Consider the following 72,089-nt stretch of genomic DNA (forward strand, 5'->3'; position numbering starts at 1 on the left):
CATGGAACTTTGTCTAATTGCCCCCACCACCCACAGTGTTTTTGTTAGCCAACTGACTATACATTATTTTTAAAGTGAACTAACCCTGTTTTGGGGTATTCATTTTTAAAGGGATACTGAGAGTCAGATGAACTCATGAATACCATTTGAATGAATACCAGTCTCAGCGTGCAGTTTGGAGATGAATGAAGTCAACATGCCATGAGTCATAATATTATTTTTTAAATATCATGACAACACTGTAAAATGCTCATTTGCAATCGGTGAACAAAAACCTACTCACCAGTTATTGCGGCCACTTTTTCAGGATCCAATCTTAATTTTTTCGCCCTATCATCTCCCCTTTTAGCTTTGCCACCTAGAATTGTTTAAATGAAATAACTTAAGTGTCATAAATACTTATCCAAAGTCATAATGACACAGCCAGATATTTACAATTTAGTTAGGTCTGAAGATGTGCAAAGCTTTCATCAAGGCAAAGGGTGGCTACTTTGAAGAATCTCAAATATAACATATTTTGATTTGTTTAACACMTTTTTGGTTACTACATGATTCAATGTGTTATTTCATAGTTGTGATGTCTTCACTATTATTCTACAATGTAGAAAATATTCAAAATAAAGAAAAATCCTGTAATGAGTAAGTGTCCAAACTTTTGACTGGTACTGTACCACAGCCATTGTCGCATAGAATTAGAATGAGAAGAACGGACATTCCCATCCGAAACAGTGTAACAGCAAGTAACCCTCTTTCACAGGCGACGCATCTCCGACACAACGCCTGTTATCCTTATAGTATGTGCATTCTGAGATGGAGACCTCCCAAAAATTATCCAGTGTTATTGGATGTTCTTCGAACTATTGAGCCTGAGAACGCTCCTCACACCCAAGGCAGAGCCCCTACTAGCCATGTTCTAAGAGCCTATACCCCTTCTAGTAATTCTAAGGTCTATACAAATCTCTGTATATACACCACTCAGGTTGTTTTTCAGCAACATGTCGACATCTACAGCAGGGTTTCGCAAACTCGGTCCTGGGGCCCCCGCTGGGTGCACCTCCCAAGAGAATTCTCTTCGGTTATAGTCACAGCCGAGTATATTCCGCCTCAAGCCGATACCACGACYGACCTCAAGGAACTACACTGGACTTTGTGCAAACTGTAAACCACATCTCCTGAGGCCGCATTGATTGTAGCTGGTGATTTTAACAAATCAGATTTGAGGAAAATGCTACCGAAATTCTATCAACAGATTGCCTGCAGTACTCACGCTTCATAAACTCTCGATCATTGTTACTCTCCTTTCTGGGATGGCTACAAGGCACTCCCCCGCCCTCCCTTTCATAAAATTAGATCACGACTCCATCCTGCGCCTCCCTTCCCATAGGCAGAAACAAAAAAAACAGGAAGTACCCATCAGGAGGTGTATAGGGGATGTTCCAACTGTGACTGTTAAAACTTGCCCAAACCAAAAACCATGGATAGATGGCAACTTTCAGCAAACCTGAAAGTGCAAACCACCGCATTTAACCACAGCAAGGTGACTCAGAATAGGGTCGAATTCAAACAGTGTAGTCATTCACTCAGTAAGGCAAACAAACAGGCAAAGCGTTAGTACAGAGACTAAGTGGAGTCGCAATTCAACGGCTCAGACACGAGACCTATGTGGCAGGGTCTACAGACAATCACAGACTACAAAGGGAAAACCAGCCACGTCGTGTATACCGACGTCTTGCTCCTGGACAAGCTTTGCCCGCTTTGAGGATAACACAGTGCCACCGGCGCGGCCCACTCCCAAGGACTGTGGGCTGTCGTTCTCCGTGGCCGACATGACTGCACACTGCCCTATCCCATCTGGACAAGAGGAATACCAATGAAAGAATGCTGTTCATTGACTATAGCTCAGCCTTCAACGCTCAGGGCCCTGGATCTGAAACCCACCCTGTGTAACTGGGTCCTGGACTTCCTGACGGGCCGCCCCCAAGTGGTGAAGGTAGGAAACAACATCTCCACTACACTGATCCTCAACGCAGGGGCCCCACAAGGGTGCATGCTCATCCCCCTCCTGTACTCTGTCGTGTCTTTGGCTATGGCGGATTAAGGGATATGACATGCTATTCTAAAACATCCTTTCTCTGTAATTAATATTACCTGATTGAGCTAATCGTGTAAATGTAATTAACTAGAAAGTCGGGGCACCACGAAAGAGTGTTTATAGAGCTGTTATCTTCCGAAGAAACTCTTAAAGACCTAGTAATATTTTATATCAATAGCAGTCAATATTAATTGCCACCTTATTTCAGTCTCATCTGAAAGTTGTAAATTCTTGGTTTTCACGAACCCTGGCTAACAAGTTGAATCAGCAATACAAAATTGGGTTAAATTATTTATTTACTAAATATCTAACTAATCACACAGAATTACATATACACAGAATGCAAATTATGTCATACAGAAAACCACCCTGGTGGACGGAGCCGACATGACGGCTGGTTACACAAAGGAAAGGGGGATTGGGTTTGAGTGAAAGAGRGGGAAGACTGAGGAACAAAGGGAGAGGCTATGCTATCGTAAATACAGTTTCTTATGCATTCTAAATTACCGCCCATTTGGAAAAGGAAAATGCAATAAATATTTACTCTGAGCTGCGCTGCGCTTCGGTAGGTTGGTCGTAGATGCTGGCCGTATTGGCCAACAGAGATCTTCCTGTCCTCGGAAGAATGTCTCTGGTGGTACATTGGATACGTTGTAGTATCGCCGTTGTGTGTTAGACTGGATACGTTGTCCGTCCTTTCCTAGCCCACGTTTACAACGGCCGCTGCTAACTCAACGGCTAGGAGGTATCCCTTCTGTAGTGAATAAGAGTTCGAAGTTCATACCATTCGCCACCAAAGCTCACGCCGAGGTCGGCTTAGTTCTGTAGTTATCTGAATCCTTCTGACATCGGACCATCCCCCTAATGTACCCCGAACAGAAAGTTATTCTCCCTTTTAACGCAGAGGCCGAAGGTTACATTTGTCAAGGACTTATATAGTGGAGGGAGAGAAGGGTGTGTTTCATAGTTTATAACCAATGTCTCTTCACAGGGGCGGGCCACTGATAGCGCAGGGCTCTAACCTTATGAAAACCCAATTCTCTCATTTGGAAGCTACAATTACATTTAATCTTTTCACAAATAGTTTCATATTCAAACATTTAAATTGCACAACAATTCCATATGAATCTGATAACTAGAATGTGTAGACTTTCCCAGATACACTTTATGTCATCCTGTTATCAGTCATAATGTCTCAGATGACAACCGAACTGACATCATATTCATTAAGTACCAACGCATATTTTCAACTGGTTCTATTACCAAAATATGGTTCCTTTCCCCCCACTTGTTTGATATTCCCAGACTCTGTTTAACAAAGGCTATTCAAGAGTCCTTCAGTAGAGTCAGAGAGAGAGGGAAGGGAGAAAGGTATTTATGGGGGGGTCATAAACCTTACCCACAGGCCAACGTCATGACAACTCCCTGATCACCCATGATTGCGTGGCCACACACGCCTCCAACTCAATCATCAAGTTTCCATACGACACAACAGTAGTAGCCCTGATTACCAACAATGACGAGACAGCCTACAGGGAGGGAGTGAGAGCCCTGAGCGGTGCCAGGAAAATAACCTCTCCCTCAACGTCAACAAAATGAAGGAGCCGATCGTGGACTTCAGGAGACAGCAGACACTCCCCTATCCACATTGACGGGATCGAAGTGGGGAAGGTGAAAAGCTTCAAGTTCCTCAGCGTACATATCACTGACAATCTGAAATGGTCCATCCACACAGACAGTGTGGCCTCTTCAACCTCAGGAGGCTGAAGAAAGTCAGCTTGGCCCCTAAGACCCTCAAACTTTTACAGAGAGCATCCTGTCGGGCTGTATTGCCACCTGGTACGGCAACTGCACCACCCGCAACCGCAGGGCTCTCCAGAGGGTGGTGCGGTCTGCCTAACACCGGGGACACACTGCCTGCCCTCCAGGACACCTAGAGCACCCCAGGAAGATCATCAAGGACAACCACCCCAGCCAAAGCCTGTTCACCCTGCTATTTTATCTTTATTTAATTAGGAGAACAAATTCTTGTTTTCAATGACAGCCTAGGAACAGTGGGTTAACTGCCTTGTTCAGGGGCAGAACATCATATTTGTACCTTGTCAGCTTGGGGATTTGAACTTGCAACCTCTTGGTTACTAGTCCAACGCTCTAACCACTAGGCTACGCTGCCACCCCAGAAGGCAAGGTCAGTACAGGTTCATCGAAGCTAGGATCGAGAGACTGAAAAACTGCTTCTTTCTCAACGCCATCAGACTTAAATAGCCATCAGTAGCCGGCTTCCACCCGATTACTTAACACGGCAACTTAGAGGCTACTGTCCTATGTACATAGACGTGGAACACTGGTCACTTTAATAATGTTTACATATTGTTTTACCCATTTCATATGTACTGTATATACTGTATTTTAGTCATTGCCACTCTGACATTGCTCGTCCTAATATTTATTTCTTAATTCCTTTTTAGATTGGTGTGTATTGTTGTGAATTGTTAGATACTACTGCACTGTTGGCGCTAGGAACACAAGCATTTCGCTACACCCGCAATAACATCTAATATGTATACAGTATGTGACCAATAAATGTGATTTGATTTAGCTAATACAATGACTTGTATTTAAAAATATACCTTCCAAGTATTTATCTTAACCTCATGCACAGTTTCAATAAAAAAAATGTATTTAAATAGCTAAATGAACAATAAACCAGTACAGCCATCTCAATACAGAGCCAGCTAATGGTAGCCTCTAAGCTAATAGCAACCATATAGGCTTGACAGGCTAGAGTTATCGCAGTTAGATTTGCGTTTGCGTATACAGTTAAAACATAAAAAATACAACTAATACATAAAACCATTTATTTATTTATTTCACCTTTATTTAACCAGGTAGGCCACTTGAGAACAAGTTCTCATTTACAACTGCATCCTGGCCAAGAGAAAGCAAAGCAGTGCTACAAAAACAGAGAATTACACAAACAAACATGCAGTCAATAACAATAGAAAAATCTACGTACAGTGTGTGCAAATGTAAAAGATTAGGGAGGTAGGGCAATAAATAGGCCATAGAGGCGAAATGATTACAATTTAGCATTAACACTGGAGTGATAGATGTGCAGATGATGATGTGCAAGTAGAGATACTGGGGTGCAAAAGAGCAAGATGATAAATAACAATATGGGGATGAGGTAGTTGGGTGTGCTATTTACAGATTGGCTGTGTACAGGTACAGTGATCGGTAAGCTGCTCTGACAGCTGATGCTTAAAGTTAGAGCGGGAGATTTATGACTCCAGCGTCAGTAATTTTTGCAATTCATTCCAGTCATTGGCAGCAGAGAACTGGAAGGAAAGGCGGCCAAAGGAGGAGTTGGCTTTGGGGATGAACAGTGAAATATACATGCTGGAGAGCGTGCTATGGGTGGGTGTTGCTATGGTGACCAGTGAGCTGAGATAAGGCGGGGCGTTACCTAGCAAGACTTATAGATGACCTGGAGCCAGTGGGTTTGGTGACGAATATGAAGCGAGGGGGCCAGCCAACGAGAGCATACAGGTCACAGTGGTGGGTAGTATATGGGGCTTTGGTGACAAAACGGATGGCACTGTGGTAGACTGCATCCAATTTGCTGAGTAGAGTGTTGGAGGCTATTTTGTAAATGATGTCGCCGAATTCAAGGATTGATAGGATAGGATAGCTGCAGGGGGTGCAGAGCTGTTGGCCGGGGTAGGGGTAGCCAGGTGGAAAGCATGGCCAGCCGTAGAGCAATGCTTATTTAAATCTACGATAACTTCATCGGTGGTGACAGTGTTTCCTAGCCTCAGTGCAGTGGGCAGATGGGAAGAGGTGCTGTTATTCTCCATGGACTTGTCCCAAAACTTTTTGGAATTAGTGCTACAGGTTGCAAATTTATTTTTGATAAGGCTAGCCTTCACCTGTGTATGGTCAAGGGCAGTCAAGTCTGGGTTGAACCAAGGGCTATATCTGTTCTTAGTTCTACATTTTTTGAATGGGGCATGCTTATTTAAGATGGTGAGGAAAGCACTTTTAACTTCACTAGGGTAGGGGGCAGCATTCGGAATTTTGGATGAAACGCGTGCCCAAATTAAACTGCCTACTACTCAGGCCCAGAAGCTAGGATATGCATATAATTGGTAGATTTGGATAGAAAACTCTAAAGTTTCCAAAACTGTTAAAATAATGTCTGAGTATAACAGAACTGATATGGCAGGCAAAAACCTGAGGAAAATCCATCCAGGAAGTACTATTATTTTGAAAGGCTGTTTTCCCATTGAAAGTCTATCCACCATACAAAGACAAAGACCCAGTTCACAGTCTATGGCTTCTTCTACATGTGGCCAGTCTTCAGGCATTGTTTCAGGCTTTTACTCTGAAAAATTAGGGAGATACAGCACTTTCAATGAATGGACAGTGGACATTTCCAGACATGAGCCCAGCGCGTGAGCGGGAGCACGCCTTTCTTGTTTCTCCTTTTCTATTGACGAAGCTTTTGTCCGGTTGAAATATTGATTATTCATGACATAAACAACGTGAGGATTGATTTTAAACATCGTTTGACATGTTTCTACTAACTTTTATTGTATTTTTTTTACTTTTCGTCTGGATGTTGAGAGCGCACTTTGTGCCTTTGGATTAGTGAACTAAACGCACCATCATAACGGAGGTTTTTGGACATAAAGAGGGACATTATCAAACATTTATTGTGTAACATGGAGTCCTGGGAGTGCCACCAGATGAAGATCAAAGGTAAGTGATTAATTTAATTGCTATTTCTGACTTTTGTGAGTCCTCCTTGGCTGGAAAATGTCTGTATGGTGTTGTGGCTAGGCGTTGTCCTAACATAATCACATGGTGTGCTTTCACCGTAAAGCCTTTTTGAAGAACAAGAAGTTTCTTTAAAATGGTGTATAATACTTGTATGTTTGAGGAATTTAAATTATGGGATTTCTGTTTGAATTTGGCACCCTGCAATTTCACTGGCTGTTGTCGAGGTGGGACGCTAGCGTCCCAATGATATCAGAGAGGTTAAAGAGCAACCAGGCATTCTCTGACGGGATGATGTCAATATCCTTCCAGGTTACCCGGGCCAGGTCGATTAGAAAGGCCTGCTCGCTGAAGTGTTTTAGGGAGCGTTTGACAGTGATGAGGGGTGATCGTTTGACCGCGGACCCATTACGGACGCAGGCAATGAGGCAATGATCGCTGAGATCCTGGTTGAAGACAGCAGGGGTGTATTTAGAGGGCAAGTTGGTCAGGATGATATCTAAGCGAGTGCCCATGGTTACGGAGTTGCGGTTGTACCTGGTAGGTTCCTTGATAATTTATGAGATTGAGGGCATCTAGCTTAGATTGTAGGGTGGACGGGGTGTTAAGCATATCCCAGTGTAGGTCACAACAGTACGAACTCTGAAGATAAGGGCACAGCTGGGGGCTGAGGGGGGGTCTATAACAAGCGGCAACGGTATCACGGCACAAGGTCTTACAATGTTTATTAATCCAAAGGGGTAGGCAAGAGAATGAATGGTCGTGGACAGGCCATCTGATCTGGTCAATAGCAGATCAGAGTCCACTAGGTACAGAGTGGCAGACAGGCTTGTGGTCAAGGCAGGTAAAGTCCAGAAACAGGCAAGGGTCAAAACCGGGAGGACTAGAAAAAGGAGAATGCAAAAAGCAGGAGAACGGGAAAACCGCTGGTTGACTTGGAAACATACAGGACGAACTGGCACAGAGAGACAGGAAACACAGGGATAAATACACTGTGGAAAATCAGCAACACCTGGAGGGGGTGGAGACAATCACAAGGACAGGGGAAACAGATCAGGGCGTGACAAACAGTGAGATACTTGTTCCTGGAAAGGTGGATTATTAAAAGTAGAAACTCAAATTGTTTGGGCACAGCCCTGGATAGTAGGACAGAACTCTGCAGGCTCTCTGCAGTAGATTGCAACTCCGCCCCCTTTGGCAGTTCTATCTTGTCGGAAAATGTTGTAGCTGGGGATGGAAATGTCAGGATTTTTGGTGGCCTTCCTAAGGCATGGTTCAGAAACTCCGTGGGATGTTCAAAGTTTCAGATATTTTTTTATAACCCAACCCTGATCTGTACTTCTCCACAACTTCGTCCCTGACCTGTTCGGAGAGCTCCTTGGTCTTCATGGTGCCGCTTGCTTGGTGGTGTTGCAGACTCTGGGGCCTTTCAGAGCAGGTGTATATATATACTGAGATCATGTGACATATCATTTGACACTTAGATTGCACACAGGTGGACTTAATTTAACTAATTATGTGACTTCTGAAGCTAATTGGTTGCACCAGATCTTATTTAGGGGCTTCATAGCAAAGGGGGTGAATACACATGCACGCACCACTTTTCTGTTTTTTATTTTGTAGAATTTTTAGAAACAAGTTATTTTTCTCATTTCACTTCACCAATTTGGATTATTTTGTGTATGTCCATTACATGATATCGAAATAAAAATCTATTTAAATGACAGGTTGTAACGCAACAAAATAGGAAAAACTCCAAGGGGGATGAATACTTTTGCAAGGCACTGTATATGTTTGCTGATTCAAGTGAGCTAGTGTATTCAAACCCGCTGTGCTTTATTTATAATGATTTCATGACTTCACACCTGAATGCCTATACATTAACTTGTAGAAGAAAAGAGGATGAAGGGAAGTGCTACTAAGGTACACAATAGTAAATGTTGGTAGACAGAAGGTGCTCTTTGGTAAAAGGGGTGAATTGGTCATCAAAAAGAAAGGAGGACCAATGCACTCTTAATATAATTAATTAAAATGTCTTTATTTGTATGGCATGTTCAATGGAAACTAAGTTTAAAAACTCTGGCGCGGTTTGGCTGCATGGCCTTTGTCAGGGAGTACAAAGAAATTATAATGCAATGTCCTCTTTTGAACAGCTTTTTCCAATCAGCCCTGATTTGAAGAGGGAGTGGTTACAGAAGTCATTGGACAACACCTAGTAAGCGATACTATACACATTAAAAAGTGAAGTACTGTAGATATGTTATCAAAAAAGTCAACTCAAAGCTAGAAGTATCAGAACACCTAGAAAGGTAGTTCTAACCTTAAATATGACTGGGAAAGGTGCCAAGAATAGGAAAGCAATCTATTCCATAGTACTCTAGAACACAACAAACATGGACAACAACAGTCCAAACATAGCTGAGGGCAATAGAGCAAAATGTCCACTAGATGACAGCAAATGGACCTATCACGACCCTTAAACCAGGGTACTTAGTAGCCTGTAGTTTGTAAATCCAAAAACTGTTTAAGACGGTCCCCTTTTCTAATTGAGGCCGGAACATGATCAATACCCATAGCTTGTAGGGAGGCAGGGTTGTCATAGTGTAAGAACTTGTAGTGCCTTGCCATGGGGTAGTCTTCATTGCCTACCTGTATGGCGTACTTGTGTTCCGCTAAGCGGTCTTGAAGGCATCTCTTTGTCCATCCAATGTAGAACACCTCGCACTGTGGACATTCCATGTGACCTACTGACTTCAAACAATGTTCAGAATGTACACTCAGTGGGCCTACACATTGCACACCCTTTAGTTTGTCCATTTTCATCTCACGCGTTTTTACATACATTTTTCAAACTTTCTAATTTCAATAGGTCCTTGGTCATGTGACCTACTGACTTCAAACAAGGTTCAAAATGTACACTCAGTGGGCCTACACATCACACACCCTTTTGTTTGTCCATTTTCATCTCACACAATTTTACAAMAATTTTCTATATTTTTCAATAGCTCCTTGGTCATGTGACCTACTGACCTCAAGGGTCAGAGTGTCCACTAACTCCCCTTCTATATTGCATACCCTTTAGTTTGTCCCCTTCCCCCGGGATCTGTCGCGTTACCACACTGGATGCCTTGCAGCGCCTGTCTCCGCCAGTCCGTGGACATTCTGAAATGAGAACATTTGAAAAATGTATGTAAAAACGTGTGAGATGAAAATGGACAAACTAAAGGGTGTAGGGCCTCTGATTGTAATTTCCGAACCTTGTTTGAGTCCAGTAGGTCACATGACCAAGGAGCTATTAAAATTTGAAATTTGGAAAAATTCATGTAAAATCGTTTGAGATTGACAAGGGACAAACTAAAGGGTGTGCAATATAGAAGGGTAGTCACTGGACATTCTGAATCTTGTTTGAGTCCAGTCGGTCACATGACCAAGGAGCTATTGAAATTTGATTGTAAAAAATGTTGTACGTTTTTTACACCCCCTAACTAATTCAACTAGGAATACAAAATTCTGCTCACATTTCCACATGTTTATTAGCTTTGCAAAGCAAAATAATGTCCAAATCGTGAAAATAAGTCCTGTGCAATGTTGTGCGCAATTTTCCCAACATCATGACACTTATTTGGAGTCTGTGGCTCAAGTGGTTTGAAAGCTATTGAGGTTTGAAAGTGCGAATATCCGTTGAATATCCAACTTGAAACTCTTTTTACCTCAGCGTTGATCAGAGGAGCTAGTCAACAACACAGCTAACACAATAACTTCAAACTGAAGCAGTAAAGACTGCAAACTAGCTGCACTTCGGTTCATTTGACCTTTTTTCAATTGATATATCTTTATATATATCCATAAAAATGATGTCAGTTGATTCATGATTTTGACTGGCTAAGAAATGTTGCCTACCTGTCTGTTTGGTCCCGACTCCCGACCCCTACAAGTTCATTACTATGGGACAGCTGGAGATCGAATTTGAATTTTGAAACAATGTTGCAAATGTCAGAGAGACAGACTGCAAGGTTTAAATAAATCTCTGCTGTTGAAAACGAAATATTAGTCTAAAAGAAACAATAATGAGAACATGTCTAGATGCTTTTTACAGTGGAGATGAAGTTTATGAATTGCCTGGCTGGGCTGATGAGAGTGGATTGCGCAGTCAGATGGAACAGAGTAAATAGATTTAGCCGGTGGTAACTTGTGGAATAGACACTGGCTGGAATGTACTTTTAACCAATCAGCATTCAGGATTAGACCCACCCGTTGTATAATTGGCATTATAAACTGTGTGGTTCGAGCCCTGAATGATGATTGGCTGCAACATTTTTTTTACTGTTCTAATTACGTTGGTAACCAGTTTATAATAACAATAAGGCACATTGGGGGTTTGTGGTATATGGCCAATATACTACGACTAAGAGCTGTATCCAGGCATTGCATCGTGCATAAGAACATCCCTTAGCCATGGTATATTGGCCATATACCACACCCACTCGTGCCTTATTACATAAACAATAACAGGCTTGTTTTTCAATGGAAATTTGTGGTGTTTTTTGGTCAAATGTGTCCTGTGTTAGGTGTTAAATGATGCAATGTGATTGCACACATTTTCATTTAAACATGTCGGGGTATTTTTGCTGGAAAATGTTGGCCCAATCACTTTTACTTATTCCCAACAACACAGCAATTTCTTCCTACGCCTCTGCCTTCGTAAATATATTTATTGATCTGTTGTACAACAGAGCTGTTTGTCACCCTAAAAACACAAATTCGTTTGCACCTTTTGTCAGAGTGCAAAAACTAAAGTGTGTGGTAGCCTGTGATTCACTGTGGTTTCTTAACTATTAGTAAATTWATTTTTTGAAAAACACACTGCAATATTGAAATATACACCTTTTCCAAAGATTGACATGTGAATCGTCTACTTTTGACAATGTTGTTTAATATATGAATACAAGATGGCTTATATTTTATTTTGTTTAATAGTGAATATCATGGCTACCATTGGCATGGGAATATGGGATAAATCGGATCCATACTGAATTCGAGCAGTGCATGTTATCCATCTGTTTACCACTGACAGAACGTGACGTATTCAAAATGCTCGACCAATAGAAATGCACAAGGATTATATATTTATAACGCCAGTTGGTACTACCAACGCGTGCTTGTTTCAAATAATTTTACACGTTCAGCTGCCGACAGTGTACTCGGTAGGTGCGCCCTAAACAAAGCTGAGTTTGCGAAGCGAGAACACTGGAAAGCGCATCTTCCAAGTCGGAGAAAAGGTGAACGCGAAGGGACCTCTCGTCAAATCTGAACTATGGAGCGCTCAAAACAGAGTCACGACAACCAAGCTGACAGTAGACCGACTACAAACGAAAGTTCTCTTAATAACGGACACTTTGACAGCTTGGTAAAAAAAGACACCCGGAATGTGGGATGTCAAGGGACGGGGACCGCCGGTGAGTCGAGTTCGCACACAGGGTCGTCAGTCGTGGAAAACTGGAAGCATGAGCGCACCCGAAGTATAGAAGACAACGAGATGAGCTTGCCTAGTCTGGCAGCTGCCTACACCACTATTATCCGGGGACTCGGGGAAGACCCGCAAAGACAGGGACTTCTCAAAACTCCGTGGAGAGCCGCAACTGCGATGCAGTTCTTCACCAAGGGATACCAGGAGAAAATAATAGGTGAGTCAGTTCAGAATGCCCTTTGTCAAAACTCAAATATTGTCAACAATCTCCTATGTTGTCAAAAAAGTGACAACTCACCTTTTAATTTACCTGAGATTTACATGTGGTATTTAGATGTCATTGACTTGGTTACCTAACTCTCATCTAAGACCTATGCAATATGCAAATATGACATTTATGGTGCTTATCTGACCATTACCCATCTATATACAGTACCAGTCAAAAGTTTGGACACACCTACTCATTCCAGTGTTTTTCTGTATTTGTACTATTTTCTACATTGTAAAATAATAGTGAAGACATCAAAACTATGAAATAACACGTATGGAATCATGTCATAACCCAAAAAGTTTTTAACAAATCAAAATATATTTTATATTTGAGATTCTTCAAAGTAGCCACCCTTTGCCTTGATGACAGCTTCTCTCAACCAGCTTCATGAGGTAGTCACCTGGAATGCATTTCAATTAACAGATGTGCCATGTTAAAAGTTAATTTGTGGAATTTCCTTCCTTCTTAATGCGTTTGAGCCAATCAGTTGGGGAGGGAGGGGTATTATACAGAAGATAGCCCTATTTGGTAAAAAAACAAGTCCATATTATGGCAAGAACAGCTTAAATAAGCAAAGAGAAATGACAGTCCATCATTACTTTAAGACATGAAGGTCAGTCAATCKGGAAAATGTCAAGAACTTTGTTTTTGCGACTGCACTTGAAGAAATGTTCAATCAAGCGCTATGATGAAACTGTCTCTCATGAGGACTGCCACAGGAAAGGAAGACCCAGGGTTTCCTCTGCTGCAGAGGATAAGTTCATTAGTTACCAACACATGTCAACATCAACTGTTCAGAGGAGACTGCGTGAATCAGGCCTTCATGGTCGAATTGCTGCAAAGAACCCACTACTTAAAGACACCAATAATAATAAGAAGAAGTCACTTGCTCGGACCAAGAAACACGAGCAATGGACATTAGACCGGTGGAAATCTGTCCCTAGGTCTGAGTCCAAATTTGAGATTTTTGGTTCCAACCGCCATGTCTTTGTGAGACGCGGAGTAAAATAGTAATTATTGGCGCTGGAGAGACCAAATTCACTCAAATAAGAAATATTACATTGACCAATGTGATTTAGGCAGTCAAGTAGATGAAGACGACATCAAGAAGGAAGGATGCACAATATGTTATGTTCATCACACATTTATAGACGAGTATCCTAGCCCTACAAGAAATATGGTGTTGTATCTCAGATTCTCAATTGATGTACTTTCCCTCCCATCCATCTGTGAAATCCCCCTTTCTACACAATACCCCCATCCCTCCATCCTTACAAAATAAATCACGTGCACATCCAGGCTCAACAAATCCCCTGGTCATCCTGACCTGACCATATTGGTTCTCTTTTCCACGGTTGGGACTGTTTTAGTGGTGGAGCTGGGGAGCTGCCCCTCACAATATTATTACCCCTACCCTCTTCCTCCTCCCCCTCTCATCTGGAGTTGGTTTCATGTGGAGCACTTTGAGGCTCTGTGTATTACATTTTGAGAGAGAGAGAGACGCACGCGAGGAATGTGTTAGTAGCGCTCTCTGGCTCTCCGGAGCATAAAAACATGCATCTGGAATAGCTTGAGAATGCTTGGAACCTGCCTGGTTTATATGTATGTACTCAATGCTCTCCCCCCCCTGTTTGAGGTATGTGTGGTTTGGGAACATGAGGGGACGAACCAAACTGTAAACCCTGCAAAAAGTGAAGAGTCATGATGATATAATGTGTGTGTTCAGCACAGACATCAGTGGTGGTCTTCTCCCCCTTTTTGGATTGGTTCTTATTTTGCACAACCCCTTTGTTTAAACGTGCAATGCAGGACTAGCACATGCCGTGTGTGTGTGTGTGTGTGTGTGTGCATATGTTTCTTCATGAGTGTCTTCATGAGTGTCTTCAATAGGGCCGGGACTATACCAGTATAGCGATACGAGTTAGTATCGTGGCAAGGAAACAAAACAGTGTAATGGGAAACAAACCTCATTATGTTGTCATCCAGAGTCACATTTATTTATTTTCCAAGCACTCACTATTTTACATATAGCAGGTTTTTAAAGGAGCGAAGAATTTGGTCTGCTTATTTGTCATTGAATTTTTTTCGCGATACTGGTATCGTCCCGGCCCTAGTCTTCATGTGTGCATGTGTGTCTTTTGTGTGTGCTCATATGAGTGACTCATTGAGTGCCCAGGGAATACAGGAAGTGAGTTTGAAGGATGCAGGACTGGATCTTCTTACTCCAACAGTGGACACACACACACTATTTGTAAAAATTCTCACTTAGTCACAGAATTTCCATTTAAAATCCCTTTTTGCTGACCAAGACTTTGTCATTTCCATGTTCTAATAAAAACATTCACTCATGTTTGCTGTGCAAGACAGACTGTGTCCAAAAGGGTGTGTAAAGGAATGAAAATCAATCCCTATGATGCTCTCTGTCCTTATTATTTTCATATAGTGCATTATACAGTTTGGTTTATAAGGCCTGGTCATAATGCCCTATGAATCTAGTTGCTAATTCATTGTTTATTTATATGCTATTAGGCAGTTATTAGCACCTATGTCATGCATGAAGAATAGCTCATAAGGTGTTATAAATGTGCTTATAATACATTGTGAAGTGGGTATTCATAGGAAGTGTTACTGTTCATATTTGTATATGATCCTATGTGCTTATAATGCATTATAAAGATGGTATTCATGTGTTAATGTTTATGTATGATGCTATGCGCTTATAAAGTATTGTTTAGGAATTATTCGTAGGAAGTGTTACCATTCATGTTTATGTATGATGCTATCAACACACATGACCTTCCAAAAAAATCAGAATGACAGATTGTCACGAGAATTATGTTCTCCATGTTCATAAACCCAATTCAATGAATTACTCAGCCTGAAACCCAGAATTTGTAAGAAACTGGTTGAAGTGAATCAGACAGAGGCCAGTCTACAATAGTCAGCAACGTTTATTTACGAGAGCTCTGCCCATCCTTACATGTACATTGGTTTATATACCTCTCATTTCGTCATAACTGTCCCTCCTCCTCTAAGACAATGACAATATAGTTCACAAGTCTTCTCCTACTCATACATTGCCTGCCACCTGTTATACAATCTACTACAAGCCCAAGGTTTCTCCCCTCCCTGGGTGGGGAGACTTCCTTCCCTGTTATCAGTTCCACAGTGGTCACAAGTTGTCTGCCACAGTTCCTCGCCTGCTAACAGTCCCTCTTTCTTATGGACAAACATTATTTATCATTATACAGAGACAGGGTAGAATTCTGTTAGTTATAGTTCTACGTTAAACGTATACATCATTTAGTCATTATTCATAAAATTCATAACACAGATCCTTCAGAACTGCATTTGAACAGAGGCCTGTAAGCAATATGCATGATCTCTCCTTTCACCTAATTAGGAGGTATCCTTTCATGTGGACTCCTCTTTTATAAAGAACGAAAAGCCCACACTAGGAGCCGTTCATTGAGATTGATGGAGGAGTGGGAGGATGTGTAATACTGTCATTATCTCAGTCACTTGGGAAGACTGGCCTCAGGCTTTAATGTCGTCATTAGGTGTCGACGTGAAGGGGCAGGGGGAGGACAGCACTCCTTCAGGGGGTTGAGAGGGAGTGGGGGACGAGGGAGAGAAAGGGATAGAGAGGAGAGAGCAACGACTGGGAAAGAGAGAGACCGTGAAGTGGGTAGGGAGAGGAGAGAAGAGGATGAGAGGGAAAGGGAGAGCGTGAGAAAGCTGAGTATGAGCCAACATGGCCACCAGCCCTCTCAACCCCTTTGCGGTGTAACCATAGAGACTCATTGTGTGTGTATGAGGTTGTTTGTGTTGGTGTCATGTTTGTGATTGTGCATATGTGCCTGCGTGCGCGTTTGTGATTGTGTGTGTTTGTCTGAGATGACTTGGGGAGATGCTGATTTGGTTTCCTGTTCTTTTCCTGTGTGTGTGTGTGTGTGCATCAGAATAGTGGTGTCTGCATCATGTTATGGGTATGCTTATAATCGTTAAGGACTGGAGAGTTTTTCAGGGTACAAAATCAATGTAATGGAGCTAAGCACAGGCAAAATCCTAGAGGAAAACCTGGTTCAGTCTGCTTRCCACCAGACACTGGGAGATGAATTCACCTTTCAGCAGGACTATAACCGAAAACACAAGGCCAAATCTACATTGGAGTTACTTACGAAGAAGACAGTGAACGAGTGGCCGAGTTAGAATTTTGACTTAAATCTACTTGAAAATCTATGGCAAGACCTGAAAATGGTTGTCTAGCAATAATCAACAACACATTTGACAGAGCTTGAAGAATTGTAATAAAATAATCAGCAAATGTTCCACAATCCAGGTGTAGAAAGCTCTTTGAGACTTACAGAGAAAGACTCACAGCTGTCATTGCTGCAAAAGGTGCTTCTACACAGTATTGACGAGAGTATGAATAATTACCCTCGTCAAATTTACGAGAAATTAGATATTTCTGTATTTCATGTTCAATAAATTTGCAAAAATGTTTAAAAAAAATCTTCTCACTTTGTCATTATGGGGTATTGTGTGTAGATGGGTGAGAAAAAAAATATTTAAACCATTTTGAATTCAGGCTGTAAAACAACAAAATGTGAAATAAGTCAAGGGGTATCAATACTTTCTGAAGGCATTGGTCTAAACATGCATAGTCCATCATCGAAACTTGGTTAGATGGTGATGACTGACTTATCACACCCTACGATGTATGGAGAACCTGTTACCGTTTTATTTTGTTGTTAGCCATGATCTCATCACGGCACCCAAACCTGGCAGCTGCTGCTCATTCAGGCAACGAGACGACGACACTGCAACAACACCGCAGGGCCCTGAAGCAACAAGTCAGACAGTTGGCTTACCGCAGAAACGTTCCTCCCACCACAACCTCCGTAGATAGGCGGCCAGGAAATTAAAAACCTCAGTCAGGGAGAAAGGAGGGTGCGTCCGCACAAACCGCTATAACCGTTAGATTTATTTGAACAATCATATGAGCTCCGCTACGAGGGAAAACAAAACAGAGAGTGGTAGGCCTATATGGGGTCGAGAGGTAATTACAGTGTTTGCCAGAGAAACAACAGGCATACATTGCCTRGAAAAAGTATTTGCCCCCTTTCTGATTTTCTCTATTTTTGCATATTTCTGACACTGAATGTTATCAGATCTTCAACCAAAACCTAATATTAGATAATTGGAACCAGTGTGAACAAATGAGACAATGTTGAGACTTATTTAATTTATTTCAATTATGTAACACCCAATGCCACTGTGTGAAAAAGCCATTGTCCCCTTACACTCAATAACTGGTTGTGACATATTTAACTGCAATGACTGCAACCAAAAGCTTCCTGTAGTTGTTGATCAGTCTCTCACATCGCTGTTGAGGAATTTTGGCCCACTCTTCCATGCAGCACTGCTTTCACTCAGCGACATTTGTGGGTTTTTGAGCATGAACCACTCGTTTCAGGAGGTCCAACATCTCAATTGGATTTAGGTCTAGACTTTGACTTGGCCATTCCAGAACCTTGAATTTGTTGCTTTTCAGCCATTCTAATGTAGACTTTCTTGTGTGTTTTGGTCATTGTCTTGCTGCATGACCCAGCTGGCTTCAGCTTTAGCTCACGGATGGATGGCCTGACATTCTCCCTGGATGGGAGACCAGATGCTGTTGGAAGTGGTGTTGGAGGGCCAATAGGAGGCACTCTTATCGCTGGTCAAATTTTTTTTTAAATCCCAATGCCCCAGGACATTGTCCTGTGTAAGGTGCAGTCTTTCGCATGGGATGTTAAACGGATGTCCTAAATCTCTGTGGTCACTAAAGATCCATATTAATTTCTTAATTTTTCTAGGCACACTGGTGCTCCTGAACTAAATATTTAGGAACATATGCGAGTAAAATGGTCACACTGTAGAGCCCTGTTCTGCATGGAAGTGTGTCTCTCGCTCGCTCAAATGCTAGGCCTACTATAGGTCCTATTTCTGCAACATTCAAATGTACAAACATGATTGATTTTGATTTTAGCATGTATTGATGGTTTAATGAGACATCAGCTGGTGATAATATAGTGCCGTCGATCGTTGCAATAGGCCCCTTGTTATTTGATTATATTCCAATTGGCTACATTCTGTAGTCTACCCGCTAGCCTATCCAATGTCACATAATGGACGGTGTGAAAACCAATAATAGCCATCTGTGTTCCCATGGCTGAGTTGATGAGCTGATTTGGGCCCTCAGTTGATTGACAGATGTAGGCCGACTGTAGCACAAACTATCCTCTAGTGTGGATGCTCGTCCACGTTTGATAGTTAGGCTACAGTATGTATAATTTGTCAATATAGTTTTGGTCTTTGGTGTGATTGAAAGCCTGTATTGTTTGGCTTTAATATTTCATTTTGTAAAGCTGTCAAGGTGTTTATGCATTTGAGCTTGTCACGCCCTGACCTTAGAGAGCCGCGTAGGGAGCGGGGGCTACGTCCCGAACCGGAGCTTCCACCGGTTCGGGACGTAGCCCTCCCCTATAGGTTCAGGTCCGCACCTTTGGGGGGGGGGGTACTGTCACGCCCTGATCTTAGAGACGTTTTATTTCTCTATTTGGTTAGGTCAGGGTGTGATTTTGGGTGGGCATTCTATGTTGTCTATTTCTTTGTTGTTTTTGCCTAGTGTGGTTCCCAATCAGAGGCAGCTGTCTATCGTTGTCTCTGATTGGGGATCATATATAAGTTGTCATTTTCCGTTTGGGTTTTGTGGGGTGTTTTCCGTTTAGTATCTGTGCCTGACGGAACTGTTCGCTTTCATTTTTGTATTCGTTATTTTTGTTTGAGTGATTCTTGACAAATAAAGATCATGAACACTTTCCACGCTGCGCTTTGGGTTYTTTTGTATTATTTTGGTTAACGCTTTACTTGACACCCATAACCATGTCATATGTCATAACAGCTGACATAACTTGTTATAATATGGTCATAAGACCGTCATGGCACCTATATTTAGACCTGTTGTGATATACTGTATATTGTGTTATTTTATGGCTGGTTATGACACCTACATAAGAGTGTAAAAACCTACCACAGTAGGTTGGGGTATGTGCGTACGGTCACTGTGGGGACGACGTCATCGATGCACTTATTGATGAAGCCAGTGACTGATGTGGTGTACTCCTCAATGCCATTGGAAGAATCCCGGAACTTATCCCAGTCTGTGCTAGCAAAACAGTCCTGTAGCTTAGCATCCGCTTCATCTGACCACTTTCTTATTGACCGAGTCACTGGTGCTTCCTGCGTTTGTTTTTGCTTGTAAGCAAGAATCAGGAGGATAGAATTATGTTTTTTTTTTTTTTTTACCCCTCTGGTTGCACATTTAACATGCTGGTATAAATGAGGTAAAACCCATTTGAGTTTCCCTGCATTAAAGTCTCCGGCCAATAGGAGCGCCGCATCTGGATGAGTGTTTGCCTGTTTGTTTATGGCCGTTTATGGCTCATTGAGTGCAGTCGTAGTGCCAGCATCAGTTTGTGGTGGTATATAGACCGCTACGAAAAATACAGATAAACTCTCTTGGTAAATAGTGTGGTCTACAGCTTATCATGAGATACTCTACCTCAGGCCAGCAAAATCTTGAGACTTCCTTAGATTTTGTATACCAGCAGTGGTTTACAAATATACATAGACCGCCACCCCTTGTCTTACCAGAGGCCGCTGTTCTATCCTCTGTGAAACATAAGATATTGCAGTTTTTAATGTCTCGTTTTTAGGATATACTTGATTGTAGTTTGTCTATTTTATTATCGATCGAATGTACGTTGGCTAATAGGACCGATGGTAAAGGTAGATTACCCTCTCGGCGACGTATCCTTACAAGGTACCCGGGACCTTTGTCCTCGATACCTCCGTCTCTTTCTTCTGTGAATGACGGGGATCAGGACCTTGTCGGGCATCTGAAGTAAATCCTTCCCGTCTGACTCGTTGAAGAAAAAGTATTCCTCTGGTACGGGGTGAGTATTCGCTGTCCTGATATCTAGAAGCTCTTTTTGGTCATAAGACACGGTCGCAGAAACATTATGTACAAAATAAGTTACAAATAACGCCGAAAAAACATACACAGTAGCACAATTGGTTACGGGATCGTAAAACGGCAGCCATCTCCTTCAGCGCCATTCTCAAGAGAGAAGCACGAAATTTAACTTCACTAAACTTTCTACAGTTTTCCACTTTAGTTAACACTATCGACGTTTTCGCTCTACTGTGGAAATTCTGATCAAATAAACGCAATATTAGCCACTTTTAATGTAATATACCGAAACAAAACAAACAAGATTGCAAGATTTAGCATGCTAAACTAACTGATTTTCTTGTAGGCAGAGCGCATTGGAGTAGGATTCTATTGCATTGATGGGCACAACTAGACTCAGGCACATACTCTACACAGACCTGTGCGCCACAACCAATCAGAGCTGCGGTAGGCCTATATGCAAATAGCCATGGGCATTTATGGATCTGTGCCATTATCTTTGAACTGGACTGTGTTTAGGCTACAGTAGTCATGAGTAGATGTGCTTGTTTTGAGATCAAAGTGAGAGCTGTGTGTAGCCACCTGTGTAGCCACCTGTGTAGCCACCTGTGTAGCCACCTGTGTAGCCACCTGTGTAGCCACCTGTGTAGCCACCTGTGCACATTTGTTCATATTCTTAGTGAGTTATTAGCCCAGTTATAACTCATTTCTAGACAGTGGGGGAGTGTTTGCCTCCAAGTGCACAAAATGTGTGTTTAAAAGGGCAAGTGTTGTATTTTGAGACGTCTTGAATAAGCTAAGTAGCCAACAGGCAGAGCGTAGCATAATTTGTCTGATTCTCTGTAATAATGGTATGGGAATAATAATGAGTTTTATTTTGTTAAAATTTTAACATGTTAAAATGTTATGGAGTGTGTTTATTTCTCCATTGTTTTTGATGCTAGGCCACCCTGGTAGGCCTATATTATGATCAAATAGCCACAGTTGTCTACTTGGCCACTGTTAAAACTTTAATTTAAAGAGGGTACAGCCTCAATGTTCACAGTAAATGCGCGCTAGTAGTTTTCACAGAGTTCAAGTTTGCAGACCTGAAATTTACTCAGGGCCGACATTTATTTTAGGGAACATTGGTTATGACACCTACATAAGTGTCAAAATCCACAAAACCTACCGCACAAGGCAAAACATTCCGTTACACCATAGCCTACGTGTCAACAGTATGTTTTATGTTATATGTTTATTTGTTTTATTAACAAAATTCAATTATCACTAATTGCGCACACATTGATGTTAGACATGCACCTACCCCAATGCTCTGTATGTGATGACTGGGATGAATGCAGGCGCAGAGTTCAGGAGCACGACAAGACACCCTCTTTTTGATTGATGGCTGATTTAAGGGCCTGTACCTGATAGGCCTATCTAGCTTATATGATTATGTTGGTCATCATGCTTCTTGACAGTGTCATAAAGTTTATTTTCTACATGCTATTTAAAACATGATGAAAACAACATGACTGTAAAGAATTTATTTCAACAAAAACTATAAAGGATTTAATGAGCAAACTTTAAAATGAAACTTCTTGGCAGGGAAATAACACATTTGAATAAATGTGGGTTTTGACACTTATGTAGGTGTCATAACCAGCCATAAAATAATGCAATATATGTCACAACAGGTGTAAATATATGGGTCATGACAGTGTTATAACCATATGACAGGTTATTTCAAGTTATGACACATTATGACCTTGTCATCTCACCTTATGACACTGGGTGTCAAGTAATGTGTTACCTTATAAACTTCTTATGGCTGCAATCCCGTTAACGGGATCGATATGACGCCAAATTCAAACAACAGAAATCTCATAATTAAAATTCCTCAAACATACAACTATCTTATACCATTTTAAAGGTAATCTTGTTGTTAATCCCACCACAGTGTCCGATTTCAAAAAGGCTTTACAGCGAAAGCACCACAAACGATTATGTTAGGTCACCGCCAAATCACAGAAAAACACAGCCATTTTTCCAGCCAAAGACAGGAGTCACAAAAAGCAGAAATAGAAATAACCTTTGATCTTCATCAGATGACACTCATAGGACTTCATGTTACACAATACATGTATGTTTTGTTCGGTAAAGTTCATATTCATATCAAAAAATCTCAGTATATATTGACGTGTTATGTTCAGTAGTTCCAAAAACATCCGGTGATTTTTGCAGAGAGCCACATCAATTTCCAGAAATAATCATAATAAACGTTGATCAAAGATCAAGTGTTATACATGGAATTTTAGATCCACTTCTCCTGAATGCAACCGCTGTGTCAGATTTCAAAAAAGCTTTACGGAAAAAGCTAACCATGCAATAATCTGAGGTCGGCACTCGGAGCCCAATCAAGACAAAAATATATCCGCCATATTGTGCAGTCAACAGAAGTCAGAAAAAACATTATAAATATMCACTTACCTTTGATGATCTTCATCAGAATGCACTCCCAGGAATCCCAGTTCCACAATAAATGTTTGATTTGTTCGGTAATGTCCATCATTTATGTCCAAATAGCTACTTTTGTTAGCGCGTTTGGTAAACAAATACAAAGTCACGAAGCGCGTTCACTAAAAGCAGACGAAATGTCAAAAAGTTACGTAACAGTCAGAAACATGTCAAACGATGTATTGAATCAATCTTTAGGATGTTTTTAACATAAATCTTCAATAATGTTCCAACCYGAGAATTCCTTTGTCTTCAGAAATGCGATAGAACAGAGCATGGTCAGCGCATGGTCAGCGCATGTTCAGGTCATGGTAGACCTTACTCAATCCCCTCTCATTCAGCCCCACTTCACAGTAGAAGCATCAGACAAGGTTCTAAAGACTGTTGACATCTAGTGGAAGCCGTAGGAAGTGCAAAATGACCCATATCCCACTGTGTTATTCGATAGGGTGTTAGGATTTATGTTTATGCACTATAGCCTGTCAGCATATTGTTTGAAGATGAATATTGTTTTGTTACACACACACACAAACAATACAGAGGGGTGTGTGTGTGTAGGTGTAAGGACTGACCAACACAGGCCATAAAAGCTGTGMACAGTCTGGAGAGGGGAGGGGTGCATCTCTCTAGGCCAACCYGGAGGTTAGAATACTGGACAATACCATATTAGGAAKTGTTTCAGTGTASAATCGACAGACACAAGACGGATCTAATCTACCCAGCAACCAGATGTGGACAAAAGGAACGCGCCAAGGGGCTTGGACAAATCCGAGGGCCAGCAAAGGCGGGGCAAAGTCTAAACCGCGCCCAGCCTCTACTGTGATAAGCCAACAGACGCGTTGGAACTACGTCATCACGGTATAAGAACAGCTGTTTACGTACTTCCTGCCAGTTCCCTGTGTACCCTGCGTGGTGATGCAGCGAACCCGTATATACGAAAATTGCATTTGCCATTCATTGTTTGCGGTAATTAAACATAATTAAAGAAAGTTAGCAGACCTTGCTTTTTATTTATCCTGACACCGGATGTGTTACACGCAGCGTTCACAAGGGGTGAGTTGAAAATCGACCAACCTCAGATTTCCCACTTCCTGGTTGGATTTTTTCTCASGTTTTTGCCTGCCATATGAGTTCTGTTATACTCACAGACATCATTCAAACAGTTTTAGAAACTTCAGAGTGTTTTCTATCCAAATATACTAATAATATGCATATATTAGCAACTGGGACTGAGGAGCAGGCAGTTTACTCTTGGCACCTTTTCATCCAAGCTACTCAATACTGCCCCGCAGCCATAAGAAGTTATTTGGTATAATAAGACATTATTAAAAAGAATCTTCCTATTGCTTCCCTTCAACATAAAAAAAACGATGAAACATACAGTACCAGTCAAAAGTATGGACACACCTACTCATTCAAGGGTTTTTCTTTTAGTTTTATTATTTTCTACATTGTAGAATAATAGTGAAGAAGACATCAAAACTATGAAATAACACATATGGAATCATGTAGTAACCAAAAAAGTGTTTAACAAATCAAAATATATTTGGGATTTTAGTTTCGTCAAAGTAGCCACACTTTGCCTTGACGACAGCTTTGCACGCTGTTGGCATTCTCTCAACCAGCTTCACCTGGAAAGCTTTTACAACAGTCTTGATGGAGTTCCCACATATGTTGGGGACTTGTTGGCTGCTTTTCCTTCACTCTGCAGTTCAACTCATCCCAAACCATCTCAATTGTGTTGAGGTCGGGTGATTGTGGAGGCCAGGGCATCTGATGCAGCACTCCATCACTCTCCTTCTTGGTCAAATAGCTCTGTTGAAAAACAAATGGCAGTCCCACTAAGCGCAAACCAGATGGGATGGCGTATCGCTGAAGAATGCTGTGGTAGCCATGCTGGTTAACCTCACTAGGGTAGAGGGCAGCATTCGGAATTTTGGATGAAAAGCGTGCCCAAAGTAAACTGCCTGCTACTCAGGTTCAGAAGCTAGGATATGCATATATTTAGTAGATTTGGATAGAAAACACTCTAGTTTCCAAAACTGTTAAAATAATGTCTGTGAGTATAACAGAACTGATATGGCAGGCGAAAACCCTGAGGAAAATCCATCCAGGAAGTGCTATTATTTTAAAATGCCTGTTTTACCTTTGAAAGCCTATTCACCATACAAAGACTTATGACCCAGTTCACGATCCCTATGGCTTCCACTACATGTGGCCAGTCTTTAGGCATTGTTTCAGGCTTTTACTATGAAACATGAGGCAGAAACACCACTTTCAATGAGAGGACAGTGGAAATTTCCAGACATGAGTCCTGCYCATGACCGGGAGCGTGCCTTTCTTGTTTTTCCTTTTCGATTGACGAAGCTATCGTCCGGTTGAAATATGATCGATTATTTATGACAAAAACAACCTTAGGATTGATTATAAACATCGTTTGACATGTTTCTACGAACTTTTATGGCACTTTTTTGATTTTTCGTCTGTCTGTTGCACCAACAAAACTGAGGTTTTTGAATATAAAGAGGGACTTTATAGAACAAAACAAACATTTATTGTGTAACATGGAGTCTTTGGAGTGCAACCATATGAAGATCATCAAAGGTAAGTGATACATTTTATCGCTATTTCTGACTGTTGTTACTTATCTACTTGGCTGGTTACTGTTTGTAATGATTTGTCTGCTGGACGCAGTTCTCAGATAATCGCATGGTTTCCTTTCGCCGTAAAGCCTTTTTGAAATCTGACACAYCGGTTGGATTAAACGAAGTTTATCTTTTAGCTGATGTATAACATTTGTATCTTTTATGTATGTTTATTATGAGAATTTCTGTTTTGTTGAGTTTCACGCTCTGCAATTTCACCGGATGTTGGAGACTAGAGGTCGACCGATTAATCGGAATGTCCGATTTGAATTAGGGCCGATTTTCAAGTTTTCATAACAATCGGAAATCGGTATTTTGGATGCCGATTTTTGCCAATTAATTTTTTATATATATATATATATTATTATATATATATTTTTTTTTACACCTTTATTTAACTAGGCAAGTCAGTTAAGAACACATTCTTATTTCAATGACGGCCTAGGAACGGTGGGTTAACTGCCTTGTTCAGGGGCAGAACGACAGATTTTTTACCTTGTCAGCTCGGGGATTCAATCTTGCAACCTTACGGTTAACTAGTCCAACGCTCTAACCACCTGCCTCACGAGGAGCCTGCCTGTTATGCGAATGCAGTAAGAAGCCAAGGTAAGTTGTCTTATAAAAACAATCAATCAATCATAATCACTAGTTATAACTACACATGGTTGATGATATTTACTAGTTTATCTAGCGTGTCCTGCGTTGCATATAATCGATGCGGTGCGCATCGCCGAAAAAGGACTGTCGTTGCTCCAACGTGTACCTAACCATAAACATCAATGCCTTTCTTAAAATCAATACACAGAAGTATATATTTTTACATTTTAAACCTGCATATTTAGCTAAAAGACAATCCAGGTTAGCAGGCAATATTAACCAGGTGAAATTGTGTCACTTCTCTTGCGTTCATTGCACGTAGAGTCAGGGTATATGCAACAGTTTGGGCCACCTGGCTCATTGCGAACTAATTTGCCAGAATTTTACGTAATTATGACATAACATTGAAGGTTGTGCAATGTAACAGGAATATTTAGACTGAGGATGCACCATTAGATAAAATACGGAACGGTTCCGTATTTCACTGAAAGAATAAAATGTTTTGTTTTTCGAGATGATAGTTTCCGGATTCCACCATTTAATGACCTAAGGCTAGTATTTCTGTGTGTTATGTTGTAATTAAGTCTTTGATTTGATAGAGCAGTCTGACTGAGCAATGGTAGGCACCAGCATGCTCGTAAGCATTCATTCAAACAGCACTTTTGTGCGTTTTGCCAGCAGCTCTTCGCAATGCTTCATGCATTGCGCTGTTTTATGACTTCAAGCCTATCAACTCCAAGATTAGGCTGGTGTTAACCGATGTGAAATGGCTAGCTAGTTAGCGGGTCCGCGCTAATAGCGTTTCAAACGTCACTCGCTCTGAGACTTGGAGTAGTTGTTCCCTCTGCTCTGCATGGGTAACGCTGCTTCGAGGGTGGCTGTTGTCGGTGTTCCTGGTTCGAGCCCAGGTAGGAGTGAGGAGAGGGATGGAAGCTATACTGTTTACACTGGCAATACTAAAGTGCCTATAGAACATCCAATAGTCAAAGATATATGAAATACAAATCGTATAGAGAGAAATAGTCCTATAATTCCTATAATAACTACAACCTAAAACTTCTTACCTGGAATATTGAAGACTCATGTTAAAAGGAACCACCAGCTTTCATATGTTCTCATGTTCTGAGCAAGGAAGTTAAATGTTAGCTTTCTTACATGGCACATATTGCACTTTTACTTTCTTTGTTTTTGCATTATTTAAACCAAATTGAACATGTTTCATTATTTATTTGAGGCTAAATAGATTTTATTATTTATGATGTATTATATTAAGTTAAAATAAGTGTTCATTCAGTATTGTTGTAATTGTCATTATTACAAATACATTTTTAAAAATCAGCCGATTAATCGGTATCAGATTTTTTGGTCTTCCAATAATCGGTATCGGCGTTGAAAAATCATAATCGGTCGACCTCTATTTGAGACAGTGGATTACTGAACAAAACGCGCTAACAAAACTGAGGTTTTTGGATATAAAGAGGGACTTTAACGAACAAAACTAAAATGTATTGGGTAACTGGGAGTCTTGTGAGTGTAACCATATGAAGATCATCTAAGGTCATCTATTAATTTTATCGCTATTTCTGACTTTTGTTACTCGTCTACTTGGCTGGTTACTGTTTGTAATTTGTCTGCTGGGCGCTGTTCTCAGATATCCGCATGGTTTGCTTTTGCCGTAAAGTCTTTTTGAAATCTGACACCGTGGTTGGATTAACAAGAAGTTAATCTTTAAACCGATGTGTAACACTTGTATGTTTCATTCATTTTTATGATGAGTGTTTCTGTTTTTGAATTTGGCACTCTGCAATTTCACCCCCAAGAGAGGGGGCCAACACCCCCTAGAGAGTTAAGTGTGCCTTGAATTCTAAATAAATCACTGACAGTGTCACCAGCAAAGCACCATCACACTTCCTCCATGTTTCACGGTGGGAACCCCACATGCAGAGATCATCTGTTCACCTACTCTGCGTCTCACAAAGACACAGCAGTTGGAAGCAAAAATGTGGACTCAGACTAAAGGACAGATATATGTTCAGATATTCAAATTTCCCCCTGCGACGAAAGATGGCACCACCAGTTATTGAGTGTAAGGGGGCAATTACTTTTTCACACGGCGGCATTGGGTGTTGCGTAACTTTGTTTATTAAATAAATTAAAGCAGTATCAGTATGTTGTGTTATTTGTTCACCCTTCATCTAATATTAGGTTTTGGTTGAAGATCTGATCACATTCAGTGTCAGAAATATATGCAAAAATAGAGAATCAGAAAGGTGGCAAATACTTTATCACGGCACTGTATGTCATATGGGATGGAGGGAGAGTGATAAGGTTGGGGGGGCTGTCTCGTCTGAGTGTCTCGTCAAGGGTCTCGGAGCTTTATGGCGTCAACTCGATGGCCCTCGCACTCATCCGTCTCACTCTCATTTTCTTTTGCTTCCGCAGATGTGCTGAACGATGCCATCTTCGACGAGGACCACGATGAGATGGTTATTGTGAAGGACATCGACATGTTCTCCATGTGCGAGCACCACCTGGTGCCCATATTTGGCAGGGTAATATCACACACACACACACACCCCTATGCCCCTATCAGCACCACAGATCCACACTAGTCCAAAGGTGTACAATTCAATCACCAGTTATGGAGAATCTCTTCCAGAGGTGGGACCAAGTCATTGTTTTACAAGTCACAAGTAAGTCTCAAGTCTTAGCGCTCAAGTCACGTCCCAAGTCAAGACAGGCAAGTCCGAGTCAAGTCTCAAGTCCAAACTTTGAGTTTTGAGTCCTAAACAAGTCATAATGTGCTCTTCACCAAATGTAATACCATTTCATATTTTTAACAAGAGTAATAGTTAGTATATTACATTTACGCAAATCATGAATGCTTTTAAAAATATCAATATATTTATTACTTTCCAAATAAATGTTATATTTCCATGGAAATACATGGGTAGCCATGAGAAAGATACACCCCCCCCTAATAGTGATCGACTATCGAGGATTGTTACGGGGCGCAATCGGATGATGTAGGCTTGTACACAATCGCCCAACCTTAACACACACACACTCTCTCTGTGTGGTTACAGTAGGCTAACGTATGTCAATGGTTTTAGGAACAGCAGTAACATCAGGCAGGATTTAGGAGTTGTAGCTCAATCTTGGGTGCAATGATCACGTTCCCGGACTGACTGACTGCGGAGGCTCATTGATTTAACGTTACGTTAGCCTACATGATACTGTTACGAACCGGCTCAAAGCCCGTAACAAAAGGGAGACCACATGGAGATAAGGAATAACAAACTATATTTATTAACTAAGGTAAAGTAAATACAATTAACAATGGTGTGTGTGTGTAGTCAGTAGTCAGTAGTGTAGGTGAGTGGTTGCGTGTATACATGTGATAAGTAGGGGTGTTAAAGTTGGAAATTGTTGCGCCTCCGTCTGTAATTTTCTTCCCGCATGTTTTGCAAGTTGCAATCTGTTTTTTGTTGATACAGCGTCTTTATATCCGAAAATAATAATTTTGGGTATCATCTTTCCAAGGGCTCCATCTGAATTCACCCGCCGACGTTCCTCTGCACTTCCACGCACAACTTTTTCTCAGCTGGCACAATTTGAGTGGCTGCTGTCCAATTCAAATTGTAATCCGTTAAATGAAGAGTTGATGCGCCGCACACTTTTTTAAATAGCATAATTTTTTATATTTGGGCTTGGGGAGGGTATCAAGTCAGGTCGAGTCATAAGGCTCAAGTCCAAGTCAAGTCACGAGTCATTGGTGTTAAAGTCGAGTTGCAAGTCATCATATTTGTGACTCAAGTCCAAGTCATTTGACTCGAGTCCACACCTCTGATCTCTTCTACTTTGGATTCTCCACACATAACCGAAAAGGTACATTACTCAGTGGGAGACATTTGGCACATTACATTATTTTCTGATCACAGTTTTAAATGTATCTCTTTGGTACTATTTTCACGTGTGTGTGGTACATTTTCACAACTCTTAGTACAAAACTCCAAACTGGTCACACTTAAAATGTAATGAGAACATTGGTTTAATCACCAAAACACAACATAATGATATATTTTCAACGTAGTCGTTTTAACTACCAGTTAATCCAATAACAAACAATGTAAGATACGTCTTTCAAATCGCCCTTAGAAGTGCTGAAAGTGGGCCTCCCGAGTGGCGTAGCGTTCTAAGACACTGCAGTGCTCGAGGCATCACTACAGATCCTGGGTTCAAACCCGGGCTGTGTCGCAGCCGGCCGCGACCGGAAGACCCATTAGGCGAGGCACAATTGGCCCCAAAAAGTGCTGAGAGTAATATGCTACAATACTGTAAATTACAATAGATTACACAGTTTTACATTAGGCAATACACTTACATTACCAAGAAAATGTATACTTTCCATAATATCTATACAATGTGTGATCAATGAAGACATCCTCTAAAACCATTCTTGCAAAAAAAAATTTTTTTTTCGGATATAATTGCAATTACTGTCTGAAATTAAATGAAACAAATTAATGAAAATAAAACAATGTTCAGCACACATTCATTTGCATCAAGCCTGTCTTAATCATTTGGCCATAAATTATCATCCCCTTCACCTTGACAGGCTTGATCAATTTCATTGAGTATCACAATGAGGTGTGCAGTGTTGTAGGACCCAAGTAATGGCCTACGTCCTACCACACCATCTTCAGAGATAGCGGTGCACATGGAGATGTTTCCCCCAAGTTTCCCTGGCACTCGGACGGTCGCCCGTGCGCCCATGGCGCTGAGTTTTGGCCAGGTTGAAGCCCACTTCGTCAACAAAGATATGCTTGTTATGGTTCACAGCAGTATCAAGCACCATCACCCTCTAAAAATATATATTGGTATAGTTATTTTTTACAGTATAGTTCCAATATGAAATTGTGAAGTAGCATGTGCAGTAAATAGTAACAGCAATACAGTATATAGTGTGGTACCTGAAAATACTCGGCCTGCAGTTGTTTCACCCGGTCGTTGTTTCTCTCAAAAGGCACCAGGTAAATGTGTTTCCTACATACCTGGTTCCTCTTCAAAAGGTGTGCGACTGTTGGTAGGCTGATGGATGCCACATTGGCAAAGGTGTCATCGTTCTCTTCAATGACCTGCTTTATTTCAGACAGCCGTACGTCATTCCTGGCCCTCACCGTTTCCACCACTGCCCACTCCTGCTGGTCGGTCAGCACACGACCACGGACACCACCATGGGGTCTTCTGTCGGTTCTGAGGGTAGAACAGAGTATACTGTCAATATATCATACTGGAATAATACTGTGAAATGTTTTGTGAATTTACATGCATTACAATATGTTGTGTACTGTATATGTAAATGTAAAGCATATCCTGCAGATTTACCAGTTCTCATGATCGAATTGACAATTTATCTTTTCAGATTGGGGTAAACTAATCTGTCAGCCTCTGCTATGGTAAGGTCTCTGTTTATTAGACACAACAGTTCCCTGCCGTCTGCCTCCCTCTCTCTGATGTCCAACTCTTTGACAGTGCCCATGCCTACTTCTTTGACCTTTTTGATGGGGCCCATGCCCACCTCTTTGATGGGGCCCATGCCCACCTCTTTGACCTTTTTGATGGGGCCCATGCCCACCTCTGTTGATGGGGCCCATGCCACCTCTTAGACCTCTTTGATGGGGCCCATGCCACCTCTTTGTTGGGGCCCATGCCACCTCTTTGATGGGGCCCATGGCCACCTCTTTGACCTCTTTGATGGGGCCCATGGCCACCTCTTTGATTGGGGCCCATGGCCACCTCTTTGACCTCTTGATGGGCCCATGGGCCTCTCTTTGATGGGGCCCATGGCCATCTCTTTGACCTCTTTGATGGGGCCCATGGCCACCTCTTTGATGGGCCCATGGCCACCTCTTTGATGGGGCCCATGCCCACCTCTTTGATGGGGCCCATGGCACCTCTTTGACCTCTTTGATGGGGCCATGGCCACCTCTTTGATGGGGCCCATGGCCACCTCTTTTGATGGGGCCCATGCCCACCTCTTTGACCTCTTTGATGGGGGCCATTCTCAAAATCTATATACAGTAGAGAAACCAGTATAAATCTATAGGTTTACCAAAAGGTTAAGTGATTTAACCATTAAGCACAGTTGGATTAGGTGATGGTCAAATGTATTTAAACATATGAGAAGAGAATCATATGAAAAGTATTGTGAATATTGCATTGTGAAAGGCAATTACTTTATGTTATGCTGGTGAATGAGACCCAAAAGCGACGTAATAGAAACAGAGTCTTTATTCCAGTATCAAACAAAACAATGATTCTCCTGGATATATCAAAGGTAAATCCAAAACAGGAAACTGAAATCCTCTCGTCAGTAGGAGAGAACGACTGGAGACGCGACCACAGACTGCAGGTCGCTTCAGGAAGGCACAGGCCGTAGCTGACATAGACACCTGCTCACACGCAGCATCTGAAGAAGGCAAAAACACGACAGGGCGGAACAAGGACACAGGACAGCAAACATCAAACAAGAATCCGACAAGGACAGAAGCGGAAAACAGAGGGAGAAATAGGGACTCTAATCAGAGGGCAAAATAGGGACAGGTGTGAAAGAGTAAATGAGGTCGTTAGGAGAATGAGAAACAGCTGGGAGCAGGAACGGAACGATAGAGAGAGAGAGCGGGAGAGGGAGAGAGGGAGGAGGAGAGAGAGAAGAGAAAGAGGGAAAGAACCTAATAAGACCAGCAGAGGGAAGCACAGGGACAAGACATGATGATCAAAGACAAAACATGACAGTACCCCCCACTCACCGAGCGCCTCCTGGCGCACTCGAGGAGGAACCCTGGCGGCAACGAAGGAAATCATCAATCAACGGAACGTCCAGCACGTCCCGAGATGGAACCCAACTCCTCTCCTCAGGACCGTAACCCTCCCCAATCCACTAAGTGTACTGGTGACCACGTCCCCGAGAACGCATGTCCATGATCCTCCGTACCTTGTAAATAGGAGCGCCCTCGAAGGGACGGGGACGGGGGGGGGGGAAGACGAACGGGGGCGCGAAGAAAAAGGCTTGACACAAGAGACATGGAGACAGGGTGGACGCGACGAAGATGTCGCGGAAGAAGCAGTCGCACAGACAACGACAGGATTGACGACCTGAAGGACACGGAACGGACCAATGAACCGCGGAGTCAACTTGCGAGAAGCTGTCGTAAGGGAAGGTTACGAGTGGAAAGCCACACTCTCTGACGCGACAATACCTAGGACTCTTAATCCTACGTTTTATTGCGCTCTCACAGTCTGCGCCCTGTAACGGCAAAGTGGCAGACCGACCCTCCTCAGGTGCGCTCACAACGTTGGACAAAAGCCTGAGCGGAGGGAACGCTGGACTCGGCGAGCTGGGACGAGAAACAAGGAGGCTGTTACCCAAAGACTACTCTGAAACGGAGATAGCCCGGTAGCAGACGAAGGAAGCGATTGTGAGCGTACTCAGCCCAGGGGAGCTGTTCTGCCCAAGACGCAGGGTTTCGAAACGAAAGGCTGCGTAATATGCGACCAATCGACTGGATTGGCCCTTTCTGCTTGACCGTTAACTGGGGAGGAAACCCGGAAGAGAGACTGACGGAAGCACAATCAAACGACAGAACTCCCTCCAAAACTGTGACGGAGATTGCGCGACCTCTGTCTGAAACGGCGTCTAACGGGAGGCCATGAATTCTGAACACATTCTCAATGATGATTTGTGCCGTCTCCTTAGCGGTAAGGAAGCTTAGCGAGGGGAATGAAGTGTGCCGCCTTAGAGAACCTATCGATAACCGTAAGAATCACAGTCTTCTCCCGCAGAACGAGCAGACCGGTAATAAAGTCTAAGGCGATGTGAGACCATGGTCGAGAAGGAATGGAAGCGGTCTGAGACGACCGGCAGGAGGAGAGTTACCTGACTTAGTCTGCGCGCAGTCCGAACAAGCAGCCACGAAACGCGCGTGTCCCGCTCCTGAGTAGCCACCAAAACCGCTGGCGAATAGAAGCAAGCGTACCCCGAACGCGGGGTGGCCAGTAACTTGGCAGGAGAGCCCACTGAAGAACAAGCCAGACGAGTAGAGACAGGAACGAACAGAAGGTTACTAGGACAGCGCGCGGTGACGCAGTGTGAGTGAGTGCTTGCTTTACCTGTCTCTTCAATTCCCCAGACAGTCAACCCGACAACACGCCTTCAGGGGAATCCCCTCGGGGTCGGTAGAAAAGCCACAGAAGAACTAAAGAGACGGGATAAGGCATCAGGCTTTGGTGTTCTTATTTCCCGGACGATAGGAAATCACGAACTCGAAACGAGCGAAAAACAACGCCCAACGAGCTTGACGTGCATTAAGTCGTTTGGCAGAACGGATGTACTCAAGGTTTTATGGTCAGTCCAAACGACAAAAGGGACGGTCCCCCCTCCAACCACTGTCGCCATTCGCCTATGGCTAAGGGGATGGCGAGCAGTTCGCGGTTACCCACATCATAGTTGCGTTCCGATGGCGACAGGCGATGAGAAAAGTAAGCGCAAGGATGGACCTTATCGTCAGAATGGAAGCGCTGAGACAGGAATGGCTCCCACGCCACCTCTGAAAGCGTCACCTTCGACAATGAATTGTTTAGTGACGTCAGGGTAACAAGGATAGGGGCGGATGTAAAACGCTTCTTGATGGAGATCAAAACTCCCTGGGGCGGAACCGGACCACTTAAAGCAAGTCTTGACAGAAGTCCAGGAGCTGTGAGAGGGGCAGTCACTTGACCGAAATTACGATGAAACGCCGATAGAAATTAGCGAAACCAGGAAAGCGCTGCAACTCGACACGTGACTTAGGAACGGCCAATCGCTGACAGCCTGACCTTAGCGGGATCCATCTGACATGCCTCAGCGGAAATTAACAGAACCGAGAAATGTGACAGAGGAGACATGAAAGGCGCCACTTCTCAGCCTTCACGTAGAGACAATTCTCTAAAAGGCGCTGGAGTACACGTCGAACGTGCTGAACATGATCTCGGTGACGGTGAAAAAATCAGGATATCGTCAAGGTAACGAAAACAAAAATGTTCAGCATGTCTCTCAGTACATTCATTAAACTAATGCCTGAAAGACAGCTGGAGCATTAGCGAGACCGAACGGCAGAACCCGGTATTCAAAATGCCCTAACGGAGTGTTAAACGCCGTTTTCCACTCGTCCCCCTCTCTGATGCGTACGAGATGGTAAGCGTTACGAAGGTCCAACTTAGTAAAGAAACCTGGCTCCCTGCAAAATCTCGTTAGAACACTCAGCCCTTGCCTCCCAGATAGCTGTGCCCCACTCCGAGCCCACCAGTAAGGAGTGATATGACGTAAGCGATCCGAGCTCTCTCTCTTGAGTACGTGTTGGGCTGGAGAGAGAACACAATATCACACTGGGTGAGAAAGGAGCGACACTCAGTGTGGCTGCCCAGAGTAACATGGTGGGTTATTAACAGAGGAGACATGAAAGGCGCACTTCTCAGCCTTCACGTAGAGACAATTCTCTAAAAGGCGCCTGGAGTACACGTCGAACGCTGCTGAACATGAACTCGAGTGACGGTGAAAAATCAGGATATCGTCAAGGTAAACGAAAACAAAAATGTTCAGCATGTCTCTCAGACATCATTAACTAATGCCTGAAAGACAGCGCTGGAGCATTAGCGAGGACCGAACGGCAGAACCCGGTATTCAAAATGCCCTAACGGAGTGTTAAACGCCGTTTTCCACTCGTCCCCCTCTCTGATGCGTACGAGATGGTAAGCGTTACGAAGGTCCAACTTATAAAGAACCTGGCTCCCTGCAAAATCTCGAAGGCTGACGACATAAGGGGAAGCGGATAACGATTCTTACACGTTATGTCATTCAGCCCTCGATAATCCACGCAGGGGCGAAGAGTACCGTCCTTTTCTTAACAAAGAAAAACCCCGCTCCGGCGGGAGAGGAAGAAGGCACCACGGTACCGGCGTCGAGAGAAACAGACAGATAATCCTCGAGAGCCTTACGTTCGGGAGCCGACAGAGAGTATAGTCTACCCCGAGGGGGAGTGGTCCCCGGAAGGAGATCAATACAACAATCATACGACCGGTGAGGAGGAAGGGAGCTGGCTCTGGACCGACTGAAGACCGTGCGCAGATCATGATATTCCTCCGGCACTCCTGTCAAATCACCAGGTTCCTCCTGAGTAGAGGGACAGAAGACACAGGAGGGATAGCAGACATTAAACACTTCACATGACAAGAAACGTTCCAGATAGGATAGAATTACTAGACCAATTAATAGAAGGATTATGACATACTAGCCAGGGATGACCCAAAACAACAGGTGAAAAGGTGAACGAAAAATCAAAAAGGAAATGGTCTCACTGTGGTTACCAGATACTGTGAGGATTAAGGTAGTGTCTCACATCTGATACTGGGGAGAAGACTACCATCTAAGGCGAACATGGGCGTGGCTTCCCTAACTGTCTGAGAGGAATGTCATGTTTCCGAGCCCATGCTTCGTCCATAAAAACAACCCTCAGCCCCAGAGTCTATCAAGGCACTGCAGGAAGCAGCCGAAACGGTCCAGCGTAGATGGACCGACAGGTAGTACAGGATCTTGATGGAGAGACCTGAGTAGTAGCGCTCACCAGTAGCCCTCCGCTTACTGATGAGCTCTGGCTTTTACTGGACATGACATGACAAAATGTCCAGCAGAACCGCAATAGAGGCAAAGGCGGTTGGTGATTCTCCGTTCCCTCTCTTAGTCGAGATGCGATACCTCCCAGCTGCATGGGCTCAGTCTCTGAGCCGGTGGAGGAGATGGTTGAGATGCGAGAGGGGAAACACCGTTAACGCGAGCTCTCTTCCACGAGCTCGGTGACGAAGATCTACCCGTCGTTCTATGCGGATGGCGGAGTGCAATCAAAGAGTCCACGCTGGAAGGAACCTCCGGGAGAGAATCTCATCCTTAACCTCAGCGTGGAGTCCCTCCAGAAAACGAGCGAGCAACGCCGGCTCGTTCCAGTCACTGGATGCAGCAAGAGTGCGAAACTCTATAGAGTAATCCGTTATGGATCGATCACCTTGACATAGGGAAGCCAGGGCCCTGGAAGCCTCCTTCCCAAAAACTGAACGATCAAAAACCCGTATCATCTCCTCTTTAAAGCTCTGATAAAACGTTAGAACACTCAGCCCTTGCCTCCCAGATAGCTGTGCCCCACTCCCGAGCCGACCAGTAAGGAGTGATATGACGTAAGCGATCCGAGCTCTCTCTCTCTGAGTACGTGTTGGGCTGGAGAGAGAACACAAATCACACTGGGTGAGAAAGGAGCGACACTCAGTGGGCTGCCCAGAGTAACATGGTGGGTTATTAACCCTAGGTTCCGGAGACTCGGAAGACCAGGAAGTAGCTGGTGGCACGAGACGAGACTCAGAAACTGTCCAGAGAGATCGGAGACCTGAGCGGCCAGGGTCTCAACGGCATGACGAGCAGCAAACAATTCCTGCTCGTGTCTGCCGAGCATTGCTCCCTGGAACTCGACGGCAGTGTTGAGAGAATCCATAGTCGCTGGTCCATCTTGGTCGGATTCTTCTGTTATGCTGGTGAAGAGGACCAAAAGCGACGTAATAGAAACAGAGTCTTTATTCCAGTATCAAACAAACAATGATTCTCCTGGATATATCAAAGGTAAATCCAAAACAGGAAACTGAAATCCTCTCGTCAGTAGAGAGGAACGACTGGAGACGCGACCACAGACTGCAGGTCGCTTCAGGAAGGCACAGGCCGTAGCTGACATAGACACCTGCTCACACACGCAGCATCTGAAGAAGGCAAAAACACGACAGGGCGGAACAAGGACACAGGACAGCAAACATCAAACAAGAATCCGACAAGGACAGAAGCGGAAAACAGAGGGAGAAATAGGGACTCTAATCAGAGGGCAAAATGGGGACAGGTGTGAAAGAGTAAATGAGGTCGTTAGAGAATGAGAAACAGCTGGGAGCAGGAACGGAACGATAGAGAGAGAGAGCGGGAGAGGGAGAGAGGGAGGAGGAGAGAGAGAGAGAGAAAGAGGGGAAAGAACCTAATAAGACCGCAGAGGGAAGCACAGGGACAAGACATGATGATCAAAGACAAAACATGACACTTTATATGAAAGATGTTTCTCGATGAAGGTTTGGTGAAAAAGTTACTGTGTGATTTTGTTTGTTGTACTTGTGAAAATAGTACCGAAGCGATAAAAAAACCTCAGAGGACATCATATAACGAGATTACAACCTCACGGTCTCTGCTACAACCAGATACATTTTTTTTTTAAATTCCCTTTACAACCAGTAAACAACCTGACCGTGATGACATAAAAGTCCTTTGAACCTGTTTTTCCTGCTGGGTAATACTGTATGTTAAATCACTGAAAGTGGTAAAGTGGAAATGTTGTTCACAAAAATGTCAGGAGGGTTTGTGGATTTTCTATCCAACTCCATCCATTTACATTACATTTAAGTAATTTAGCAGAAGCTCTTATCCAGAGCGACTTGCAGTCGTGCATACATGTTCATACTGGCTAATGATGCCCAATGGCGACCCATCATACAGTTTTGAGCCCCACCTGTTTTGCATGTTATTTTGTCATTAATACGTGTCACTTATTAGTTTGCAAACAATGTGAAAAAAAGAAATTGAGTTAATAAAGCCGCATACGAACATTCTCTTTTTTGCTTTCTTGAGTAAAGCAGCTCCAAAATACTGGTGTTTCAGCCTAGCTCAGTGCCTTCTGTGGTGGTTGGGCAGCCAGCGGAAAATATGGAGCGTATGGGTTGGTAATGTTCTCTAGTTGTGCCGTGATTGGCTCAGTGTTCTGTCCTCATGGGGACACTGTCACCACAAAATCTATGGGGAGAGCTCGAAAATTCAAGCCCCTTGGGTGCTACCATAGAGTTACATTAAAATATGCGATATGCAACTTTTCAGGGAAGCCAGGAACCAATACACACAGTCAGTTAGGAATGCAAAGGCTAGCTTTTTCAAACAGAAATTTGCATCCTGCAGCACCAATTCCCACTGTAAAGTCTATGGAGAATATATGTACCTCCTCCCAGCTGCCCAATTCACTGAGACTAGGAAACAGTGTCACCACTGATAAATCCATGATAATTGAGAATTTCAAAAAGCATTTCTCTACGGCTGGCCATGCTTTCCACCTGGCTACCCCAACCCCGGCCAACAGCTCTGCACCCCCCGCAGCAACTGGCCCAAGTCCCCCCCGCTTCTCCTTCACCCAAATTCAGACAGCTGATGTTCTGAAAGAGCAGCCAAATCTGGATCCCTACAAATCAGCTGGGCTAGACAATCTGGACCCTCTCTTCCTAAAATTATCCACCGCCCTTGTTGCAACCCCTATTACTAGTCTGTTCAACCTCWCTTTCGTATCGTCTGAGATTCCTAAAGATTGGAAAGCGGCCGCGGTCATCCCCCTCTTCAAAGGGGGAGACACTCTAGACCCAAACTGTTATAGACCTATATCCATCCTGCCCTGCCTTTCTAAAATCTTCGAAAMCCAAGTTAACAAACAAGATCACCGACCATTTCGAATCCCACCGTACCTTCTCCGCTATACAATCTGGTTTCCGAGCTGGTCACGGGTGCACCTCAGCCACGCTCAAGGTCCTAAACGATATCATAACCGCCATCGATAAAAGACAGTACTGTGCAGCCGTCTTCATCGACCGGGCCAAGGCTGTCAATCAGTGTATTCTTATCGGCAGACTAAACAGCCTTGGTTTCTCAAATGGCTGGTTCGCCTGGTTCACTAACTACTTCTCAGACAGAGTTCAGTGTGTCAAATCGGAGGGCCTGTTGTCCGGACCTCTGGCAGTCTCTATGAGGATGCCACAGGGTTCAATTCTCGGGCCGACTCTCTTCTCTGTATACATCAATGATGTCGCTCTTGCTGCGGGTGATTCTTTGATCCACCTCTACGCAGACGACACCATTCTGTATACATCTGGCCCTTCTTTGGACACTGTGTTAACCTCCAAATGCGCTTCATTGCCATACAACACTCCTTCCGTGGCCTCCAACTGTTCTTAAATGCTAGTGAAATGCATGCTCTTCAACCGATCGCTACCCGCCTGCCCGACTAGCATCACTACTCTGGACGGTTCTGAATTAGAATATGTGAACAACTATAAATACCTAGGTGTCTGGCTAGACTGTAAACTCTCCTTCCAGACGCACATTAAGCATCTCCAATCCAAAATTAAATCTAGAAATGGCTTCCTATTTTGCAACAACGCCTCCTTCACTAATGCTGCCAAACTGACCATCCTACCTATCCTTGATTTCGGCGATGTCATTTACAAAATAGCCTCCAACACTCTACTCAGCAAATTGGATGCAGTCTATCACAGTGCCATCCGTTTTGCCACCAAAGCCCCATATACTACCCACCACTGCGACCTGTATGCTCTCATTGGCTGGTCCTCGCTACATATTCATCGCCAAACCCACTGGCTCCAGGTCATCTATAAGTCTTTGCTAGGTAAAGCTCCGCCTTAGCTCAGCTCACTCCCACCCATAGCACACGCTCCAACAGGTATATTTCACTGGTCATCCCCAAAGCCAACACCTTCTTTGGCCGCCTTTCCTTCCAGTTCTCTTCTGCCAATGACTGGAACAAATTGCAAAAATCACTGAAGGTGGAGACTTATGTCTCCCTCATTAACTTTAAGTGTCAGCTGTCAGAGCAGCTTACCGATCGCTGCAGCTGTACACAGCCCATCTGTAAATAGCCCATCCATCCAACCAACTACCTACCTCATCCCCATATTTGTTTTTGTTTTTCTGCTCTTTTGCACACCAGTATTTTTACTTGTACATCCTCATCTGCACATCTATCACATCAGTGTTAATGCTAAATTGTAATTACTTCGCCACTATTGGCCTATTTATTGCCTTACTTCACATTTTTCTATTGTGTTATTGACTGTACGTTTGTTTATCCCATATATAACTCTGTTGTTTTTGTCACACTGCTTTGCTTTATCCTGGCCAGGTCGCAGTTGTAAATGAGAACTTGTTCTCAACTGGCCTACCTGGTTAAATAAAGGTGAAATTAAAAATTGGCCACAGATAAAATGACATCAAATCACATTATATCTACCGTAGCTTTGATTGAACTGATCGTGTCAACATCATACTTTCAAAATCTTAGCTAGACAAGCAGTCATCTTCATGAATCACGTGGACAATCTACTGGCAAATGCTTTTCAATCCTTGTCATGGTGGTTTGGAAGGAATCAGTGGCTAACTGCAAGCTTTGTAAAGCAATCACTAGCCGGCTATTCGGTGGAGTGGGTGTGTGGTCCAAGTCTGGGTTTAAGGGTCTCTTTTCCAAGCTTAAATGGATAAACATTCAACACCATGGGCATTGGCCATGCTGTCAATCCAGCATGACTTCTGTCGCGTTCAAAACAACTGGAAACTCAGAATTGGGAAARCTCAGACTTCAGTGAGTTCAAGACAACTGGGAATTCTGCTAAAAAAACGAGCTCTGACTGGGGAAAATGAGTTTAGAACAGTCATCCAACTCAGAATTCCAAGTCAGGAACTCAGGCCTTTTTCTAGACCTCCGACCTGAAGATCAGTGACGTCATGATTCAACCTTGTTTTTTTTTTTTTTTAAGTTCCCAGTTGTCTTCAAAGCACCATAAATCCAGAGAATGCCTGCCTTTGATTACAAAGTTTGATGACAAAATTTGCCTACAAGGACTGCCACGCCACCTTCCTGTTCAAGTGAGCACAGCACATCAAGGTGAGTCCAAAAATGTATTGTAGGCTGCTGCATAAATTGTCATTTTCCAGGGAGATATGTATCCTGTAGCTAAGAAAGTAATACTAAGTGTATGATGTGTAGTAAGCTGTTAGTAGCCCATGTGCCTCACCCTAATTATTTGGGCCTTTGCCCCCTCATAATTTAGCCTACTGTTCTGACTTGGTGGTGCCTGTTTTGGAGAAATGTAATCATTGAATATTGTAAGAGCTTTTATTGTCTGCTTATATACCCCCGTTATTTATCCTACGGTTCTGACTTGGTGTACAGYAAGAATACTGTAAGAACGGCCCATGTTCTGAATTCTGTCGATTTCAAAAGTGCTGAACAAATAGTTATATTGACTACATTCGTCCTAGCTCACTCATTAATGTTTAATTATGCCATAGTTTGTACATCTCAATTGTAAGTAGAAACCACATTTGTTTAAGCAAGTCAGCCATATAAGCTATGTTTTTTAAAAGGGCTATAAATGAGGCTGAATTAACCGTTTCGCTGATAGCCAGGTGTAGCAGTGGTAAGGATTCACTCCATGGTGCTGAAAAGACAGCTTTATGTAGGCCCTAACAGTTTGTGGGCACCGTTTGTCACCGTTATAGTGCAATTAATGTATTGTTTAGTGTTGTATAGTGGCTTTGCTGGCATGCATCTAAACATTTTTGGGGGAGTTTGCCCCACCAAGATTTGCATGCTAAAATCCCCACTGATGATGCCACAATTGTGAGAGGAGTAACCTACTGATAAAGGCTTTCTTTGTCCACTGATGAGCCTGTAATTGAGCCCAGCTGTGATTAAACTACTGGTAAATACAAATGGCCCGCAGCACTGACCAAGGTTGTGTTCCAAATGGCACCCTATTGCACTGCTTTTGACCAGGGCCCATAGGACACTGATAAAATGTAGTGCACTATATTGGGAAAAGGGTGACATTTGGAACGACTCGCAAATCAGATGAAATCCCATTAGCGGGGATTCAAGTGAGACACGCTTGCCTCTGGAAATTCTCCTGTTTGACATTTAGTACCGTAGACCTAGCATCCTGCCCTCTATTCTTCACTCATCTTACCCTGCAGGTGTTTGCCATTTAAGACAAAGAGAGAGGCAATTTATACTTTCACATCCCTTTCACGCCTGCAAATGGGCCATGATGATAGAGGGAGCAAGCGTTACACATACACACACAGACTGTGACTTTTTCTCTTTGTGCTGTGTGTGTTTGTTTGTCAGCAGCTGGCTGTCAGAAGGCCACTTTGTTTCCGTTCATCTCCTTCCCCCGCTGATAGCTCCCTGTCGTCGTCACAAGCGCAAGCGTCACAAGTCGCCTCTTATCCACGCACTCATCTATTTCCCTGCACGTCTATCCATGCTGCCCGCTGAGTGCTATAATGACTCACCGATTTCTCCCCGCCAACTGAAATATGGGGCCGTTTGGTGCTCTTTTTGTCATCTTCGTCACGCCTCCAGTCAGTCAGTTGTCTTTTAATAACGCTTTTAATGTTTGTCATCACCTCGCGACAAGTTTATATTGTTTTTCATTGTGTTTGGCTTTAATGTATACCTTTACACCGCATACCTTTGGAAAACCACGAAACCCATCTCTGAACCCTACTTTTAATCAAACTTGAATCCCCTCTTTTCGAAGTGAAGTGAAAGTGTTGTTTATTTACCCAGTCCAGAAATGCGCTTTTTAAAAGTGCAGCAGTGAGCCGAAAGGAAGAAGCTGAAGAGCTTGGACCAAGATAGTTAAATGACGCCGTCTTTATCACCACAAACCAGAAAGAGAGAGAGAGGGGGAGGGGGGGACGACAGGAGAGGAGGATAAATCCTTGCATGCATGCCCTTTCTCTCAGCCTGTTTCATCAAATTGCCACTGACATTTGAATGGAGGATGGAGGGTGAGGGGTGCCACTTAGCCTCCCAGTCATACGCAGAAGCAGGCTCAACCAGTTGGATTGGGAGCAGAGTCTAGATCTCGATCTGCTTCTAATCTTTTATCTGCTGTTTATTTATCCACGGGCAGACGTGACTCCCTTACCTCCCCTGCACTCCTCCGATGACCTTTAGATAATGTTGCCTTTTGTCTTGGCGTCTCATGATTCATGTCTTTACCACGCCTGTCATGGTGAAACACAGGTTTAGCTTGCCTTCTTCATACTGTATGATGCAGTGGCGGTCAGTGCCGTTTATGACGAGGGAGGATTTCTTTTTCATGAGCACGGCCTTATTTCTATTACAGCATGTTGGATGACTGTCATTCATACTCCATTCACCCAGTTCAATGTAACATCGATAGGTTTACGCTACTACATGATCCTCTAATTTTCCCTATACCCATCATGAGGTTGAACCTAGCCTATGAATGAAAGTTTACAACGTAGGTGCACACAGGTCGAGAGAAGAATTTGAGATGACAGACAGTGACACGTCAATACCGCCTTGCCCACTTGCCTGCACCTAGCTTATCTAGGGTGTAATCATTAGTCCAACAGTATATTGGACAAATTCAAGTATTTCTATCCATGTTTCGTTTGCTTCCGTTTTAAGAAAAAAAAAATCAAGAGAATCAGCGGCATGAATACACCCCTGATCACACATAAACAGAGGTTGTTTTCATTCTAGCCTCTATTCACTCTCCTCTCACCTTTTCCCTTGGTTTGTGGACTTCAATGAACAACACATCAGCTGTATGTGACCAGGCGAAAAAACCTTTCCAAGCCCAAACCATGTCATAACCGCTACACACAGCCGACACCGTTGTCCCCATATTAGCTAAAGTAACGTTCTAGTCAACATAGCTAATCGAACTAATGTGTTAGTAAGCAGATAGACCGGCGGGCCCTGGTGGCAATAAATTAATAAAACCAAAAGCTTACCTTGACTTGGAAGAGTTCCAGTGTTGTGTTGGATAGTCATAGCCAGCTAGCTAACATAGCATCCCTCTGTTTGAGTGTTTGAGTAACTAAACTAGCCAGCTGAAAGTTAAAAAAAATTACTCTCTCTCGCTTCTCCTTCATTTTTGAAGAAATTCATTTGTTGAAAACTGTTCAACTATTGTCCTTCTCTCTCTCTCTTTGAGTGAACTACTCACCACATGTTATGCACTGCAGCGCTAGCTAGCTGTAGCTTATGCTTTCAGTAGTAGATTAATTCTCTGATCCTTTGACTGAGTGGACAACATGTCAGTTCATGCTGCAAGAGCTATGATAGGTTGGAGGACGTCCTCTGGAAGTTGTCATAATTACTGTGTAAGTCTATGGAAGGGGGTGAGAACCAAGAGCCTTCTAGGTTTTGTATTGAAGTCAATGTACCAAGAGGAGGACGGAAGCCAGCTGTCCTCCGGCTACACCATGGTGCTACCCTACAGAGTGCCGTTGAGGCTACTGTAGACCTTCATTGCAAAACAGTGTGTTTTAATCAATTATTTGGTGACGTGAATATATTTAGTATGTTTTACAATTTTCATTTGTATGTAATTCACTGAGTAGGATGGTCCTCCTCTGAGGAGCCTCCACTGGTATGATAAAAAATGTTTGTGAGATGAGTAACCTTGCCTGAGACCTGAAGGCTTGTGTTGCCTAGGCTTTGGCTTAGCGAGCTAACACAGTTAACCACTGAGATACATTGAGTGTACAAAATATTAAGAACACCTGCTCTTTCTGTGACATAAACTGACCAGGTGAATCGAGGTGAAAGCTATGATACCCTATTGATTTCCCTTGTTAAATCCACTTAAATCAGTGTACATGAAGGGAGGAGACGGGTTTAAGAAGCCTTGAGACTATTAAGACATGGATTGTGTATGTGTGCCATTCAGAGGGTGAATGGGTAAGACAAAAGATTGAAGTGCCTTTAAACGGGGTATGGTAGTAGGTGCCAGGTGCACCGGTTTGTGTCAAGAACTGCAACGCTGCTGGGTTTTTCACGCTCAACAGTTTCCTGTGTGTATCAAGAATGGTCCACCACCCGAAGGACATCCAGCCAACTTGATACAACTGTGGGAAGCATTGGAGTCAACATGGGACAGCGTCTCTGTGGAAAGCTTTCGACACTTTGTTGAGTCTGTTCTGAGGACAAAATGGGGGGTGCAACTCAATATTAGGAAGGTGTTCTTAATGTTTTGTACACTGAGTGTATACTGTACATTGACATACCAGTTGGGTCTGTCTTGGGAATTGCAGTATATGGGGCAACATGATTTGCTGTCTGTGGTTGTGGATATGCTATAATAAGTATCTTGGACATCACTAATGACATACATGGTCTCTCTCTTTTCCCCCAGGTCCACATAGGCTATCTCCCCAATAAAAGGGTGCTGGGCCTCAGCAAGCTGGCCAGGTAAGAGAGTATGGACAATTTAACATTTTGTTTGCTATTGTTGTCAAAGATATAACAAAAACATTTAATGGGTCAGCACTCTGCACACAAAAAGATGTCGCAAAAAGCTTACTTCATTTTTCGTTTTTCTAAATAATGTTTACTGGTTCAGGGATAGCATACCCAAACGTTTCGACTTAATAAGGATCCGCCCCTTTTTTTRCAATTTTCGTCTAAATTCTCATCTAAAATGTAGCTCAGGACCTGAAGCAAGGATATGCATATTCTTGATACCATGTGAAAGGAAACACTTTGAAGTTTGTGGAAATGTGAAATTAATGTAGGAGATAATAACACATTAGATCTGGTAAAAGATAATACGAAGAAAAAACATATTTTTGTTGTATTTTTTTTGTACCATCGTCTTTGAAATGCAAGAGAAAGGCCATAATAAATTATTCTAGCCCAGGCGCAGTTTAGACTTTGGTCACTAGATGGCAGCAGTGTATGTGCAAAGTTTTAGACTGATCCAATGAACTATTGCATATCTATTCAAAATGTTGTATCAATACTGCCCAAATTGTGCACTCTCCTCAAACAATAGCATGGTATTCTTTCATTACATTAGCTACTGTAAATTGGAAAGTGCAGTTAGATTAACAATAATTTAAGCTTTCTGCCCATATCAGAAATGTCTGTGTCCTGGGATTTTCTATGTTTCTTACAACCACATGCTAATTACATTAGCCTACGTTAGCTCAACCGTCCCGAGGTCGGGGCACCGATCCTGTAGAGGTTTTAATAGCCTTCTTCAGTGTGTAGGTATCGTTAGCTATTTAAATTCTTGTCAATATACCAGGGAACCGACCAAGGTTCCGAATTCACATGACAATAAAATAATAACAGGAAGGTTGACTATTGTGATATTGGAGGGATTGGGATTACCTAGACTCGTGCAGTATCATCGTGTGAATATGTAATCTGTTCTTCGAAAGTCCTTCATCAGTACGGTCACTTATTAAATAATAGGAACTAGAACACTTAGCGGTGATGAGGCTGAACTAAGAACCTGATTCATGTTGTAACTCAGAGTAAGCTGGTCCTGGGTTTAGTGGGTTAGCGGTACATTAGCTTCTACAATGTAGCATTCACATAACATAGTTTTAGCATAGCGCTAGTGTTTCCGGTGGGGCTGTTTAAGTGGAGAGGCTGCTCATGGTGGAGCTGTATGCTGATTAGGAGTGTGTAAGTGACAAGCGAGGACTCTGATCCCACCTGACCCCAATACCTGAGCCCCTTTCACTCCTATTCTTACTTCCCTTCCCTGGCCTGGAGTCTCACTCACGGACATCTCACCAGGCACGCACGCATACAGTCACGCATGCAAACTTTAAGCACATGGTCTTATACACTCTGTTAGCACACAAGCTGATACCCCAGTGCTTACACAAACACATAGACCACACACACCACATAACACAATATATTTCCAAATCACAAAGATACCTCCAWGTGATGTGATTGACAATACCTGTGTAGTGGAGTAATATTTGTATATATGTGCATATTATACATTGCCTTCAGAAAGTATTCACACCCCTTGACTTTTTCTACATTTTGTTGTTACATTTTTACTTGGTTAAATTTAGATTTTTTGTCACTGTCCTACACACAATACCCCATAATGTCAAAGTGGAATTATGTTTTTTAAAATGTTTACAAATTCATTAAAATGTAATGGCTGAAATGTCTTGAGTCAATAAGTATTAAACCACTTTGTTATGGCAAGCRGAAATAAGTTCAGGTGTAAACATGTGCCCCACACATGCAATTATCTGGAAGGTCCCTCAGTCGAGCAGTGAATTTCAAACACAGATTCAACCACAAAGACCAGGGAGGTTTTCCAATGCCTCACAAAGAAGGGTACCTATTGGTACATGGGTAAAATAGTAAATCAGACATTGAATATCCCTTTAAGCATGCTGAAGCTATTAATTACACTTTGGCTGATGTATCAATACACCCATACACCTTTCAAACTAAGATATTTTTCTACTAACTTAAGCATCCCGCCAACGTTTTGCCTACTTTTGCCGGCGACAAAGCCTCTATTTTTATTTCTGCCAACCGACCTAGTCATGATTGTGGTAAAGTTCTGCGAACCGCTTAGTAGGAAATGTAGCTGTAATGCTGAGGCTGCATTGGCACGCACTACACTCTTAAGCTCTTGAAGGTTGCTAGGCAGTGCCCGTTACTACTATCCTCCTGCCAGTTGTAAACTTTGCGAGGCCTCTCACTTCACCCATCTCTTCGCATAGCCCTCCCCATGCACTGTTTTCTTAACCACATCTTGGGCCTAACAACACCCATGCCAATATATCCTCCAAACACTGGCTTCTTAGGCATTATGACTTAAATATCGGGAAATCTAATGGAATAAACTCCAATTTAGTCCAAAGTATCCGTAAGATATATCAAGTCAGAATTTACCATTTACTGTAGTGGGGTAATATTTGATATGTGTATATCACTAGGCTGCCTGGGGCGGCAGGTAGCCTAGTGGTCAGAGTGTTGGGCCAGGAACCGAAAGGTTGCTAAATCGAATCCCCGAGCTGACAAGYTATAAATCTGTCGTTCTGCCCCTGAACAAGGCAGTTAACCCACTGTTCCTAGGCTGTTATTGTAAATAAGAATTTGTTCCTAACCGACTTGCCTAGTTAAACAAAGGTTCAATTTAAACAAATAATTTAAAAATCATATATACCTCACATGCGACGACTATGTAATTAGCCTATTAAAATAAAGARTACTTAGCAGTATGCAAGAGACTAAAGTTGAGGTACAGTAATAGACAATCAAGAAATGTCTGAGAATAGAATTCTAAATACAAGTGTATTTAATTACTTTGTAAAATGACTGAAATCATATACTGTACAAGGCATAAAGCTTAAGTTAGAAAGCATTAACACGCATTACAAAACATTATTCTAGGCATGATCAGAGAGGGAGAGAGATACAGTAAGTCATAGCCTGAAAGGCCATGCCCCAAGAGTCCATGGGGTAGAGAGAGAGAGAAAGAAAGAGAGAGAGTGTATCTCCCCAGCACAGGTCAGGAACAAAAAAGAGAATGAGACAATGAATCTGAGACCCCTTTATAACATCTGAGTTGTTTGGATTCAAAATTGGAGTTGTTGACCAGTACTGTTGACTTAACTTCCAATCAGATGTCAGACCTACAGGGTATAAAGACAGCAGAACCCCTGAGACAAGAGGGGGTTGGTGAGATTATGCAGAGAAGACTTGACTTCCTAAAACAGCACTAGGGAATTATTGAATAGAGTGTAAAGAGTCACTTGGGGGGCTGGGCTGTCCTACACCTGCAGTACTTTTTTTTTGTAGAGTACACTTGAGTTATAGGCCTCTATGAAGTGAACTCAGTTTGGTTTTGCATCCCCCCCAAAAAACGAATGAGCTTCTTTGAGATGGATGCAACACCTTTATACCTTCATATCGATGCATCTGCCTATTTTAAAWGTCTTCGTAATCCTCTTCTTCTGTGGCATTTTGCTGCGCAGAGTGACAGAGCTACAGCGATAGGAGAGGTCATGTTTGGAAAAGAGCATTGGGTCAAAGTGGAAGGGATGTCAGACTATAACGAGGCTAGCGTGACCCGCCCCTCGCCTACTCACGTTGACTCACTGGTGATTGGAACGTGCAACTGGTTCTCAGTATTAGTAGCTAAGTTTCGATCCAATTGGCGAAAGATTTTCATGCAAATTTTAACAAATCTACATAAAAACAATATGCGCATTTTCCCACCAGAGATGTTTCCATCAAATTGACTTGTTGCAGATAAAAGGCTGTGCGTGACGATGTGGTGCACATAAAAAGAAAACGGGAAAAAGTCAGAATAATGTCTGTACTCACTACTGTAAATCAATCTGGTTAAGAGTGTCTGCTAAATGACTAAAATGTAAAATGTTAAAAATTATAATAATAACTTTTGCTGTTAAATAGCCATGTACTGAATAAAACATTTAATATATTCGGTACTTTTTGTCGCAAAAAAAGTTGTACTGTATAGCGATTGTGCCTGCTCAGGTCTTGGCACGTGCGCAGCCAACAGCTTCATCACGGATACAGTGCGGGTGTAGCCTACACGATGAGATTATTATGGACAAAAGAGCAAGATTATTTTGATTTGTCATACGGCAGCCAAGCATCAATCATGTCATCAGAATAAGACCCTTGATAGTTGTTGGAAATGAGCATCACGCATCACGCTCATCACTGTGCACTTTCAACCCCCAGTGAAGTATTTCATCTGTAGCCTAAAACTGCATATTTTCCTGAGTCATAGTATGAGGACCACACAAACATATACCATCTCATATCAATATTGGCTCATAAATATAATTTTACAGAAACAAAAAGATCCCACCATGTCTAATGTATTTTGTTTTTTGTCGACATTTGGAAAGTTTACCGACAGGCCTGTGGTGAATGTTGACTTGGGGCTTATTTAACTCAAAGACTAATTGCAGAATTTTCTCAATAAAATGTAAAAAGCAGTTTCTTACCACCATATACATAAAAAAATCACAAAGTTATTATTGGTTCTGAAGAAACACTGTAGCAGATAAACTCCTATTGTAGATAGATCATCCAATTTCACAGTCATTGTGTGTGCACAAATTCTGCATAATCATTGCTGTGATGGATTTGTTGTCTACTCTTTAAACACCCAAATTACAACAGCATACCAACCCACTTGTAAAAGCACAATCTCTTAGGAACTTCAACCTGTCCGAACCAATACAAAACAACCTATTTGACTGACACTGTAAAATGAGACCTCTGTTGTGAAGAGCTCCCATGTCTCTCTCAAGTCTCCACTCTGTCCCTGAAGAATGTCTAATCCCTCTTTGTCTATGTAAGCCTCTCTGTGCCTCTCATTGTAAATCCTGCCACTTGGGTTTTCCCATGTAATGGAAGTATTTCATCCTGCCTTTTCCCCTCGTCTCTCCCCAGGATTGTTGAAATCTACAGCCGTCGGCTGCAAGGTACTTCCATACGTTTTAATAATCCATTTATACACTTGATAGTTGACAGACAATACAATGAGCTGCACCTAGAGCTTTTGTCTATTTGTGTATTTTATTGTTTTATGTAACACTACATTAAGTTGTTCTTATACCTGTACACTCACACTGTAATTACTACAGTAGCGACATATTTGAGTAATTCCATTAAAATTCTATTACTTTTTGGAGATGGTCAGTTGGTTGACTCGTAACAGCGCTGTTGTTGGAACCTTATAACACACCTTACCAATAACCTGCCATGAACCTACCATGTCATGGGCGATGATGTCAGAGGTTTGACTTTGCTCTCTTTGACGTTCTCTTACTTGGACCTTGTTGATCCGTCTGTTCTCTTTCAGTTCAAGAGCGGTTGACCAAACAAATCGCTGTGGCGATCACTGAAGCTCTGCAGCCTGCCGGGGTGGGCGTCGTCATCGAGGCAACGTATGTCTCTTTCTCCCTTTTTTTGTTTTTACACTCACCACTGATATTAACAGGCCCATACAGACAGACATTAAAAGATACACTATGGAATTTGTTGCTAATCGTTTGTCAATTTTTTTCTGGAATGTAGGCTGGATGGTGCATACGCATAAATGAATATTAATACATGATCTCACAAATCCTTAGGAAAACAATATGCTTTTGCTCACAAGGTGTGCTCTTTCTGTTCAATGTGTTCATTTCTGGACAATATTTCTGTCCATTTAGGTGTACCCCCATAGGTAAAAGTACCTTATTGACTTTTTTAAATGATGCAGTCACGGCAGTCAAAACAGAAACATGCACAAATGAAACCAAAGATAAAGGGAGAGGCCATATCTGGACAATCTTCAATGTGTCATTAACAGAACATTTCCCATACACCCAAATCTAATAACTATAACAGTAATGGATAATGATGCCTTTCTTCCTGCATGCAGTCACATGTGCATGGTGATGAGGGGGGTGCAGAAGATGAACAGCAAGACTGTGACCAGCACCATGCTGGGGGTGTTCCGGGAGGACCCCAAGACACGGGACGAGTTCCTCACCCTAATCAGGAACTGAGAGGGACGGCTGGCCCACGAACCTGCTGCCCAGCCCAGCGCAGCGCAGACCCCTCTCCCTGTCGCCTGCCTGGAGCTAGAGCCGTCCACACAGCAGTTTRGGTACGAAGCCTAGAGTCCGGGCTTGCAGAGAGTGTGTGTGTGTGTCTATCCCTCCACTCCCTTCCAAATAATCACACACATCACATGGTCGCATGACATAGCTGTCTTGTGTGTGTATCAAATCAAAATCAAATGTATTTATAAAGCCCTTCTTACATCAGCTGATATATCAAAGTGCTGTACAGAAACCCAGCCTAAAACCCCAAACAGCAAGCAATGCAGGTGTAGAAGCACGGTGGCTAGGAAAAACTCCCTAGAAAGGCCAGAACCTAGGACATGACAGTCTTGCCAGTCTTGACAAGCTAGGACATGACAGTCTTACTAAATGGTGTCTGTCAGGTGGCTGGCTTAACCTAAAAATGAATAGTTTGGATCAACGATTAGTGTTTCTTATGGTTGCTTAATTTAAAGGACTTTGATCCTGTAAAAAAAAAAAAGAAGAAGTAACTTTTCATTAGATCGAACCTCCAAGTACGACAAAGATACTTACACCTACGTAGAAACATCCTAACATTAAAATCAATGTTTTTTTTAGAAGCATTGTTTTATTCTTTACTTCTTTCCTGATATATTTTTGCAAGATATCTTTATCCGAAGTAAGCTAGGCCCAGTAGGACCATATGTCAGTTTTAACTTTTTATTTTATTTTATTGACCCTTTATTTAACTAGGCAAGTCAGTTAAGAACAAATTCTTATTTACAATGACGGCCTACCAAAAGGCAAAAGACCTCCTGCGGGGACGGGGGCTTGGATTAAAATATATATATTTTTTAAATATATAAACACAAGACAAAACACACATCACGACAAGAGAGATGACAACACTACATAAAGAGAGACCTAAGACAATTTACTAATGGTATGCATTTAAACTTGCCTTGAGCCAAACCTCTTCAAAAGTGCCAAGTGCCCTTTTCACATGGCATCATATCCCCGCTCAAGCCAAATGCATCAAACCCATTCGTCAAACAATCAACACTTTGGTCAATCTGTCAGCCGGTTACAAGGCTCAGTCCTGGTCTACTGTAATTATCTTTAACTAGTAAAGGAAGGAGAGCAAAATGCTCGCTTTCAAATTTGGTAGCCACCGCTACCAGTATATATACAGTGGGGAGAACAAGTATTTGATACACTGCCGATTTTGCAGGTTTTCCTACTTACAAAGCATGTAGAGGTCTGTAATTTTTATCATAGGTACACTTCAACTGTGAGAGACGGAATCTAAAACAAAAATCCAGAAAATCACATTGTATGATTTTTAAGTAATTCATTTGCATTTTTGTTTTAGATTCCGTCTCTCACAGTTGAAGTGTACCTATGATAAAAATTACAGACCTCTACATGCTTTGTAAGTAGGAAAACCTGCAAAATCGGCAGTGTATCAAATACTTGTTCTCCCCACCATATATATATATATATATATATATATATATATATATATATATATATATATAGTACAGTATACTGCACCCTGCAACTTGGGGGAACTAACAATGATGGCTTTCTGAGGGTTACTGAATAATATCCTCTACAGGATCGGTGTCCCCCCGCGGGATGGTTGAGCTAACGTAGGCTAATGTGATTCGCATGAGGTTGTAAGTAACAAGAACATTTCCCAGGACATAGACATATCTGATATGGGCAGAAAGCTTAAATTCTTGTTAATCTAACTGCACTGTCCAATTTACAGTAGCTATTACAGTGAAAGAATACCATACTATTGTTTGAGGAGCGTGCACAGTTATGAACTTGAAAATGTATCAATAAACCAATTTGGCACATTTGGGCAGACTTGATACAACATTTTGAACAGAAATGCAATGGTTCATTGAATCAGTCTAAAACMTTGCACATACACTGCTGCCATGTATTGGCCAAAATCTAAATTGTGCCTAGATTCCATATATTGGCCTTTTTCTTACATTTCAAAGATGATGGACCAAAAAAACGCATGTTTTTTTCTTTGTATTATCTTTTACCAGATCTAATGTGTTATATTCTCATACATTAATTTCACATTTCCACAAACTTCAAAGTGTTTCCTTTCAAATGGTATCAAGACTATGCATATTCTTGCTTCAGGTCCTGAGCTACAGGTAGTTAGATTTGGGTATGTCATTTTAGGCGAAAATTTGAAAAAAAGGGTCCGATCCTTAATTAACTGTGGTGGTCAAATTATGTGAGGTAATGTCGCTGTTCGTTTTGCATTTGTTCTATAACCAAAGGACCCAGGTTTCCAAGGGTGCAGTTAAAGTGACTGGATGATAACTGGCTAGTGCAATGAAGGATGATCAGATGGGACTAAAAAGTGTCCACTTTAGGTCACCCTGTCTTAATATGGACGCCCTACATTATTCGCTAATAGTCTCACTCACTATTGTAGTTATTTGTTGAAAATGTCACGATAGTACAGATTCACAGACGTGTGACTGATATAGTCTGCTTTCTCTGTATCCTCCAAGTGGGCATTTCGCCATTCAGAGGATTTCTATTGGGCACCCCTTTGTATCTCTCTGTAAGTCGTGTAGGCCTATGTGCGTGGGTATTTGTTTGTGTGCATTGAAGGCCAGCCCAGTATATATTCTGCTGTCCTTCTGCCTTACTGATTTTTCGCTTGATACGTAGAGTTCACTTCCGCGGATGAATGTGAAGAGACTAGACGCAAAGGAATCGGCTGTCTCCACTCATCTCTTGGTAAAGAAACACGTTTTACTCTCTTACCCTTCTAATGTCAATTCTGTTACACTTCTAAATATCTACGTATGTCAGTGTATAAATGTTTCAGAATTGTAGTGTACCTTTTCAAATGTAAAAAATATTCTGCCGTTTACAGAGTACAGTACATCCCTCTTTGCTACGTCACATATATTGTATGTATGCAATTTCATGTATTATCTCAGCAAATTAGGGATAATAAAATATAGTAACCTATATGAAAATTATGTACAGTGTTAGGATAAATAGGTATAGTAGCAAGGAACATATATTCTGACGAGCGGTATATTTTTTAATTGATTGGAAATATATAATACTCATATTGAAATGGGGAGGTTTTAACCAATGTGATTTGGTCATTGGGGTTCAGTGTGTGTGTGTGTGTGTGTGTGTCGGGGGTTGGAGTATATGAGCGCTAGTCAGTCAGACAGCTCCTGCATCGTCTCTGTGGCCTTCTTTAGAAGGATTTGTTCTTTGGGTTCCTTCACTACTGTCGTTTACATTACACTTCTTACTGTGTTCATTTGAAAGAGTTTTCAACAAAGGAAAATAAATCTGTATGTGTGAACTAGGAACATGGGTACTGTGCTCTTATTTGTAAAGCCCTGTTTATACCTGATGGTAACATGCCTGTCCTGATCTTGTCCACATTCTGATTGGGCTCACATTTTTAGACTGGTCTAAATAATGAAAATAACTGGTTGTGATCACAGGATGCTAGCATAATATATACTGTGCTTAATGCTGTGTTGGTAACCAAGTGGGAAGTGGGAATTTACAAAATACGACTGGGAAAAATCCACTTGAATGGCCTTCCAACTTATAATTACTAGTGGGGAACTCGTCTATCATCCTGTGCTCCTACTGCTTCCACATGCTGACCTCTGACGTCACCTACTAAGGAAATTACCTCTAATGCAATTTCCGGCAGTTAAATGCAACAAAACATTATTTATGAAAAGCAATATTTATTTTATTTAACCTTTATTAAACTTGGCAAGTCAGTCAAGAATCAATTATTATTTACAATGACGGCCAAACCCGGACGACGCTGGGCCATTTATGCATCGCCCTATGGGACCCAATTATGGCCGGTTGTGATACAGGCTGGAATGGAATCAGAGTCTGTAGTGACACCTCTAGCACTAAGATGCAGTGCGCCTTAGACCGCTGCGCCACTCGGGACCCCCATATACAGTATACTGGACAAAAATATAAACACATGTAAAGTGTTGATCCCGTTTCATGAGCTGAAATAAAAGATCCCAGAAATGTTCCATATGAACAAAAAACTTGTTTCTCTCATGTTGTGCACAAATTTCTTTACATCCCTGTTAGTGAACAATTCTCCTTTAAGATAATCCATCCACCTGATAGGTGTGTGATATTAAACAGCATGAGGACTATTTGTGTCTGTAATAAAGCCCTTTTGTGGGGAAAAAATCATTTTGATTGGCTGGACTGGTCCCCCAGTGGGTGGGCCTGGCTCCCAAATGGGTGGACCCATGGCTGCACCCCTACTATGTGAAATCCATAGATTAGGACCTAATGAATTTATTTCAATTGACTGAAATCCTTATATGAACTATAACTCACTAAAATCTTTGAGCATGATGCGTTTATATATTTGTTCAGTATAGTAATATGGTTTTTGAACACATTCTCAGTTCCCCCTCACACTGTCAAAACCACTACGCAGATGTCGGCTACAGCGGATGTGATTGAATAGAGCCCTTAGTTTATGGTTTACACAGCTTGTTGGCCATTAGCCAATCAGCGTTTCTCAACGAGTTCAAAGCACACGTATGCATCCAACTCGTAAATTCCCACCTCCCACTTGGCTACGAACGCAGCATAAGACACCCAGATAACTGAACATTGTGTTCACTTGCTATGGAGGTGCAGGGATTTTTTTGGGGAGAATGATTCAGCTTTTTTAGCTGGTGTTGTGAAGAGCGGTACCCTCCATAACTGGAACCCGTCTCTTGGCAACAGGTTTTATGAATGTGCTTCAGCTCCTCTGATTCGTGGAATTTTTGGATGAGTAGCCAGTAGAATCGTCTCCTGCTATGGTGTGACCTCCCAGAATGCAAGACGTATCGCTTTCATTAGAAATTGAATTGAGTAAAAAAATAAAAAATAATCCAGACAATTTTACAAGTTATTCTTTAATACTTTTTTTTTGTCTGTGGTTATCACAAAGACGTCAAGCATTTTAACACAGACCCCACAAAACAAAACATTCAGTATCTTTCACTCACWCACTTAACAGCTCTCCCATTCTGACTACATGGCAACCACTCTCCCATAGACAAAAACAAACACACAAATACATTTACACAGAGGAGTCTCCATAGATCCATGTAGAACAAGACAGATGACCATCTACACTTCCTCTCACTAGCCAAACCCTGCCCGACGCAAGTAGCCAAGTTACAGGAACACAGAACCTGAGACAGGCTTTTGGCCGGGCATCAGGGCCGAATAACAGCAGCCTCCATTGGATCGGGCCATGTCATGTCGCAGCATTTCTGGTACATTTGGAGAAGACGTATTTTACAGTTACAGCATGACGCGCATGCACACTCTTTCTCACACGCAACATATACATCGGTTTGTTGTACAGACAGGTACAATTCATAACTTCATATCAGCATTGAAAAGTACCTACAAAGTACAGAAACCAAAAAATATGCTGACAACACAAGGCTTCCATATTGTTTTTGTCTGAAAACGCGACACCAACAAGACAAGTTCCAAAGTGTCCTAGAGGAGCTCGTATGCAGTTTGGAGGATGCCACCATTGTAACTGTCAACATAGCTCTAACTGGGTTGCTTCATGTAATACTGTTACCGTTTTCTAAAGTCCATAGAACATAATTTACATTTGGGGTAAATGTCTCGAGTACAAAAAAGGCACTGCCATTTGTTATTCAAAATATGACTTCCCAGCCTTGTGCATGCATTTCTAAAATTACTTTCCCCCCCCCCTCTTGTTTTTTTGGGGGGGGCTTTTGAGTTTTATTCTTAAAAATAAACAATTTTTAAAAATATATATGTAAGCCTGCAGTCAATACAGGATATTGGCTCTTTGATAACAAAAACAAAACAAATGAAAAGCACAGTAACGTGGTAGAACCTTTGTTACAGTGGATGATTGAGTATTCACCCCCCCAAAAAAACTCGCCATCGAATAATTAAGCGATATTTAACTAATGTGCAGAGTCTACGACAAAAAAAAACAGAGTAAAAAAAAAAGAAAAAGCGTCAAGTCTTCATTTACACTAAAAAGAAAAAGAATATATTTGGAATATTATCATCTAACTGTTAATACTGCAGTGTGTACAGCAGCTCTCTCTCATCTCAGAGGGGAGGAGCCCTATAGAGTTTGGATGCACTTTGGAAAAAAATAAAAAATAAAACTCTTTGAGTAGCTTCCGGAGGAGTCAAAGTCTGATCCACGGCTGCAGTAATATATGAACGACATTGACTCCTCTTCTGTTTACTGCCTCATCACTCTCTCATAGGCACATACTGTAGTGTACACTACATGCAAACACACAACCTCATGGGCACTTGTGAGTGTGTACATCCCAACCTAGCATGCTCTATCCCCTGCCCTGCAGTTTTTGCCAATCTTATGGATGGGCTACTTAGCTTAGCCTTCCACTGTGATGTCATCAAGAACCACACAGGTGGTGGTTAGCTTAGTAGGCACTGGTCGACCATTCCCATATGGCTAGCCCTGGACCTTCAATACTCATAGCCAAAGTCTATTAGCCGACAAAGTAGGAAGGGCCGTATCCCACACAAATAACCCCAGATGAACCACGTCTCTTGGCAATGTGTCAAAAGGGTTGTCGCCCTCGTATCCAGTTTGTTTTGCTGGTGGCTGGATCAAAAAGGGAACTTTGCGAACAGAGCATCGAGGTGTAACATTTCTATAAAAGAGCACACACAGTATTCAGTCATTTGGCCAACCAGGATATAATAAGCATTTCACAAAGCGTCAGAAAAAAAAAACACACAAATCCCAAGAAGACACTGGTTGTGTGTCTTTCCTCCACTATCAAAGACAACAATTTGCGATTATAATGTAGTTCAAAAGAAGAATAACTATTATTTGAGATGTACTTATGGTCACCAGCCATAGTAAGTTAATACATATGGTACTTTAAATAATACATCTAAATGAATACAATAATCAACTCCGCAACAGTAATAGAAAAAAAATCAAAAATAAATAATGATTTGAATCGGCTAATAGTATTGATTCACATGGCAGTGACAAGTGGCTCTAACTACCATGTACTGTGTATCCACTGATGCACGTTGCATCGGTGTAACAATGCATACTGTATGCCGCCACTAAATATTTTCCAAGCCATGCCACAAAAGGGTCCATGCCAATTCATGCACCATTCACCTTCCCAGTTAAGGCCAATGCGTTTTTTAGTGAGCACACTTCCCGAAGCAGTGACGTTTGGCTGACTGAAAAGTCAGTGACATTTTGTCAAGAACAGGTTACAGGTTTGACTGGGTGAGGTTGTCAGTCGTCAACCTTACCTTTTGACAATATGGTTCAGTCTAAGAACTTCAGTTCAATGTGCACTAGGGGAGTGGGCTGTAGTTCTTGTGGCAGAGAAAGGGTGCATTTGGCATGAAGCTTGTTTCATCTCACTACTCGAGTTCACCTCCCTTTCTCTGAACTGCAAAACCCTGAACTTTCCCTTTCCAAACCTTTGCTTCTCCCCACTGAGGAAGGTCTATGGCACAAACTTGGCATTTCTATTGCTGCACCTATTGGAATTGTTATTGATGGATTAGCTGTAGTAAAATATCACGGCACCAAGTGCAGAACAAGAAAACAAGACTTTTTAAGAATAACATTTTTTTTTACAAAATAACCCTCACAAAAACACCATTTTGAATCGCTCCAAATTGATTCCAACTTGGGAAAAACCAACTAGGATGCCCATTCAGGCAAAAAACATCAGCATGACCTTCCATGCACAAAAAACCCATACAGAGCCAAACTGTTATAACTAAACTTTTAAGAGCTTATTTTAACATTAACCTACCCTTATAGTCTGTCATGCAGATAACAACGAACAGAGGATACATATAAAGACTAAAAAACAACAAGAAATCAAAGTGCCTGGCTGTCGGTAACTGCTTTTGGCCACCAGGTGGAGGCAAGTACTAAAAAGAGAGCAATCTCGGGGAGTAAAACTACTTTTAAACCCTTGCTATGCTGCTCGAGGGAAAGGAAACCTCCTCAGCAACCTTCTCATTCACTATGGCTACTTCCTGATTCTCCTGTCCTCTGTATACATCCCTGGTTAGCATTCTCTCCTTCCTCCTCGATTCAGAACATCTTTGACCGTCTCTTACTTCCTAGTAAGATTGGGAGCATATAGCATACAACATGCAGCGCTATATCATCTACCCTGGACTGAAAACAAACAAGTGATCCTCATTCTAGTTCACAACAAGACCCATTGAAAATACTCCAGACCCACACTGACTAGCCCTAATTATAGACTAGGTCACACAACGTTGTGCACCTGTTACAGGAACTTCGCTCCAGACAAAGCCCAAGCAAATGAACAGCAAATTTCYATGCATAGTCTGCAGGTACAAAGGCAAAAATTAAAATAAATAAATACATACACACCACCGTTCAAAAGTTCGGGGTCATTTAGAAATGTCCTTGTTCTTGAAAGAAGAGCACATTTTTTTTGTCCATTAAAATAACATCAAATTGATCAGAAATACAGTGTAGACATTGTTAGTGTTGTAAATTAATATTGTAGCTGGAAACGCCTCACAAGTTCTCAACTGGCGGCTTCATTAAATAGTACCCGCAAAACACCAGTCTCAACATCAACAGTGAAGAGGCAACTTCCGGGATGCTGGTCTTCTAGGCAGAGTTGCAAAGAAAAAGKCATATCTCAGACTGGCCAATAAAAAGAAAAGATTAAGATGGGCAAAAGAACACAGACACTGGACAGAGGAACTCTGCCTAGAAGGCCAGCATCCCGGAGTCGCCTCTTCACTGTTGACGTTGAGACTGGTGTTTTGCGGGTACTATTTAATGAAGCTGCCAGTTGAGGACTTGTGAGGCGTCTGTCTCTCAAACTAGACACTCTAATGTACTTGTCCTTTTGCTCAGTTGTGCACCGGGGCCTCCCACTCCTCTTTCTATTCTGGCTCTGTCTCTTATACACATCTAGATGTGTATAAGAGACAGGTGTTGTACGAGATCTTCAGTTTCTTGGCAATTTTTCGCATGGAATAGCCTTCATTTCTCAAAACAAGAATAGACTGACGAGCTTCAGAAGAAAGTTCTTTGTTTCTGGCCATTTTGAGCATGTAATCGAACCCAGAAATGCTGATGCTCCAGATACTCAACTAGTCTAAAGAAGGCCAGTTTTATTGCTTCTTTAATCAGAACAACAGTTTTCAGCTGTGCTAACATAATTGCAAAAGGGTTTTCTAATGATCAATTAGCCTTTTAAAATGATAAACTTGGATTAGCTAACACAACATGCCATTGGAACACAGGAGTGATGGTTGCTAATAATGGGCCTCTGTACACCTATGTAGATATTCCATTAAATCAGCTTTTTCCAGCTACAATAGTCAGGGTAGACTAGTGGTTAGAGCGTTGGGCTAGTAACCGAAAGGTTGCAAGTTCGAATCCCTGAGCTGACAAGGTACACATCTGTTGTTCTGTCCCTGAACAAGGCAGTTAACCCACTGTTCCTAGGCCTTCATTGAAAATAAGAATTTGTTCTTAACTGACTTAACCAGTTAAATAAAGGTAAAATATATATTTTTACAACATTAACATCATCTACACAGTATTGTATATATACATGTGTATGTGTATATATAATATGTCATTGGCCGGTGTAAAAGATGAGTTTACCCTGAACTTTACCATAACTCTGCTCGGCTATTTTCCCTCTGTCTTGTTTCAAATCAAAGTCCCTGCCCCTGACATGAATCCATCATCGCTAAAGTCCTCTTCTCCTTCCAAATCACTTAGCAGAGACCATCCTGTGTTTCTCCACTTTCATTTCCCCTCCTCCCATCTCTCCTCATGCCTCTCTTTTCCTTCTACACACCTCCGCCGCATCCCTCTCTCTTTTTAGCGTTCTCATTTTCACACAGTTTGGCTCCTGGTAAAGGAACAAAAAGCAAAAAAACAAACAATGAATAAGTCCGTGGTAATAGTGATAGCTACTGTGGGACGTTAGACTATAAAGCGACTAGTATGTCACTGCTTTACAAAAAGTTATAAAAAAAAATCAAGAGATAACATTCATACCTGAAATGTATAAATGTTTCGGTACCCTTGATAGTAACATCTGGTGTAAACAATACATACATGTATAAATGCTTTTTCTCTGTCACCTATTCAGAGCATAGGGTTCTCCCAAGCCTTTTGAAAAATGGCCTCCCTAAAACTCTCCCAAACAGTGGGAGGAAAAGCCAAGGCTTCTCTCACAAAGTGTTCCACATTGTTTACTTGGCTTGTTTGTTTTTGGCTCAGTGACACCGGGAGAAATGCTGACTGGTGTGAACTGGTGTGGGAATTGTGTTACTGGTCTGTAACTGGGACTGAGGGTAGAGAAGGGAACAGAGTCTGGAACTCTGTAGCATGATGTACTACAGTACCCATAATGCACAACCCCCCCCATTTTAACAGAGCCCAGGGCCAWTCGGTTGTTGGCTGATGCCGACCCAAGTGATACTACAGTATATCTCCCACAGCCCGGCAGAGTGCACTGTTGTGGGTAGTTATACTGGGTGCGACACTGTGAGGAGAGGAGTCTGTACTGCCTATCTTATCTGTCACTGAAGCCCAGATTCTTATGAGGGTGCTGGGGCATAGCTGTGTTTTGTCGAGATGGTAACATGCCAATTTGCTGCGGTGTTAGCAGTTTTTCACAGACTGGCTAATCGTGGAGTGATTTGGAGCTCGCCCACCCCCCCGGTTGACCTCTCCCATTGGCCGTGGGGGCGCCTGATGGGCAGGTGAGGTGGGGGGGGTGTGGGTAGGGGGACTTTGGGTGTTCGGCGAGCCTCCTGGGACCAGCTCAGTCTCTCCTGGTCTCCTTCAGGTCCTCCTCTCAGATGGTGGATGTGCGGTCGACTCCATCTAGACACACAGAATCGAGGGACACGGGACAAACCATCACATAGGAATGAGAATAACACAACTGGACAAATATAGATGGAATGTTTCAAAGACAAAAAAACTATGGTTGCATCTTGCCTGGCTGGCCAAACAGAGGACCAAATGTTTGTCCTGGGATGCGTCCCAAATGGCACCCTATACCCTACATAGTGTACTACTTTTGACCAGTTCAATGGTCAAAAGTAGTGCACTATAAAGACAATAGGGGGCCATTTGGGACATTATCCCAGTGGTTCAGACAGAGTGAGCGATGAGTCAGCTGAAAACTCTGCATTACTACATTCATCGGAGGTATGTGCTTTGCGGTACTGTAGCACTAGTCGAGCTGGGTATACGTGCTGGATGTGCTTCTACACAGCAAATGTGTGTGTGACCAGCAGTACCAGAAACCAGAGGCAGTCACTGGGGGAGGTCAGAGACCCATGATGGACTTTCTTTGGGTCTTCGGGCTTTAGAAATGCACTATATAAATCCTATGTATCATAATGCACCCTATAGACCAGGGTGCATTACCTACAAGCGGTTTCATAAAGACTTACTATTACTGGAGTTCCTGTGTGTGGCCCAGGGTCTCATGACATGGTCTGCATCCCAAATGGCACCCTATATAGTACACTACACTGGTCAAAAGTAGTGCACTATAAAAGGAATACACTTCCATTAAAGTCATATATAGGCAGCGTTTCAAAGGCGCCCCTAGCCCTTACACCCGGCGCAAGTAAGCAAAATGCTAATAACTCCACCTTTCCCTCTGATAGGCTAGACGAAACTTTCACCGTATTGGATATACATCCTTTCAGATCTACAGAACAGCCTAGAAGGTTAGGGGCTGGAAGCATGCCAATTAGGGAAATGACTTGGCAACTTTGTCAAATTGGTCAAAAGAAGAGAGAGAGTTTGATCATTATTAGAGCTGGACGTGGTATTGCTGTATTTGAGCATGTCAGAGCTTTCTAATGGACATCACTTACTCTGTAAAGAACGGCTCAGGGGCATTCCATTCACCATGAGTACTTTCCTTCTAATTTCTATTCTGTCCATTCAGTATGTTAAAAGAGTGAAAGGGGCGTAGGGGACAGCAGAGAGGAAGGGTCCTGTCTGAGACTGGCATTCCTCCGCTTCCCACCTCTACTCTGGACTGTCCAAACACACACACACACACACACACACACACACACACACACACACACACACACACACACACACACACACACACACACACACACACACACACACACACACACACACACACCACAAAGCGCTGCTTGTCCACCCCAGCTCCGCGCCGAGCACTGAGGGCCACTGTCTCTGCGCTGGTGAGGCCGGGGAGAAAAAAACCCCCAGCCCCTTTATTCAAAGCTAAACTCCACTTATAATGGGAACGGTTACTGCATTTATCCAGCTCCCTTCCCGTCTCCTCCTCTCCTCGCAATACGTGTGGATTCATTGTGAAGTCACACCCTGGCTACAGGCCAGGGTGTGGGTTCAAATACTATTTGATTGGCTGGAATTTCAAAGTTGTGTCTGTTTTTTTCTTGTGCATGTGTATATGCTGTGGAGACAAAGTAGTAAAGTACTGGAGTGTAGTGAGGGAGTGTGTGTGGTTGTTTGTGTGTGAGAGGGAAAGTGTGTGTGAATCTCTATGTTGTGTGTGTGTTGCGAGCGCACGTTTGTATAAACCAAGGGGTACAGTAGATTGATACAGTAGTGTGTGAGTATTGACAAAGTGCAGTAGTAAACTGGAGTGTATGTGTTCATGGTAGTTTGGGTGCTCTTACCTCCCAGAGCGTGTTCCGTCATACTCAGACACAGAGACTCCAGCCGGTTGTTGATGTCTGGTTCAGTCACCGGCACCTGGAGATCTGGAGAACATCACAACGTTACAGCATACACACAAACCATCTACTGGAGAACACACATGTACAACATACACACAACCACTACCTGGAGAACATCACAATGTTACAAACAACACACACCATTCTCTGAGAACAACAACGTTACAGATACACACAACCATCTACCTGGAAAACACCACTGTTACAACATACACACAACCAACTACCTGGAGAACCACCACACAATGTTACAACCATCTACCTGGAAAACCCACCACAATGTTACAACATACACACAACCAACTACCTGGAGAACACCACAACACACATACACCACAACCATCTACCTGGAGAACAACACCACAAACATTACAACATACACACAACCATCTACCTGGAGAACACCACAACAACGTTACAACAACTACCAGGAGAACACCACCACACGTTACAACATACACACAACCACTACCTGGAAAACACCACAACGTTACAAAAAACACAACATACACAACAAACAACAACTACCTGGAGAACACCACCAGGTTACAACATACACACACCAACTACCTGGAAAACACCACCAGGTTACAACATACACACAACCAACACCTGGAGACCACCACAAAACGTTACAACCAACTACCTGGAGAACACCACAACAACTGTATAACAACTACCTGGAGAACACCACAACAACGTTACAACAACTACCAGGAGAACACACACCACAATGTTACAACATACACACAACCAACTACCTGGAAAACACCACAATGTTACAACACAACATACAACCAACCAACTACCTGGAAAACACCACCCACGTTACAACAACAACACAACAACAACTACCTGGAAATACACCACCACAATGTTACAACATACACACAACCAACTACCTGGAAAACACCACAACGTTTACAACAACATACACACAACCACTACCTGGAATACACCACCACAATGTTACAACATACACACAACCAACTACCTGGAAAACACCACAACGTTACAACAACATACACCACAACCAACTACCTGGAATACACCACCACCAGGTTACAACATACAACACAACCAACTACCTGGAAAACACCACCACATTACAACATACCACACCAACAAACTACCTGGAGAACACCACAACAACGTTACAACACAACACACACACAACCATCTACCTGGAAAACACCACAACAACATTACAACAACTACCAGGATTACACCACCACAATGTTACAACAACATACACACAAACCAACTACCTGGAGAACACCACACAATGTTACAACATACACACAACCAACTACCTGGAGAACACCACCAATGTTACAACATACACACAACCAACTACCTGGAAAACACCACAAGTACATTACAACATACACACCAACCAGCTACATGGAGAACACCACCACAAACATTACAACACACACACAACAACCATCTACCTGGAGTACACCACCACGATGTTACAACATACACACAACCAACTACCTGGAATACACCCACCACGATGTTAGAACATACACACAACCATCTACCTGTAGTACACCACACAATGTTACAACCAACTACCTGGAAACAACACCACAATGTTACAACAACATACACACAACCAACTACCTGGAGAACACCACCACAATGTTACAACATACACACAACCATCTACCTGGAAAACACCACAACAACATTACAACAACATACACACAACCATAATGTTACACATACACACACAACTACCAGGAGAACAACCACAACAACGTTACAAACAACATACACACAACCATCTACCTGGAGAACACCACAACAACATTACAACAACTACCAGGATTACACCACCACAATGTTACAACAACATACACACAACAACTACCTGGAGAACACCACAACAATGTTACAACATACACACAACCAACTACCTGGAGAACACCACCAGGTTACAACATACACACAACCAACTACCTGGAGAAAAACACCACAATGTTACAACAACCAACGTTCACGCAATTTACCACAGAGGGGTATACTACAAACAGAATCAATGAGTTAGCCAGATAACTTTGATAAACAACCAGAAATAAGTATTGATTTTCTGGTTCATTAAGAAAGTGGAAGAACTTGACTGGCCTGCACAGAGCCCTGACCTCAACCCCATCGAACACCTTTGGGATGAATTGGAACGCCAACTGCAAGTCAGGCCTAATCGCCCACACACCTATGCCGACTTCACTAATACTCTGTGTGCTGAATGGAAGCAAATCCCTGCAGCAATGTGTCCAACATCTAGTGGAAAGCCTTCCCAGAAGAGTGGAGGCTGTTATAGCAGCAAAGGGGGAACCAACTTCATATTAATGCCCATGATTTTGGAGATGTTCGACAATCAGGTGTCCACATACTTTTGGTCATGTAGGGTATGTGATAAAAAAAAAACGTAAGCAAGATTGAAATTATGATGTTTTAGTGAAATGTTGTATCTGTTTGGGCTCCTTATGTAGTCTACAAATTATTTGTAATTATGTTCCGGTCCCCTGACCATCCAGTCAATAATAAATCGTCTCACGGTTGAATGGAGTGGTTGATCCCTGATCTAAAAGGTCTCAATCCTATAATACCTTAACCTTTCCTGACATCACCACCCCCAGTTGGCAACGGACAAGAGGGAATTATTGTGGCCTCCAAATCCCTGTGTCATAACAATCACCTCCAACTCAACCACGCCGCTTGTGCCGTTCTTAATCTGATTACACTACCGGGGTGGTTTGGCATGCGTGTGGTGTGTGTCTACTTCTCAAGTCTAAAGTCACCCGTTCAGCCACAAGGGGGACCCCCAAGCTCCCAAAAAACCTTAGAAGTGACAGAGGGTCAATTGCTTACTTGCTAGCCGAGCCCCCTTACTTCAGCTGTGAGCTCCTACCACGGGGGGATATCTAGGCTAACGGTCTTTAGCTGCTACTGCCTGCCTTGCCCAGGGCGGCTGTGAAAATCCCTTGGGGGTATAGAGAAGAGCGGAGTTAGGCACTCAGCTAGACAGAGAGAACAGTCCGCCACCGGCTATTTTTAGGTCTCAAATCCTGTCCCCCTCCACACACACTCGTGTGCTCACATGCTTGTGCGCAATTTAAAAAAATAATTTTAAAGAAGAATCAATAATTTAAAGAAGGGAGCGATGGAGGATGAGAGAAGAGGGAGTCCTAGCTTTCCAGGCAGCTACATACTCTGGCCCGCTCCAACTCTAGCCACCTCTGAGTGCATGTGCAGTGTGTATGTCTCATAGAGGCCGAGAGCGAGCGAGAGAGAGAGGCCGAGAGCGAGCGAGAGAGAGAGGCCGAGAGCGAGCGAGAGAGAGAGGCCGAGAGCGAGCGAGAGACCTATTGGATCCAATGTGTGAAGTCGAATTAAGCGCACGTATCTCCATTTTGTGATTCATGTAGATCTGAGTGGATTTGTTCGGTGATGTCATGTTGTGGAGTTAGTCTACCGTCTCAATGAAAAGACAAATAAAATCCTCGTCAGCGTCAATTTGGTTTGCTACAGTAGTGGGTCGTGATACAAAGGGCCCCAGATGAAAAAAACGAAAGCTATGTTGTCTTCTCAGTCTCAAGAGGAGCTGTGTATTTAAGCAATAAGGCTCGAGGGGGTGTGATATATGGCCAATATAGCACGGCTAAGGTCTGTCTCTCCCGCACGACTCAATGCGGAGTGCCTGGACACAGCCCTTAGCGTGGTATATTGGCCATATATCACAAACCCTGAGTGCCCTATTGCTATTATAAACTGGTTACAGCAAAGCGTCGTGGGTAGGAACAGCCCTAGCCGTGGTATATTGGCCATATACACCACCTCCTAGGGGGCGCAGGTAGCCGCGTGGGTAGGAGCGTTGTGCAGTAACTGAAAGGTTGCGGGTCGAATTCCCCGAGCTGACAAGGAAAAATCTGCCGTTCTGTACCTGAACAAGGCAGTTAACCCACTGTTCCCGGCACCGAAGACGTGGATGTCGATTAAGGCAACCCTCCGCCACTCTCTGATTCAGAGGGGTTGGGTTAAATGCGGAAGACACATTTCAGTTTGAATACATTCAGTTGGACAACTGACTAGGTATCCCCCTTCCCCTCTGGCCTTATATGCTCTAAATATGCATGGGGGATAATATAATAACTGGAGAGAAAGGAAAGAGTGAGAGAACCACTACTTGATCACCGTGTCTGGAATTCGTCCCACCACAACGGAGAAGGAAGTGCCAAACCGAGCCACATTTTCCCTCTTTCAGCATCTGTCACGAATGATCCCTCCCTGTGAAATACAGAGTTGTAAAAAACAGTCATACAAACACACAACCATAAGGGGGGAAGAATGCAACAGGTGAAGTGGCTGGAACTCTGGTCAAATGCGTTCCACAGGCCCCTACTCACTACTGCTGAGCGGTCTCTAGTCGGCAGCAGTGATAACCTGACACTCCGCTCCCATTCAGCATTTTTCTACGGCATCCTTACAATGGGAGAGAAATTCGAAACCGCTTCCTCCACTTTCGCACACTCTCTCCGTCGGACGGTTTGTTGTGGACAGGATGGAAAAGGTGTGTGTTTAAAAGAGAGGAGAGCGCGAGGGTGAGTCATAGTTAGGAGTTGGTGGTGGGTGGAGGGGGATGGGCGACCCGGGAGAGAGGAGGGCGGAGAGAGAATGAGCGTCAGAGGCGTGAGAACCGTACACAGGCATTCCTTTTTTTTGCTGGCCCTCTGTACGGGAGGGCCGGGAAAGGGGGAGAGCAAGGCGGACAGGGAGGGAGTAGAGAGAGCGGGAGTGGGAGAGATAGTGTTAGAGAGAGCAGGAGAAGAAAGAAAGAAGGTTGTAATGTATAATAGGCCAGGTTCCAGAGAGGTGTCAGTAGTTTGAGCTAAACGTGGAGAGAAAAATCAAAGGTTGACTGTGTAACGCTCAGTGGTTATAGGCTAGAGAGGTAACACTTCTGGGTGCCCTCCCCCAGTTTTTACACACTTATAAAAGCCACCCCCGGGTGTGCATTTAGTTACGTGATGAAGTCTCAATTAAACAGATTTTAGTTGAACCAAAATGTACATTGCACATTATTTAAGCTGTGTACTACCAACAGGTAGCCTCTCCAACAGGTAGCCTCTCCAACAGGTAGCCTCTCCTGTGCTTTAGGCTACCGCGCTACCTACTTCGCCTAAATCATTCTGCAGTCAAGTGTGTGAATTAAATCAATATAAATGAACATTTTTTACAACGTTAAGTGTTGTGTACTCAGTAGTTTGTCAAGGATCTGAAACTACAATTCCCTGGGTCCAAGGTGTGGGGCATTTCAAGTATCGCCAACATTGTGCAGAACTGTAATGTCATATTACTGTGGTGTCGTAGGTCATTAACATACAGTGGTGGCCGCTGATTGGCTAAATACCTGGGGCAAGTTCATATTTTTAAACTCTAACGGGGATAGCTAGCTAGCATAATGTCACAAGCATAATGAGTTTGCCCGTAACATTTAGTTAGCTTGCTAGCTGGCATACTGAACAAGTCTATCTACCTGTATGCTAACATTGTGCTTGCCATAGCCTAGTGTCCACTAGCTAGCATCTAATGACACAGAGACTTGTTTTTTTTATCCTAACCAGATCCGCAAGAAGGTTCTAGCGAGCGTATCCCACTGTCCTTTGACTGTATTTAAAAAATAATGTTTTTTTAAATGTACCTTTATTTAACTAAGCAAGTCAGTTAAGAACTAATTCTTATTTACATTGACAGCGCCTAGGAACAGTGGGTTAACGGCCTTGTTAGGGGCAGAACAAACAGATTTTTACCTTGTCAGCTCTGGGATTCGAGTCTAGCAAACCTTTGGGTTACTAGCCCCAACGCTCTAACCACTAGGCTACCTGCTGGTTACTGGCCAATGCTCTAACCACTAGGCACCCTGCTGGTTACTGGCCCAACGCTCTTAACCACTAGGCCTACCTGCTGGTTACTGGCCCAATGCTCTAACCACTAGGCTACCGCCGCCCCTGTATGACTGTATTGTGAACGTCTGGTCAGGTCCCTGGTTTCCAATGACTGTCATGGATTATTTTACAAGTTCATTGCAGTCTTCTCTTATGCTCCATCTGTTCAGTACCCAATACACAAAACAAAATCATTTGATGAAATCCTGCAATCTCAGGGCTGCGTCCCCCCCCCCCCCCACCACATAGCAAGCAATGTAATCCAAGCACTGGCAGCAGTTTGAACGCTATTGCAGACGATAGGTAACCAGACTGCTTGTTTTGGACATATTTGAAACATGTAAATGACCACAAATTAACCACACTATGTGTGTTATATAATATATATATATATATATATATATGTATATTGTGTGTTGTGGGGGGGTATTTATTTATTTTTTTTGACCATTCACAAGTGGGGCACAGCCAGCCCCTAACGCCTTAGTGGATGAGCTGCCACTGTTAACATATTTCACAGCAATTTCTGTTTAGTGGTTAGATTTGTGGCATCCTATTGTTTGGGGTTGTGTTGTGCCAGTTTAAATGATCCAAAGAATATACCGGAG

General features: G+C 42.7%; 2 protein-coding genes across 4 annotated transcripts in view; one reads left to right on the top strand and one right to left on the bottom strand.

The window, feature by feature from the left end:
- The first annotated feature begins 12,026 nt into the window (after positions 1–12,026).
- On the top strand, positions 12,027–54,096 carry LOC112068203 (GTP cyclohydrolase 1). The gene is made up of 6 exons (XM_024135286.2): positions 12,027–12,555; positions 28,813–28,922; positions 46,495–46,550; positions 51,561–51,592; positions 51,973–52,057; positions 52,537–54,096. The coding sequence occupies exons 1-6, from the start codon at positions 12,186–12,188 to the stop codon at positions 52,661–52,663; spliced, it is 780 nt and encodes a 259-aa protein (XP_023991054.1). The 5' UTR covers positions 12,027–12,185; the 3' UTR covers positions 52,664–54,096.
- Positions 54,097–61,741: 7,645 nt separating this feature from the next.
- The window catches only part of LOC112068204 (protein Smaug homolog 1-like), an 88,517-nt gene continuing 78,169 nt past the window's right edge, over positions 61,742–72,089 (bottom strand). For all 3 annotated transcript variants that reach the window (XM_024135287.2, XM_024135288.2, XM_024135289.2), the window contains 2 exons: positions 65,468–65,551; positions 61,742–63,650 (listed from right to left, as the gene is read on the bottom strand). In XM_024135287.2, coding sequence (XP_023991055.1) covers positions 63,622–63,650; positions 65,468–65,551 — 113 coding nt within the window. In that variant the 3' untranslated portion in view covers positions 61,742–63,621. The remainder of the gene's footprint in view (positions 63,651–65,467; positions 65,552–72,089) is intronic.

The sequence above is a fragment of the Salvelinus sp. IW2-2015 genome, unplaced genomic scaffold, assembly GCF_002910315.2.
Source record: "Salvelinus sp. IW2-2015 unplaced genomic scaffold, ASM291031v2 Un_scaffold245, whole genome shotgun sequence".
NCBI lineage: Eukaryota > Metazoa > Chordata > Actinopteri > Salmoniformes > Salmonidae > Salvelinus > Salvelinus sp. IW2-2015.

What these genes read in the sequence shown, in the direction of transcription:
- LOC112068203 (XM_024135286.2), top strand. Translation starts at nt 12,186, where the DNA reads ATGGAGCGCTCAAAACAGAGTCACGACAACCAAGCTGACAGTAGACCG. An exon ending in GGCCTCAGCAAGCTGGCCAG is followed by an intron (nt 46,551 to 51,560) that starts GTAAGAGAGTAT and finishes GTCTCTCCCCAG; the next exon opens with GATTGTTGAAATCTACAGCC. An exon ending in CTACAGCCGTCGGCTGCAAG is followed by an intron (nt 51,593 to 51,972) that starts GTACTTCCATAC and finishes GTTCTCTTTCAG; the next exon opens with TTCAAGAGCGGTTGACCAAA.